Here is a 72,089-nt window from a genome sequence, read left to right as displayed (position 1 = left end):
CCAAATATTATGTAAAACTATGCACAAAATGACTTAAAAGAAGGGGGAATAGAACAAAAAAGAAAAAAAATACCAAAATGAAAAAGAAGTAAAAAGCTGAGAAAAAAAGAAACAAAAGGAAGAAAAAAAGAAGGAAAAAATTAGAAAAAAGCCAGAAAAAAAGAAAAGAAAGAAATGTAGGGAAAAAGTAAATGGAGACCAAAAAGAAAAAAGTAACAGCTAGGAAAAAAATAACCACAATGAGATTTTTTTAAAGGAATTTAAAAAAAAAGTAGAAAAAAACCACGGAAAAAAGAAGAAAAAGTTTGTGTTGTATTCAAATAATTTCCAATTATATCAAGTGAATCTTGTTGCCAACATTGTGCTTCCACTAAAAATGTGATTAGGTACAGTTCTGTATCTTACAACCGACTAAATAAACCCCCCAAAATTTCAATATTATGCGACAAAATATATCAGGAAATAAAAAGAAATGGATATCTTGTGAAAGAATTGTAAGAACAAACGACGTTTGTAGGCCGTACAACCTTTGCAATAGTACATGAGTCAATTCATTCAAAAGAGAAAAATAATTTTGCATTGCCGGAAACTCAGCAAAATGTAACTTGATGTCAAGTTTTGGACATGTTTGATAATTAATTATCTTGCCACACTTGGGATTATGGTTGCTCACTGTTGTTTTAAGCGTTGCTCAACGACTTTGTGTGAACGTTCAGACCCGTGGAAAATTAGAGGGAAATTGCTGACAGACCCCAGTCAGTGCAGCTTGGTCAGAACATCTCCAATCTCATCACCCTCAGCACGGGCTCCCCCAAGGCTGTGTCCTGAGCCCCCTGCTGTTCACCCTGATCACACACGACTGCGTCCCTAGGTCAGCCCACAAACCACATCGTGAAGTTTGCGGACGACACAACAGTGGTGGGCCTCATCAGGGACAACAACGACCTGGCCTACAGAGAGGGCACATCACAGACAAACTCACCTGGTCTTTAAACACTGAATTACTGGTGAAGAAGGCACACCAGTGCCTGTACTTCCTGCAGAGGATGAGGAGAGCCCACCTACCGCCACCCACCCTCATCACATTCTACAGAAGCACCATAGAGAGCATCCTGACTAACTGTATCTCTGTGTGGTGTGGAGGCTGCAGTGCCTCCGACTGGAGTAGTGTGAGGAGGGTGGTGAGGACAGCAGAGAAAATCATCGGGACTTCTCTCCCCTCCATTCAGGACATTGGCCAGAAGTGCTGCCTATCCCGAGCCAAAACATCATTAGGGACCCCCAGCATGGACTGTTCACTCTGCTAGCCTCTGGGAAGAGGTACTGCAGTGTGTGGTGCAGGACCACCAGGTTCTGCAACAGCTTTGTCCCCCTGGCAATTAGACTGTTAAAAGGTCATTCACAAACATAGCAAGCCTACCCAGCTGCTAATCTGTACATCTGTTTGTTTTGTTTTTTTGTCCTTGCACTACTGGCAGTTCTCTTGTACCTAGCCACTCCTTTTGCACGTCTGTTCTCCTCTGCACTACCGTACTCCATTGTTATTGTTATTGTATAGTGACTTGTTTACCTGACTTCCCATTTTGCACATCTGTTCAGCTGCTCCTCTTGCACTCTTTGCACTACTGTACAGTACTCATAGCTATAATTATTTACCGACCATTACCTACCACTTGCGTGTTTCACTCTACAATTTCTTTTATTTTTTTTGCACTGTTGTACATAAAATCCCTTTTAATACTCCAACTCAATACTACATATTTATATCTGCATATTTAAGGAAACTGCAAGTCAGATGTATCGACATTTTGTTCTGTATACAAGAATGACAATAAAGTATATCTGAATCTGAATCTGAACTTGCACCGAACTGATTCAAAGTTGCTTGACGAGGTCCGCTGTCTGACTGTACCACCGCACTGGGGCGCTTAGCTTTCGAGAGATACATCAGGGAATAAGTGCTCCGATGGTAATTAAATTCAGCTTTGCAACGCATACAAATCACTTTCGTCTTATCGAGATTCCCATCTGGCAATGTTTTAAAGCAAAATGGTCCGCCTTAACATGTTTTCTTTCTCTTTCCCATCGCTACCACGTTACGCCACGTTAGCCTCAGGAAACGTAAGTAACTCTTCTTCGTTTGTTGGAAGAGCGCAACTTGAGACCCGGGGGCATGCACAGGGTGGAATTTTAATCGTTACGTATATATAGAGTGCATCCGGAAAGTATTCACAGCGCTTCACTTTTTCCACATTTTGTTATGTTACAGCCTCATTCCAAATTGTATTAATTTAATCTCTTATCTCAAAATTCTACACAAAATACTCCATTATGACAATGTGAAAAAGTTTTTTTTTAACTTTTTTTGTTTTTATTAAAAATAGAAAACTAAGAAATCACATTTACATAAGTATTCACAGCCTTTGCTTAATACTTTGTTGATCCACCTTTGGCAGCAAATACAGCCTCAAGTCTTTTTGAATATGATCCCACAAGTTTAGTACACCTATCTTTAGGCAGTTTTGCCCATTCTTCTTTGCAATAAGTCTCAAGCTCAATCAGGTTGGATGGGAGTTTGTGCACAGCCATTTTCAGATCTCTCCAGAGATGTTCGATCGGATTCAAGTCTGGACTCTGGCTGGGCCACTCCAGGACATTCACGGAGTGGTTCTGAAGCCAATCTTTTGAGATCTTGGCTGTGTGCTTTGGGTCGTTGTCCTGCTGAAAAATGAACCTTCGTCCCAGCCTGAGGTCAAGAGCGCTCTGGAGCAGGTTTTCATCCAGGATATCTCTATATATTGCTGCATTCATTTTTCCTTGCCAAAATGTTGACTAGCCTAATAGAGGAAATGCTAGCAAAGGAGGCTAGGAAGCATAATCTCGTGGTGGTTGGAGCAAAGACACATCGAGAAAATGGTGAAGCTGTTCAGGATACCCAGCTCTTTCAGGAAGTCGCCGAAGCAGTTCCGGGAGTAGAGAAACAAGACATTCTGGAAGTTTTTCGTGATGGAAGGCCGAGGAATGATGATAAACCCAGGATTGTGAAGATCTGGTTCCGGAATACAAGGTCAAGGCTGGCGTTTCTCAGTGGATTCAATCGGGTAAAAAGTACCTTTCCGACGTTGTCTTCCGGATTTGTTCGTCCAGATATGACATCAAAAGAAAGGGAACGCGACAGGGAACTACAGGACGAACTTAAGCGCCGTCGGGACGAAGGTAAAGTAAAACATTATTATACGGGACGGGAACATTATTGTCAAGCCGGGAAATGCCGGAGGTCGCCTTCGCCTTTATTGAACAGCCCCTTGATTCATCTCATTGATGCCCAATGTTTGACTTCAGATTCAGATTCAGATCTACTTTATTGTCATTCTAGTACACGTGTATACAGAACGAAATGTCGATACATCTGACCCGCACAGTTTCCTTGAATGTACAGATATAAATAAAATGTTGTATTGAGTTGGAGTATTGGGTACTAATAATATACTAAATAATTATGTCTATGTATAGTATCTTACAGTAGCGCAAATAGTGCAAGAGGAGCAGCTAACCAGATGTGCAAAATGGGCAGTCAGGTAACAAGTCAGGTAAACAGTAACAATAACACTGTAACGATAACGCTGTAAGTACAATAGTGCAGAGAAACAGATGTGCAAGGAGTGGCTAGCTATAAGAACTGCCAGTAGTGCAAAAAGTCAAACAAAACCAACAGATGTATAGATTAGCAGCATTAGCATCTTCTAAGGCAGATGACTTGGTCTCGTACATCAATTTCTACACCCCTGATATTTTGGCAATTACAGAAACTTGGTACTCCGCTGGTGACACAGGGCCAACTATAGCGAAATATCATACCATTAGAACTGACCGAAAAAATGCCCAAAACGGAGAAGTCATGATTTCTCATGGTATATCTGTGTTTTCTGTCTCTAATTATCAATTTGATAGAATTAAGTTATTGAGTTGTGATATTCTTATTTCTGGGGTGAAACTGAGAATAGTGCTTGTATATCGCTCTGGTCTGAGCTCTTTTCAGGCCAACGTCGCTATGTTCGAACATCTGAATTTTATTTTTGATACTTAATTGCAAATTATACTTATGGGTGATTTTAACTTTCCTGACCTTCACCACAGTTTTCTTCAAAATTCTGATACTAATCTAACTTCAATGTTCAAAAACTTGGTTTCAAATGCAGGTTTCTTTCAGCATGTCGATAAACCAACCAGGGGGTCCAACGTATTAGACCTTGTGTTTTCTACTGACTGATATCTGATTAAAAACATTGACGTTGGGCCGAGTTTCTCTACCAGTGATCACGATTCTGTTACTTTCCAACTTAACCTGGCTCTTAAAAAAGACACCACTGCTCAGAATTACATACATTTTAAAGACTGTGATCTACATGGCATGAGATACGTTCTGTCCAGTGTCAACTGGTATCTCTTATTTGATAATTGTGGGAATATTGAAGAAATGTGGGCAATAATCAAATCTGTTGTTTACACTTTGATATCTGTATACGTACCCTCAGTTGCCGTAACACCTCACATCAACCGGGATATAGCTGAATTGCATAGGCGAAAGCAGTTTATTCACAAGCTTTATAAACGTGATCAGTTGGCATACTTGGAAAGTTATCAAGATGTTTCAAGGGAACTGCAGAGGGCCATCAGGCGGGAAAGGGTGGCTGAGGAAAATAAAGTATTAGAGGCTAATAATACTCGTAAATTCTTTTCATACATCAACCGTAAACTAATTTCTAGGGCATCTATTACCAACCTGAAGGCATCTGACGGCACCGTTGCTACTGATAATGCTGATAATGTCCATATATTAAATGGTCAGTATGCCAGTGTTTTTGGTCGTGACAATAGTGTTTCACCCGACTTTCCCAGCAGAACTTCAGCTGTTCTGAATTCTGTGGAACTTTCAAAGGAGTTAATTCATAAATACTTGATAAAATTCCAAATTTCTTGCTTAAAAAGCTAGCTGACTTTTTATGTGAACCATTATTTTACCTGTTTTCTAGATCTTTTGAGGATTCACAGCTGCCTGAGGACTGGCTCAGTGCTATTGTCATACCCATTTTTAAAGGGGGAGCACAACAAGTGCAGCCAACTATACTGGTAGACCAGTTAGCTTGACTAGCTGCGTCTGCAAAGTGTTTGAGAAAATTATCTCAGATGCCATATGGGAATTTATACAGGAGCACAATCTTTTTACGTTTAAGCAACATGGGTTTAGGTCCGACATTCTACCATGACTAACTTGATAGCTCATTTGAATAATATTATCAGTATGTTTTTTGTTCACAATATGGCTGGTCATGTTGTTTACTTAGACTTTTGCAAAGCTTTTGATAAAGTGTCTCAGGACAAGCTTTTACAAAAACTGAAAGGCTATGGTATTAGTGGAAAACTGCTTGAATGGATAACTGCATATTTGTCAAATCGTAAACAACGCGTAAAAATTGATGATGTTCTTTCAGCGTGGTCGGAAGTTTGTAGTGGGGTACCGCAGGGCTCAGTACTAGGACCATTATTATTCCTGTTTTTTGTGAACGACCTACCTGAGGCCATTCAAAGTAGTGACATCTCAATTTTTGCCGATGATGCTAAACTGTCGGCTTTCTTACCAAAAACCCAGGTTGCGGGAACAATTGATTCCCTCCAAAATGACATTAAATCAGTTTTTCTTTGGTCCGAACAGTGGCAACTGCAACTGTCATCTCATAAATGCTTAGCACAGTCGTTTTTTCATGGTTCTGTTCCGCTGTATAACATTAATGATCATGATTTGCATGTTGTTACTGAACATAAGGATCTGGGTGTCACTTTTACTTCAAACCTAAAGTTTATCATGTATATCGCCAAAATTACCAACAAAGCCAATAACATAGCATCAAACATTTACAGACACTTTTACAACAAGAACCCAGCATTCTTAGTTCGAATGTTTTGCGTTTATGTTCGACCCGGGTTAGAATATAATAGCGTTGTGTGGAACCCTTACTTACTCAAGGACATTAACCTACTGGAAGGAGTTCAACGTCGGTATACGAAGCGGATACCTGGGATGCACAACTTGTCATATCCGGAAAGACTACAAAGACTGAACTTGGACCTTTTGGAGCTCCGCAGAATTCGATTTGATTTAATTTTTGTGTTCAAAGTACTACATGGAATGATTGATGTGCCTTTTAATCAATTTTTCGAGTTCTGTCGTGTTGATGGTTTACGTGGTCACAGATATACAGTAAGTTACAGGTGCCTAGACCTACCAGCAACTTGCATGGAAACTTTATTTCTTTCAGGATACCAAAAATTTGGAATTTTTTGCCTGACCGGGTTATTAGTGCAAATACGGTGCAAACCTTTAAGCAAAGGTTGGCAGAAATAGATTTGTCGAAATTTCTTAGGGGAGGGGGCGTAAGGGGACCATATTTGGCCATGCTCACTCTCAGCATCAGTTTTTTTTGTGTCATGTTTTGATTAATGTATCCAACAATACCTTCAATAAACATTTTATTTCATTTCATGGCGCCTGGCATTCACACCAAAGAGTTCAATCTTTGTCTCATCAGACCAGAGAATTTTGTTTCTCATAATCTGAGAGTCATTCAGGTGCTTTTTGGCAAATTCCAGCCGGGCTTACATGTTCCTTTTACTAAGGAGTGGCTTTCGTCTGGCCACTCTACCATACAGGCCTGATTGGTGGATTGCTGCAGAGATGGTTGTTCATCTGGAAGGCTCTCTTCTCTTCACGGAGGAACGCTGGAGCTCTGACAGAGTGACCATCGGGTTCTTGGTCACCTCCCTGACTAAGGCCCTTCTTCCCCAATCGCTCAGTTTAGAAGGCCGGCCAGCTCTAGGAAGAGTCCTGGTGTTTCCAAATGTCTTCCATTTACGAATAATGGAGGCCACTGTGCTCATTGGGACCTTCAAAGCAGCAGACATTTTTCTGTATCCTTCCCCAGATTTGTGCCTCAAGAAAATCCTGTCTCGCAGGTCTACAGACAGTTCTTTTGACTTCATGCTTGGTGTTTGTGCTCTGACATGCACACTCAACTGTGGGACCTTATTTAGACAGGTGTGTGCCTTTCCAAATCATGTCCAATCAACTAAATTTACTGCAGGTTGACTCCAATTAAGCTGTAGAAAGATCTCAAGGATGATCAGTGGAAAAAAGATGCACCTGAGCTCAATTTTGAGCTTCATTGCAAAGGCTGTGAATACTTATGTAAATGTGATTTCTTAGTTTTCTATTTTTAATAAATTCAAAAAAAGTATTTTGTGTAGAATTTTGAGATAAGAGATTAAATTAAACCAATTTGGAATGAGGCTGTAACATAACAAAATGTGGAAAAAGTGAAGCGCTGTGAATACTTTCCGGATGCACTATATATATATATAAAACGCAAATCTTTAATGCTACATTTTTCCCATTTTTTTATATATATTTATATATATATATATATATATATATATATATATATATATATATATATATATATATATATGTAACCGCGGCGTACCCGTCCCACCAAAGATCCACATTCAGGCAGGACTGGATAATGAGGCTTTTATTTCAGTTACTGCAATGAACGACACAACATGCACACGCCATGTGATTAGCACCTCCGCTGGTTTTCAACATCATTAGCAACACGCTGGAGACTGCTCCAAGCATATCAAATAGTTTCCTTATAAGTTGACATGAAATACATTTCAGAAAATTAACCAGTACAATACATTTTACATACATCTGATTTTTAACCAACATCATCCTTTTTATGTATTTGTGAAAATAGAAATATAATTACAATAACGAGTGTAAAAACTGGAAACATTTACCTGAAATGAGCGACCCAACATACACACACCATGTGATTAGCACCTCCGCTGGTTTTCAACATCTATAAGGGAAATTAGCATTTCAATATAACGTATGGCAACGGAAATGACGACAGAAACAAAACGAAAATACATCCAAACAGCTTGACAAAATCAATTACATTTCCGTGTATGTTGCAAGATTTGTCAGTTGTGATTTTAAAGTTCTCAATTAACTCTTTGCGGAGCACCAAAATATCTTGGCTTACCGTTAGCAGCACACTGGAGACTGCTAACAATATCCGCATTTTGGTTATAAAATCAGAGGCTAACCTAAACCTTACCCCACCCGTTATATACACTCCCCTGAAGTTCTGCCAAACATGGGAGTGATACACTAAATAAAAAAAATCACATGCAAAAGTGCAAAAAAAAAAGACTCAAAAATCATGTACAGTATCATAAGGTACAAACTGAATTAAATTCAGTTCTAAAACTCTCCCAAAATTGAGGGGAAAAGAAAGGAGGCGATCACACTCGTAACAAAGCACAGACTTTGGAATCATTTAAATTTTATTTTAGGAGACAAAATAAAAAGGAGATATGTTTATAAGAATTAATCTTCTACTAAAGAAGCGATTATGTTCATTTTTGCTGGAAAAATTGTATTCTGAATACGCTCTCCATCAGACTTGTTTGTTTTGCTTAACATAATGAACACATCATATTAGAGGGCTTTACATTTCTTGCCAGATTCAGAAACATCAAGGTGATTCTGAAGAAAAATAGGTAATAGGAAAATACTTTTGATTTTATGTAGGTTAACTAAGCATTTACATTTGTAAAATTGTGCAATCAGAACCTAGCAATGAGAAATTTATAATACTAATATGGAAAACAGGAGATTCTGTAAACGTCTACATTGAAATTTTTAATGAAAACATTGGATGCAACAAGATTAGACACAATACTTCAGAGTAAACATGATATTAAGATTTAAAAAGGAATAAAAGATGAAGAGTATCAAGATAAGCAAGCGAGGAAGAAAATGTTTATCAAAAGTGATGCTTAAAGATTGGCCTAAAATGATAATGCATCATTTATGATTTAAAAAAAAACGAAGAGTGAATCATTACAATAGTAAATCAAAAGTGTTTTTTTTTTTGGCTAGGTAATGATTCAACTAGTGGGTTAATCCTAATGATGAGGATAGTTAAGGAATTCAGTGACTGAAATCAGCCAAATTTGAGATTTAGAGGACAAAATAAATTGACAAATCTGAAGAGGAAATTGTTTGGACTGTATTTATTTGATTTAGAACGTTGTGATACGCTGGTTGTCGAGTCCACCGAGGAGGCCTAGCGAGGTGGACATTTGTGCAAGTCCCCATTAGACTTATCAAGGAAAGATTTATTAACCTTGTTGTAGAAATATTTGTTTTTCAGATCAACCCACCTCCAGGACAGACTGCAGGTGACTTACAGCAAAAAAAACTCCACAGCTGTGCAGTTGGCCACCAAGGGCTAGGGGTTGTGCTATTGGACTCTCATCCATCCTGCACAGCCCTCAAAATCCAATCCACAGTGACATTTTCATATATTTTCATATTTCGATATTACCATCTTCACTCCTTTTAATGGACTGAGTAATCCCCAGTCCAAAAGAGGGAAAATGTTTAGAACAGTACTTTTTTCTGATCAGTGTGTGTATTTTAATTTTAATTTTCTTCATTTTAATTTTGTCAACTTACAGGTCTGAAAATTAGGTTACTCCATGCACCACCCATGGCCTTAACAATTGATGAACAGACAGCTTGGGACATCAGATGTAACAACACTAGAAAACTGAACTTGAAACACAATTGGTATCGTCAACACAACATTTCAGATACACACAGAGACAACATAATTACAGCAGCCAACCACACTTGCCATAATGATGCCTAGCACATAACCCCACTATAGACCGGAGAGAAATACACAAACCAAAGACCCAATCTGTACTAATAGCACCACAAAAAGGTTTTAGGGGGGTCCAGTGTATGACCCTAACCAAAACAGCATCAGTGCTGATCTCATTGGCGTCACTTAGCACGGGGCATTGCGACTGGTATTTATGATTACAATGTACATGAGGGCCACAAATTCACTGGGTATGAATGGTACATATATTTAGGCAGGGCATGGTCCACATTAATAGGGGAAACTGGAGATAATTGGACTGATTGGTCAAAGGGCAGGCCATGCAAATTAGACAGCATTTCACCTGACCAAAGCCCATGGTGGTTTGCTCGTCACCTTGTTAAAATCATATGGGAAGAACAAATGCACTAGTCTATCTTTGTCCTGATATGACAAAGAATATGGAAAATCCAATGTTTCCTGTGACCATATGTTTCAGAAATATTACAGCCTCAACAGTGCCACTGATAGGACAAGTTTATTGCGCCAAGGCCACTAGTTCGAGTGGTAACTACTCCCGTGAACTCTTCTTGCATTTTAGATGTAATGAACAACATCAGACCCAAACCTAATTGCCAAATTCATGATTAGCTTTATATTAATCTCAGTGGCAGTATTTACAGCTATTTTGGTGCTTTGCGGATTTGTTGTATACCTTGTATCAGATCTCTTACAGTTAAAACCCTCGAGCGCACCTTGGGCCCGCTGCCAGTACATGATGATCCCCGTCTCGGACCCACACCTATTTGCTTCTTTGCAAGCTTTGGGAATGTTAAGGTGGTAATCAGTTTGACTGAATCATCTGACTGTTTTGTCGACGTTCCCATTGTAGCGCCTTATCTATGGAAGATATAGGATCAAAAACTATTTTTTGGGGGTGCGCCCTATAACCCGGTGCGCCCAATAGTGCGGAAAATACGGTATATATATATATATATATATATATATATATATATATATATATATATATATATATTTATATATATTCAGTGGGACCTCGCTACTTCGCAGTTCGACGTTCGCGGGTTCAGAGCTTCGCGGGCCTAAAAAAAAATAATAATGAAATAAAATAATTTATTAATATATATATATATATATATATATATATATATATATATATATATATATATACTGGACTGTCTCAGAAAAATAGAACATTGTGATAAAGTTCTTTATTTTCTGTAATGCAATTAAAAAAACAAAAATGTCATACATTCTGGATTCATTACACATCAACTGAACTATTTCAAGCCTTTTATTATTTGAATATTGCTGATTTTGGCTTACAGCTGAAAAAAACTCAAAAATCCTATCTCAAAATATTAGTATACTTCCTCAGACCAAGTAAAAAAATAATTTTATAACAGCAAAACTAAATCAAACATTTGAAAATGTCCATTGATGCACTCAGTACTTGGTTGGGAATCCTTTTGCACGGATTACTGCATCAATCCGGCGTGGCATGGAGGCAATCAGCCTGTGGCATTGCTGAGGTGTTATTGATGCCCAGGATGCTTCGATAGCGGCCTTCAGCTCATTTGCATTTGTAGGTCTGGTGTCTTTCATCTTCTTCTTAACCATACCCCACAAATTCTCGATGGGGTTCAGGTCAGGGGAATTAGCAGGCCAATCAAGGACAGTGATGCCATGGTCAGTGCACCAGTTACTGGTGGTTTTGGCACTGTGGGCAGGTGCCAGATCATGCTGGAAAATGAAATCCTCATCTCCATAGAGCTTTTCAGCAGATGGAAGCATGTAGTGCTCTAAAAATTTCTTGGTACACAGTTGCATTTACTCTGGACTTGATGAAACACAGTGGGCCAACACCAGCAGCTGACATGGCTCCCCAAACCATTGCTGACTGTGGGAACTTCACACTGGATTTCAAGCAACTTGGATTTTGCTCTTCTCCAGCCTTTCTCCAGACTCTGGCGCCTTGACTTCCAAATGAAATGCAAAACTTGCTTTCGTCTGAAAAGAGGACTTTGGACCACTCTGCAACTGTCCAGTGCTTCTTCTCCATAGCCCAAGTCAGACGCTTCTTCCGTTGTCGTGAGTTCAGAAGTGGCTTGACCATGGGAATACGGCTATTGTCGCCCATTTCCCGGACACGTCTGTGAACTGTGGCTTTTGATACCTGGACTCCAGCTTCAACCCACTGTCTTTGAAGCTCCCTCAAATTCTGGAAGCGGCTCTTCTTCACAATTTTGTTAAGGCTGCGGTCATCTCTCTTGGTTGTGCAGCGTTTCCGGCCACATTTTTCCCTTCCAACAGACTTTTTGTGGATATGCTTTGAAACTGCACTCTGTGAACAGCCTGCTCTTTGAGAAATTTCTTTTTGTGTCTTACCCTCCTGATGGAGGGTATCAATGATGGTCCTCTGGACAGCAGTCAGATCAGCAGTGATTTAGTTTACTGAACCAAGCTGAGTGTTTTTAAGGCTCAGGAAACCCTCGCAAGGTGTTTCGAGTTAATTAGATGATTCAGGTGATTAGTTGAATAGCCTACTTGTATACTTTTTCATGATATTCTAATATTTTGAGATAGGATTTTTGAGTTTTCTTAAGCTGTAAGCCAAATTCAGCAATATTAAAATATAAAAAGGCTTGAAATAGTTCAGTTGATGTGTAATGAATCCAGAATGTATGACATTTTTTTTTTTTTTTTGCATTACAGAAAATAAAGAACTTTATCACAATATTCTAATTTTCTGATACAGTCCAGTATATATATATATATATATATATATATACTGGACTGTCTCATATATATATATATACTGGACTGTCTCAGAAAATTAGAATATTGTGATAAAGTTCTTCATTTTCTGTAATGCAATTAAAAAAACAAAAATGTCATACATTCTGGATTCATTACACATCAGCTGAACTATTTCAAGCCTTTTATTATTTGAATATTGCTGATTTTGGCTTACAGCTGAAAAAAACTCAAAAATCCTATCTCAAAATATTAGAATACTTCCTCAGACCAAGTAAAAAAATAATTTTATAACAGCAAAACTAAATCAAACATTTGAAAATGTCCATTGATGCACTCAGTACTTGGTTGGGAATCCTTTTGCACGGATTACTGCATCAATCCGGCGTGGCATGGAGGCAATCAGCCTGTGGCATTGCTGAGGTGTTATTGATGCCCAGGATGCTTCGATAGCGGCCTTCAGCTCATTTGCATTTGTAGGTCTGGTGTCTTTCATCTTCTTCTTAACTATACCCCACAAATTCTCGATGGGGTTCAGGTCAGGGGAATTAGCAGGCCAATCAAGGACAGTGATGCCATGGTCAGTGCACCAGTTTCTGGTGGTTTTGGCACTGTGGGCAGGTGCCAGATCATGCTGGAAAATGAAATACTCATCTCCATAGAGCTTTTCAGCAGATGGAAGCATGTAGTGCTCTAAAGTCTCTTGGTACACAGTTGCATTTACTCTGGACTTGATGAAACACAGTGGACCAACACCAGCAGCTGACATGGCTCCCCAAACCATTGCTGACTGTGGGAAATTCACACTGGATTTCAAGCAACTTGGATTTTGCTCTTCTCCAGCCTTTCTCCAGACTCTGGCGCCTTGACTTCCAAATGAAATGCAAAACTTGCTTTCGTCTGAAAAGAGGACTTTGGACCACTCTGCAACTGTCCAGTGCTTCTTCTCCATAGCCCAAGTCAGACGCTTCTTCCGTTGTCTTGAGTTCAGAAGTGGCTTGACCATGGGAATACGGCTATTGTAGCCCATTTCCCGGACACGTCTGTGAACTGTGGATTTTGATACCTGGACTCCAGCTTCAGCCCACTGTCTTTGACGCTCCCTCAAATTCTGGAAGCGGCTCTTCTTCACAATTTTGTTTAGGCTGCGGTCATCTCTCTTGGTTGTGCAGCGTTTCCGGCCACATTTTTACCTTCCAACAGACTTTTTGTGGATATGCTTTGAAACTGCACTCTGTGAACAGCCTGCTCTTTGAGAAATGTCTTTTTGTGTCTTACCCTCCTGATGGAGGGTATCAATGATGGTCCTCTGGACAGCAGACAGATCAGCAGTGATTTAGTTTACCGAACCAAGCTGAGTGTTTTTAAGGCTCAGGAAACCCTCGCAAGGTGTTTCGAGTTAATTAGATGATTCAGGTGATTAGTTGAATAGCCTACTTGTATACTTTTTCATGATATTCTAATATTTTGAGATAGGATTTTTGAGTTTTCTTAAGCTGTAAGCCAAATTCAGCAATATTAAAATAATAAAAGGCTTGAAATAGTTCAGTTGATGTGTAATGAATCCAGAATGTATGACATTTTTGTTTTTTTAATTGCATTACAGAAAATAAAGAACTTTATCACAATATTCTAATTTTCTGAGACAGTCCAGTATATATATATATATATTATTTTTTTTTTTCAAGCATTTTTGAAGGGGCGTCGCAACTTTGTGGTTCCACATTCGCGGGTTCAGAGCTTCGCAGGTCTAAAAAATAATAATAATAGAATAAAAAATAAAAATAAAAAAAACGAGGTCCCACCAATATATATATATATATATATATATATATATATATATATATATATATATATATGTATATATACGCATTTACATACATACTTAGGGGGCATGAGGGGCAGCTCAGAGTTAGTGATTTACAGTATGACAAACTGCAGATACCTACAGTATGTATGATAAAAAAGGTTGCCAGGGCTCGTGGAAGGCCTGTAGGGAACTTTTAAGAGCAAATATTACTTTCTCAAGCTTCAGGTTTTGGAGTATTTGACATTTGTTGTGTGTTGGAGGCAAAAAATGACAGTCTGTGCTGGTCTGGATTGACGCATTAGTGATAGGGTTCCAAAAAGGGCGATGGGTGGGTCCGGGTCCATTGGGTAGCCGAGGACTTTACTTAATTTATGAAAAAATTAAAGACCAAAAGTCAATAAGATTAGGACAAGACCAAAACCGTGTATGTGATCGGCTGGTGATTGTTTACATCTGTTGCAAGAGTCTGGCCTGTACGGGAAAATTCTTGCTTGTTTTGCATTGGTGAAATGGCTTCTGTGCAGGATCTCACATTGGAGGAGCCCATGTCTTGCACAAATAGATGAAGAATGTACACTGTTACGTATTTGGTCCCATTTTCTATCAGAAAATGTGATTTGGAGATCCTGGTCAGACCTGAAAGGATTCAATGATGTTGGATTGAGATTAAAAATAGAAATATAAAGTTTGGAGATTAGGGGTTTTTGTGTTGTGTCTAGTGACAGTGAGCAGTTAATCCGGGTCTCTGGCGGTGGGTTTGGAAAGTTAGGAAATTGTTTTTTGATAAAATGCCGAATCTGAACGATACAAAATAGAGGAGTAGCAGGGAGTCCGAATTTTTATGAGTAAATAAGGGAAATACACCATCAACATGCAGGTTATTCAGGATCTTTAGGCCACTGTTTGACCACAATTCAAAAGCATGGTCTGAGTAGGATGGTAAAAATGAGTTGTTTCTGTAGACAAGGGCAAGCCTAGATGTGTAGTGAAGTCCAAATTGTTTTCTGAATTGGTTGCAGTGTTCTGTGCAACTGAGTTTGGCGGTACTTGCTTGAGTAGGAGAGGTAGTTGAGAACAAACAATTGACCACAAAGCAAATGAGATGGAAGCAAGTTCCATGTTGGCCAAAGGGAGGCATTTATCAGGAGGGTAATTGGCATTCTAGAAAAGAAGCTTGTTAACATTGCTAGCCCAGTAATAGCTGAGAAAGTCTGGCAAAGTTAAACCACCAAGGGACATTGGAAGCTGAAGAGTGGTCATCCTGATTCAAGCATGTTCATTACACCATAAAAGTGAGTTGGTTAGCTAATTTGATAAAAAAAAATGACTTTTGAATGATAAAAGGGACATGTTGAGATTAGCTCTACCAATTAAGGACAGAGGAAGTGTGTTTCATTTAGTAACATATTTGTATTGTTGCATTTAGCACTCATTTTTAGTGGTACGACAACATACAGTGACAACAGTTGGGGAAAAAATGCACACTTTTAATTTCATATTAAGCCTCACGCTATCATTTTGGGGGCTGCAATTGCCCCTGGGCCGCGACTTTGAAACCCTGCTATAGAGAATTTGAGGAAAGATTGGAAAAATGCTGTGCACAAACGCTCACCATCAAACCTTAACCCTTGGATGCATGACATACCAGTACTTGTCCATTAGTGGGGTCGAAACTAGTGGGGGGAAAAATAAAAATTCCAACGGCATCATGTCATAAACATGTTATATGAAGAATACCTGGAATGTGGCAATATTACAACCTATTTCATTTTTCAAGGTTTGGAAGAGTAACAACCCCTGGAGTCATTTTTGATCCCACTAATGCATCCAAAAGGGTTTTGTAATGTGATACATTTTGTGCCGCCAAACCAAACCCAGAAAGAATGAAAGTACCTCGGGCAACAGTTGATAATGTATCAATATTTTTGCTGTCACAAGCCAATATACCAAAGGATTTATTTACTTCAGAAATAGAAGGGGATGCTGAAATTCTTTGGAATGTGAGAGGTACTTGACTGAAAATCCATCTGATGAAACGAGAAGGGAATTTATTTGCTCCTGAAGCCTGTGAGACAATGGAGAAAATTAGAAATGGATCACTAGCTGGCAGCAACACAGGTATCCAGGGGCAAGCTGTTCTTATAAATTACAAAAAACAAAAGTAATAAAAAAGTTTAAAGAAAACCTTCAAAAGGTAAATAGGGTTCATAATTCAAAAACTATTCCATGAACCAGGGGCGTTACCGGGGAATTGTTAATGGTGGTTAGTGCTCACCCACGGACAAGCTCTTTCCACCCAAAGAAAATTAGAGGTAAAGGTAGCTGAAAAGGTAGAGCTGTCTTCCAGTAGGTTAAACGATAGCTTTGGAAGTTGAGGGGTAGCTGAGGAGGTGGAGCAGTAGCTCAGAGCAGCACTCAGGAGGTAGAGCGGTCGCTGATGAGAGCGCGGTAGCTCAGGAGGTAGATGTCCTCTCAGGAGGTTGAGCGGTAGCTCAGGATGTACACAGTTAGCTCAGAAGGTAGAACAGTAGCTCAGGAGGTAGAGTGGTAGCTCAGAAATTAGAGGGGTAGGAGGTGTAGCTCAGCAGATAAAGCAATCAATCAGGAGGTAGAGCAGTAGTCCTGCAACGGCATCAGCTATAGTAGAAGTATTACCTGCGGCACCTGCGGCCTACCCTTTGTATATTGGGCCTGTTAACTCACTCACAAACGACTTTAATCTTTGTATTGTTCCGGTAGCCTTCAAGTCTGCTGTCATTAAACCCATGCCTAAGCGACCTAACTTTGATCCAGAAAGCCTATGTTATTATAGGCCAGTATCTACCATTTTTTGCAAAATTACTTGAAAAGGTCATTGCACAGCAGCCGAATGACTTGATGTCTGAAAATAATGTCTTTGAATATGTCCAGTCAGCATTCAGAGCATATCACTCTACTGAGACAGCCCTGGCTAAAGTAATCAATGATCTCCTCTTAGCAATAGATTCCGGTGCCTTGTCAATGCTACTGCTGCTGAATCATAGTGCTGCTTTCCATACTATGGACCACAACGTATTACTTCATCTGGAAAAATGGATCGGTATCTCAGTAATCGTACTCTTGTTGCTTAGGTCCTACCTGTCAGACAGGACGCAGTGTGTTGTGCATTTTGATGTCCCCTGTGGCAATCCACAGGGCTATGTACTTGGCCCCCTACTTTTTAGTATCTATATGCTTGCGCTTGGTGATATTATCCACACGTGTAATATTAGTTTCCGTTGCTATGCAAGTTTTTTTGCCACCGGAGACTGCTCACTTAATTTGTACAAAGTTGGAGGCCTGCCTTACTGTGATACAAAGATGGATGAAAAAAATTAATGTTGAATGCTGAACCGGCTCATCGTCGTAATTTGTCCTGAACGAATGAATGAATTTTCATGTCCTGCATGGTCGCCATGACAACCAGCTGGTCCCGCCCCTTGACATCGTCTGACACAGGTTGTCCTAATTACATTTGGGATTCTTAAGAGCTGGTTTGGGGACTGCCGGTTGCTGGTTCATTGCATTGCATTGCTCTGTATTGTTCTGTTTTGCTCTGTTCTGTTTTGTTTGACTCGAGGAAGACCTGTCATGCACGTTTGTTTGAGTTAGTGCCTTTAAGTCTGTTTTGTGAGTATTTCCTAGTCTAAGTTTCTGATTGCCTGTAAGCCTGTTTTTGTTTTGTTTTTGTCCCTGCGTGTTGGACGACTTTTATTTTCTAAATAAAAGTAACTGATCGTTATGCAATTGAGTTCACCCTTCCTGCCTCCCTGGTCCGGCTCCGTGACAGAATGAACCAGCCTTCTCAGGTGAACTCAGCGAACGATCCCAACCCAATTTGGGGAATACTGAAGAACCGCGCCGCCCTTCAGCTGCTGACCGGGCGAGGTCCACGCGTAAGATGCCAGCTGGAGCAAATCGCTCAGCCGGCTGAGCGTCTGTCGCGTTATCTGTCTGAGCTGTCCGACGCGCCTGTCGGTCTCAACGCCGCGCATGTCGGCCGACCTTCCATTCCCAGCTACTGGTTTGACTCTCCTGATTGCATGTCTGACTCTCCCGCTTGCCTGTCTGACTCTCCTGCTTTCCTGTCTGACTCCCCTGATGATCGCCTGCCTGACTCCCCTGACGATTGCCTGCCTGACTCCCCTGACGATCGCCTGCCCGACTCCCCTGACGATCGCCTGCCCGACTCCCCTGACGATCGCCTGCCCGACTCCCCTGACGATCGCCTGCCCGACTCCCCTGACGATCGCCTGCCCGACTCCCCTGACGATCGCCTGCCCGACTCCCCCGACGATCGCCTGCCCGACTCCCCCGCCGATCGCCTGCCCGACTCTCCCGCCGATCGCCTGTCCGACTCTCCCGCCGATCGCCTGTCCGACTCTCCCTGCCGATCGCCTGTCCGACTCTCCCTGCCGATCGCCTGTCCGACTCTCCCTGCCGATCGCCTGTCCGACTCCCCTGCCGATCGCTTGTCCGACTCCCCCGCCGATCGCCTGTCCGACTCCCCCGCCGATCGCCTGTCCGACTCCCCTGCCGGGCGCCTGTCTGACGCCGACCGCCAGCCTGACTCGTCCGATGACGACGGCCCCTGCCTCTCCCCGTTCCTGCGTTTTCGGAGGAGGGAGCGGGGTTGCTCTTATCGGGAGCGTCGACCCATTCCGGGGTGCGAGGTATTTATTTTCTTTTGGGACCTCAGGAGCTGTCCCTTAAAGGGGGGGCTCTGTCATGTCCTGCATGGTCGCCATGACAACCAGCTGGTCCCACCCCTTGACACCGGCTGACACAGGTTTTCCTAATTACGTTTGGGATTCTTAAGGGCTGGTTTGGGGACTGCCGGTTGCTGGTTCATTGCATTGCATTGCTCTGTATTGTTCTGTTTTGCTCTGTTCTGTTTTGTTTGACTCGAGGAAGAACTGTCATGCCCGTTTGTTTGAGTTAGTGCCTTTAAGTCTGTTTTGTGAGTATTTCCTAGTCTAAGTTTCTGATTGCCTGTAAACCTGTTTTTGTTTTGTTATTGTCCCTGCGTGTTGGACGACTTTTATTTTCTAAATAAAAGTAACTGATCGTTACGCAATTGAGTTCACCCTTCCTGCCTCCCTGGTCCGCCTCCGTGACATGAATGTAATATCACCCATAGTGACTGGGTAAAAATACTAGGTGCTAAATTTGATCCTAATCTGTCGTTTCAGTTACATGTGAAAAATATTACTAGAATGGTTATTTTCCGCCTCCTTAATATCGCAAAAATTCGCCCAATGCTGTTTCAATCAAAATCTGAGATTAATATTCATGAGTTTATTACAACTTCGCTTGATTACTTTAATGTAATGCTTTCTGGTCTCCCGAAGTCTTGCATCAAAAGTTTGCAGCTTTTTCAAAATGCGGCAGAAAGACTTTTGACTAAGACAAGAAAGTTCTCCTATAATAATTAAATTCCACTGGCCCCTGGTCCGCTTAAGACATGACTTAAAGGTTTTTTTTACTAACATACAAATGTTTGCATGGACTTGCGCCCTCTTATCTTTCCGATTTGATTTCCCCCTATGTCCCTGCACAGAGTGCTCAGAAAATGCAGCTCTACTTGTCACTCCAAGAAGAGGTCTGCAGGCTTGAGAGCGATCTCCATCTGCCTCGGAGATAAGATCTACACCTCAGGGTAAGTTTTTAGATCTATTTTTAAGACCCATTTCTATTCAATAGCTTATGATAGATGCCCACCTCATAGTTTTCTTTTCCTGTCTTTTCCGACTGCCTGGCTGGTGGTGATACAAGGGAGAAGGACGATTCAAGATGAGTCAGCGGACCAGCTTCTGGACCTAAACCATGTCAACGCCTGGATCGACCAGGTCATGGACTTTTTGGACAATTTTACAGGATTGCGGTGTCATTTCTGTCATGCACTTTCTGGAAAAATGTCAACATATTACCTATTGTTTTATTTTATTGATGTTTACTATGTTTTGTGTACTGTAACCAAATGCGAAATATATTGCACCCTGGTCATCCTGGAAGGGGAATTACCACTTGTGAGGCCCCTTCTCAAGGTTTCTTATTTTCCTCGTGCTGAGGTTTTGAGTTTTTTCTTGCCTGCATGTTGGTTTGAGATCAGGGGAAGGTGTAATTGTAACCTGTGCAGTCCTTTGAAATCGGTTTGTGATGACCCAGCATGGTAATGCAAATTCCTTCCCTTTCTGAGAAGCAGCTCTTTCGGCTCAGCTGACTGAAAACAGCCAGCTTTTTCGGCTGCTAAGCGGCTTTACAGATTGTTTTTGTTGCTTTGAACCATATATTAACAACTATTATGTTACATTATGCATAAAATGACTTAAAAACGGGAGAATACATAAAAGAAAGACAACAACCAAAAAGGAAACAAACAAAGAAATCAAATTAAAAAAGGGGACCAAGAGAGAAAAAAACTACAAAAACATAATAAAGCAAGAAGAGAATGTAAACACCTGTAAAAAAAAGAAACAAAGAAGCAGGAAACAAATTAATAAATAATAAATAAAAATGAAAAAGGACGAAAAAAAATTAAGTAGAAAGGTAGTAAAAATAAACACAAGAAGAAAAAAAAGGGAAAATAGTGAACAAAATAAGAAAAAACAAGAAAAAGAAAGTGAAAAGCTAGGAAATAAGAAACAAGAGAAAAAAAGCAAACAATCAATTAAGAAAAAAACAAGAGAATTTAAAAAACAAGCAAAAGTCAAGGGGAAAGGGGAAATAAAAACAGAAAAATGACACGTTCTGGGGGTCACTTTGATTCGTATGATAACAATAATAATGGAATGTAATGCATAAAGTGGAATAACATTTGTTTAAATTAAGAATTCTACTAAATTAAAATTATTAACATTATAAACATGTGCATGACATAGCAATAACGAATAAACTACAAAAAACAAGCAAAATACAAAACACATCCCTGACACACACTGGAAATGTAATGTAAAATGTGTACAGATAAAAATAGGATGAAATACCCAAAGATGTAATCTTTGAAATACTCAAGGGATTTAAATTCAAAAACACAGAATCAATAAAAATATGCATATTGTTCAATCATAGGGGGAAAAAAAGTTCTGGAACAGAGCTGTATGGCTACTCTTTCAAATAAAGAATTTAGATGGTTCTTAAACACGGGGTTTGAACTGGGCACTGGTGAGTCCAATAATCACACACCTGTGCCCAAAGGACATTTTGAACATTACACGTGGTCATGTCATTTTTTGTTTCTTCTGCCATTGTCATCCTGGTTTCCAAGGTATTTTAATATCCACCTTCATGTTAGGTTAGTATGTTTCTGTTTTTTTCCCTTCCCTTCGTTATGTCATTTCTAGTTTCTGTGGTTCTAGTTTGGATTTGGTCAGGGCTTTTTTTTCTAATTCTTTGTTTGGACATTTTTTAGGTGCTTTGTGTCCACTTTTTTGTTGCTACTTTGATTTGGTTTTTTATTATGAAATACAACCTTCTTTTTGAGCCCCTCTGTCTTCCTGACTGCCCCACAAAGCCTGTTGTAAGCTGTTGCTGGATGTGGAACTTTTGGGGGGTAATAAGACTTGAACTATTCCCCCAACCACTCTAGCCAAATGCATTTGATATGCCCCCCACCCCAGATTGATGGAGAGATATAGGGTAGGTAGAGAGAGAGAGAGAGAGAGAGAGAGAGAGAGAGAGGACACAGATAGAGAGAGACAGAGAGACGAAAAGAGAGTGTAGGTAGAGAGAGAGACACACACACACACAGAGTGAGAGAGCATAGGTAGAAAGGGACCTTGATAAAAAGAAAGAGAGAGAGAGAGAAAGAGGGTAAGTAGTGAGAGACACACACAGAGAGAGTAGGTAGAGAGAGGCACAGACAGAGGGAGGAGAGAAAGAGAAAGGATAAGTAGTCAGAGTAAGAGAGAAAGCAAGAGACAGAGACAGAGTGAGGGGGTTAGGTAGAGAAAGAGAGAGGTTGGTAGTTAGGTAGCTAGCTCGCTAGGTAGTTAGTATGTGTAGATGGATGATAGAAAGAGAGTGAGCGACTGAAAGAGAAATATGTAGGTAGGGAGGTAGGTTCTGTAGGTAGGTAGGTAGGTAGGTAATGAAGTTATACACTATTTTTTTTAACTTTTTATTTCTCACACACACTTTGACAGAGGGTTGGGTCACCCATCATACAGCAACACGAACAAAAAATATATACAATTGACATACCCATTTATAACAAAAGAAACAACAACAAAAATGTTAATAAAAGAAATAAAATAAAAGGTGAGGTGTTTAGACATCAAGTAAAAATTGTGTGATAAGCTTCCATCTTTTCTCAAATTGATCTAGTTTTAGTTGAAGTCTTGCAGTAATTTTTTTCATAATGTACATTTGCTTTAATTTGTCTCACCATTGTACTAGAATGACAATAAAGTAGATCTGAATCTGAATTTTATGTCAGGAGGTTGTGGTTTCAGCCAGGAAGCTGTGGTCATTTTCTTTGCTACCAGAAGCATAACCCTTAGTACATATTTATGTTCACCAGTCAATAATTCTTCTGGCAAAATTCATAATACATAGGTCACTGGGTCCAACCGCAACTCCCAACCAATACTTAATTTTATCTCTGTCTGAATACTTCTCCAGAAATTTAACATCACAGGGCAATTCCAGAAAATATGCGTGAAATCTCCCACCCTCCCACAGTTACGCCACATACAGGACTGTCTCAGAAAATTAGAATATTGTGATAAAGTTCTTTATTTTCTGTAATGCAATTAAAAAAACAAAAATGTCATACATTCTGGATTCATTACACATCAACTGAACTATTTCAAGCCTTTTATTATTTGAATATTGCTGATTTTGGCTTACAGCTGAAAAAAACTCAAAAATCCTATCTCAAAATATTAGAATACTTCCTCAGACCAAGTAAAAAAATAATTTTATAACAGCAAAACTAAATCAAACATTTGAAAATGTCCATTGATGCACTCAGTACTTGGTTGGGAATCCTTTTGCACGGATTACTGCATCAATCCGGCGTGGCATGGAGGCAATCAGCCTGTGGCATTGCTGAGGTGTTATTGATGCCCAGGATGCTTCGATAGCGGCCTTCAGCTCATTTGCATTTGTAGGTCTGGTGTCTTTCATCTTCTTCTTAACTATACCCCACAAAATCTCGATGGGGTTCAGGTCAGGGGAATTAGCAGGCCAATCAAGGACAGTGATGCCATGGTCAGTGCACCAGTTACTGGTGGTTTTGGCACTGTGGGCAGGTGCCAGATCATGCTGGAAAATGAAATCCTCTTCTCCATAGAGCTTTTCAGCAGATGGAAGCATGTAGTGCTCTAAAATCTCTTGGTACACAGTTGCATTTACTCTGGACTTGATGAAACACAGTGGACCAACACCAGCAGCTGACATGGCTCCCCAAACCATTGCTGACTGTGGGAACTTCACACTGGATTTCAAGCAACTTGGATTTTGCTCCTCTCCAGCCTTTCTCCAGGCTCTGGCGCCTTGACTTCCAAATGAAATGCAAAACTTGCTTTCGTCTGAAAAGAGGACTTTGGACCACTCTGCAACTGTCCAGTGCTTCTTCTCCATAGCCCAAGTCAGACGCTTCTTCCGTTGTCGTGAGTTCAGAAGTGGCTTGACCATGGGAATACGGCTATTGTAGCCCATTTCCCGGACACGTCTGTGAACTGTGGCTTTTGATACCTGGACTCCAGCTTCAGCCCACTGTCTTTGAAGCTCCCCCAAATTCTGGAAGCGGCTCTTCTTCACAATTTTGTTAAGGCTGCGGTCATCTCTCTTGGTTGTGCAGCGTTTCCGGCCACATTTTTCCTTTCCAACAGACTTTTTGTGGATATGCTTTGAAACTGCACTCTGTGAACAGCCTGCTCTTTGAGAAATTTCTTTTTGTGTCTTACCCTCCTGATGGAGGGTATCAATGATGGTCCTCTGGACAGCAGTCAGATCAGCAGTCTTCCCCATACTTGTGATTTAGTTTACTGAAGCAAGCTGAGTGTTTTTAAGGCTCAGGAAACCCTCGCAAGGTGTTTCGAGTTAATTAGATGATTCAGGTGATTAGTTGAATAGCCTACTTGTATACTTTTTCATGATATTCTAATGTTTTGAGATAGGATTTTTGAGTTTTCTTAAGCTGTAAGCCAAATTCAGCAATATTAAAATAATAAAAGGCTTGAAATAGTTCAGTTTATGTGTAATGAATCCAGAATGTATGACATTTTTGTTTTTTTAATTGCATTACAGAAAATAAAGAACTTTATCACAATATTCTAATTTTCTGAGACAGTCCTGTATACGCCAACATAGATTGCATGTATTTTTATATTTTGAAGTGATAGAGGGTGTATTGAAGAATCACATTTTCTCTTTCCATTCAAATTCCCTCTATGTCGGACTGCTGGTTATTTTGTGTCCGTCTTTCAGAGTTTTTTCTTTTTCTTTTATCACTATAATAGCTTCTTGTTCCTATTTTTCCTTATCCACCATCTCATCATTACTGAGATCAATTTGAAGAGCTTTATACAGTTTTGAGATAACCCCCCTTTTTTAATTGTCCTTTTCAGTATGATACCAATAATTCCTCAATTTAAGTTGGCTCCTTACATATTTTCCCCTATTCATCATGTTTCTGGAGGTAATGCTCGAGTTGTAAAAATAATTTCAGGGTAGGGTCAAATTCTTGTTGAAGTTGTTCAAAAGATTTCATTACCTGTCCTTCTAATACATGGGTAATCAACATCAATCCTCTTTGGGCCCATTTTTCAAATCCTACATCCATAACTCCAGGTTTAGAATCTGGGTTTTTAGCTATTTTTGTAGCCCTATTCACAGACCTTGATATTTTTATTTATTTTTTTGTATTGTTGACCATGTTTTAATTTTTCCCTTAATGCATTCATTCTGGAGTTTTAACTTCTTCCACATAACAACTGATATGAATGATAACGATTCCACAGGCACATTTGGACAAGACCGCTGCTCCATGTCGACCCATATTGTATCTTTGTCTCAAGTAATCTACAGAATAAGAGCTTTAATTTGAGCTGCCCGATAATAATAATAATAATAATAATAATAATGCATTTTATTTAAAAGCGCCTTTCAGGCCACCCAAGGACACTGTACAAACAATGAAAGAAAAAAATACAATTTAAAAAGTTGTAAACGAAATAATAAATAAAAACAAGACATAAAATCATAAAAACATAAGAAATGGAGAAGCTATGTGTTGTAGGCAGTCCTGAACAGGTGTGTTTTTAGACGGGACTTAAAAGTGGAGAGAGGTGTGCAGTTTTGGAGGTCCGGAGGTAGATTGTTCCAAAGCTTGGGAGCAGCGCGACTGAAGGCTCTGGCTCCCATGGTGCTCAGATGGGCAGGGGGCACTGACAGTCGGAGGGAGGACGAGGATCTGAGGGAGCGAGTGGGGACGTGCACCTGGAGAAGGTCGGACAGGTAAGGAGGAGCCAGGTTGTGAATGGCCATATATGTATATAAGATGAGTTTGTAGCTGATGCGATGCTGAACAGGAAGCCAGTGTAGCTGTTGGAGAACGGGGGTGATGTGCTGCTGGGAAGATGTTTTTGTGATGATGCGAGCAGAGGCGTTTTGAACCAGCTGAATTTTATGGAGGGACTTTTGGGGAATGCCGAAGAGGAGAGCATTGCAGTAGTCAAGGCGGGATGTGACAAGACTGTGGACGAGAATAGCAGTAGTGCGGGGGGTGAGGGAAGGGCGGAGTCTGGTAATATTGCGGAGGTGGAAATAAGCAGTGCGGGTGATGGTGTTGATATGTGAGTGGAAGGTAAGCATGCTATCCAGGATGACACCCAGACTCTTGACCTGGGGGGAGGGGGACACTAAGGAGCTGTCGATGTTGAGAGAGAAGTTGTTTACTTTGGATAAAGTGGATTTGGTGCCAAGAAGGAGGAATTCTGTTTTATTGGCATTTAATTTAAGAAAGTTTGTTGTGAACCATGTTTTGAGTTCGGAAAGGCAAGAGGTGAGGGAGGGAGGTGGGAGTATGGAGTTTGGTTTGCAGGAGAGGTAGAGTTGGGTGTCATCAGCAAAGCAGTGAAAGTGGATATTAAATTTGCGGAGGATATGACCAAGAGGCAAGAGGTAGACGATGAAGAGAAGAGGACCTAAGACAGATCCCTGGGGTACACCTGTGGTGACTAGGGAGGGCTTTGAGGTGAAGGATTTCAGCTGGACAAACTGAGAGCGGCCAGTGAGATAGGAATGGAACCAACTGAGGGGAGTATGGGTGAGACCAATGGAGGAGAGTCTATTGAGGAGGATAGGGTGAGAGATTGTGTCGAAGGCGGCGCTCAAGTCTAGGAGGATGAGGATGGAGACTAAACCGGAGTCGGATGCTATGAGGAGATCATTTACAATACGGATTAGGGCAGTCTCTGTGCTGTGGCGGAAACCAGACTGAAAGGGCTCATAGAGAGAGTGGAGGGACAGGTGCGAGTGGAGTTGAGCAGCAACAGTTTTTTCAAGGATTTTTGAAATAAATGGAAGGTTGGAGATGGGGCGGAGGTTGTCGAAGTTGTTGGGGTCAGCACCATGTTTTTTAAGTGTAGGAGTAACAGCAGCGGTTTTGAAAAGTGATGGGACAATACCAGAAGAGAGTGAGGAGTGAATAATGGCAGATATGAGAGGAAGCAGGGAAGGGAGGCAGGATTTAACAAGGGATGAAGGGAGGGGATCGAGCTGGCAAGTGGTGGGCTTGGATTTGAGTATGAGGTTGGATAATTCAGCAGTCGTGGGTGGAGCAAAACTGGAGAAGAAGTGACAAGGAGAAGGAAATTCAGATGGGGAGGGAGCAGACAGGTTTTGATGGAGTTGGTGATGAATCTTAAGGATTTTGTGATTGAAGTACTCCATTATGGAGTTGCAGGTTGCTGTGGAGTACAGGTGGAGGGGGAGAAAATTTGGTGGCTGGAGGATTTTGTTCATGACAGAGAAGAGAGTTCTTGAATTTCCTTCGTTGGAAAGGATGAGGCCGGAGTAGTAGCTGGATTTGGTTTGTGCAATTTGGTCCTTGTATTTAGCAGTATGGGTAGTGTACATGTCCTTATGGATGGTGAGGCCGGTTTTCTTATAGAGTCGCTCAAGTTGGCGGTTCTTTGATTTCATTGACTGAAGAGCGGGTGTACCCAATAATATCTAATATTGGGTAGGTCCAGGCCCCCTTTTTCTTTGGAAGCTAAAAGGGTTTTGTATTTAATTCTAGGATTCTTATATTGTCAAAGGGATTATTATATCAATTTATTTAACACTTTAAATGTGGATTCTTGGATCGGAATAGGAAGAGACTGAAACAGAGATGATAGACTTGGTAATATGTTCATTCTAATTGTTTCTACCTTTCCGATAAGGCTTAAGGGCAAAATTTCCCATCTTTCCAAATCCTTCTTTGTTTCTTCCATCAACTTTCCATAATTTGCATCAAACTGCTGTGTGGAATGTGGTGTAATAGTCACCCCAAATATTTAAACCCATTTTTGTCCATTTGAAATCAAATCTTTTTATCACCTTTGTTGGACATTTTCCTGATATCTTCATATCTACTGATTTGCTCTCATTATCTAAATACCCAGCTACATCTCCATATATTTTAAGGTTCTCCAACAGTGGTGGTATTGATAAAGGGGCTCTTTAGCATTACCAACAAGTCATCTGCAAACAGGGATATTTTATGCTCTACTCCTCCCTCATTCAATATTCCCCTTTTTTTGCTCATTTTGTCTTCCCAATTCCGCGAGTGGTTCTATGCTTACTGCAAACAACAGTGGACTTAATCAGTCCCCTTGCTGGACTCTTCTTTTACGATCAAAGACATCTGAACAGTGACCATTGACTCTTAGCCTAGATTTAGGATTTTTATAGATTATTTTCACCCACTCTGCAAATTTTTGGGAGAAGCCAAAAGCTATAAGTGTTTGATGTAAAAAGCTCCATTTCATCCTATCAAAAGCTTTTTGGGCATCCAAGCTCAGTAACATCGAGGGTTGGGCTTTATATTTTGTGCTCGAAATGATGTTTAATATCCTCCTAATATTGTTTGCACCCTGTCTTCCTCGAATAAACCCTGTTTGATCTGTTTTAATTAATCCCGCTCTGATTTTTTGCATTCTTTTTGCCATTATGCTTGTAAGAATTTTTAATTCGTTACACATTAAACTAACTGGTCTTCAGCTTTCACACAGCATTGGATCGTTTCCTTCTTTATGCAGGACTGTTATGATGGCTTTTAACCACATTTGGGGGGGCTCTCCTTTTGTTAGTGCATAGTTAAATACTTTATGTAACACTGGTGTTAATTCTTCCTTAAAGCTTTTGTAGAACACCCCTGGGAATCCATCTGTTCCTGGTGATTTATTTATTTTGAAGGTTTGTATTGTATCCTGTATTTCCTGTTGTGTAATGGGGCAAATAATATCTCATCTATTCCCTCCTGATAGAGTTGGTGAATGTAGCTTTTCCAAAAAGGTTCGTGCCGTGCAATTATCCAAATCATTTTCTGAATCATTGTATAAATCTTTATAATAATCTGCAAAATCTTTTGCAATACCTTTGGTTTTGCTAAACATTGTTGAGAAATAAGAGGTTTTATTCGTGAAATCTGTTTGGGCTTTTCTAAGTTGTAAGGCTAGTAGCCGACGGGCTCTATTGCCCATTTCATAATATCTCTGATTCATAAAACGCAAACCCCCTCTGCCTTATTTGTAAAAAGTTCATCTAATTTGTCTCTGGTTGTTTTAATACCTGCAATCTGGATTCATTTGGCGTTTTTTTATGTTCTGCTTCTAGTTCCTTAATCTTGTCCCCCAATTCTTTTTGATTATTTAATCACGCTCGTTTCATTCGAGAAGATGTTTAAATTATTTTCCCCCTTATTACAGCTTTCCCTCCCTCCCATTATACTGTATTCATGGAGAAACCTCCCCGATGTCATTAATTTGAAAATATTCCTTTATACACTGCTTGATTTCCTGTTCTACATTTTTATCTGAGAGGAGGGACACATTCATCCTCCAATACCTAAAACGTGGTTCATTGTCCAAAATTAATTTTAAAGTAATTTGAGCATGGTCATTTATAGTAATATTTTCGATACCACGCTCCACTACAGTATGCATATGTTGTCTTGAAATGTAAAATAAATCAATCGTGAATAGGTGCCATGAGGGGATAAATAGTGAAGGATTTTATACACTTGACTATAAAATATTTTATACGATTGAATACAAATTACATTTAATGCAAAAGATATTCACTGACTTGGCTGTGGTGCGAGGTCAGGGCACCCTGGTGGAAGATCCATACGCTGTTGACGCAGAAAGGCCCTGATGACGTAGAAGCGCTCAGTGTTGTTTTGAGTACCCCAGACATCGGGACACTCTTCTACGAGATGGTGAAGCCCAGGGGGATTCCTTGGCGCCTCCATGGAAGAGTCATCACGCCATTATGCAGGAAGAAGATGGCCAATAGGAAAAAGATAAAGGACTTGAGAAAAAGGCTTCCCAGAGACTCCAACGTCAATAATTCTGCCGTTTTCGATGGAGTACTCTTAATTAAATTGTTAGGGGAATTCAAACTGCCCCCATGTGGAAATGTCGGCTTCCTGTTCAACTTTTCCCTTTAAGAAACGAGCGCGCATAAATTGTTGGGTGAATGTAAGTTGTGATGGTTAATGGAGTCAGATAACTAATTTGAACAATTTGGTAAACGGTACATTTTGATATTTAATTCCAACAATTCAAAGTATAATCTTTAGTTTGGGGGTTCTCACCTCTCCAAGAATCTATCAGTCCTGATTCATTAGTTATGTTATTTAAAACTCTAGTCAAGTCAAGTCAAGTCACATTTATTTATATAGCCCTTAATCACAAAAATGTCTCAAAGGACTGCACAGGATTACAATTACACCATAACTCTAGACCTCTTTGCACTTGGTACATGTACTGATGGGTACCTGTCCACTTTGCCATTTTGTACAGTATTAAAATCACCCCCTATAAGTAACATTCCCTTCGCACAACTGTTTATTACTTTAGCTAATAATTGAAAAAATGTCCCCTTTTCTTCAGTTGGTGCATAAACATTCATTATTGATATTTCCTTGTCCCTATAATCATCATATAGCCAGATTGTTCTTCACTTCTTTTTCGACTTTAAATGCTACACCTTTTCCAAATAAAATTGCTACTCCCTTTCTCTTACCATAAGAGGCGTAACTCACCTGGTTAACCCATTCTTTTTAACTCCTTATGTTCAATCTCTGTCAAATGTGTGTCTTGTAATAAAGCTACCGAGCTTTTCAATTTTCTTGAGTTGATTCAATATCTTCTTACTCTTAATGAGGTGGTTCAGCCCATGTAAATTATACGAAACAAGATTTAGATTGCTCATGTTTTATATTGAGACCCGCTGATTTTCGAAGCACACAAAAAAATACATTGAGAACTAACACCTCAGTTGAAAAAACAAACAAACTACAGTGGAACCTCGGTTTTCGAACGCCTCTCAGTTTGAACAAATCGGTTCTCGACCAAAAATTTCGAGAAATTCTTGCTTCGCTTTTCGTTCAAAAAATCGGAGTTCGAACGCCGATACGCTAGGGGCGATGCTGAGCGGCGTACGGGTGTAGATTGCCCCACCCCTCGTGAAGAACTGTTGTCACGTGAGCGCGCACTTCTTATTGCTTTCGTTTTTAATATCGGTGAACGGAGTGTTTTAACCCCTAATTATGCCTCGGAAAAAGGTCGGTGCAAGCAGCAAAGTTGCTACAGGTGAAAAAAGAAGAGTAGTGCGTACACCTATTGCATTTAAGAAAGAAATAATAGCAAAATATGAAGAAAATGTGCGAGTTTCCGTTCTTTCGAGGGAATAGAGCATGGCTTCTGAAGACCACCACAAAGGTAAGAAGTCCTATTCATAAATCTTTTCTTTATCCTTTAACCGCTCACCACTTGTTGTGGAGACCCGGGTGCTAAATGACGTGTAAACGACCTGATTTTTTTATTTTTACACATTCATGTTAGCGTAATCTTTCGTACGGAAGATTACGCTAACGCGAACATACGATTAGCCTGGGTTAGCTTCATGTTTATGTTCGTGGTAAACATTCAGGTTGTTGGAACGGATTCAAACGATTTTACAGTACTTTTAATGGGAAAAACGATTTTCGGTGATCGACCAAATCGGTCTTCGAACAGGGTTCTGGCACGGATTATGGTCGAGAACCGAAGTTCCACTGTAACTAACAAACACACATAAGACCCCACCGAAAAGAAAAAAAACATACCCAAGAAACAGAATCAAATGTCTTCAAAGAGTCCCACGGAGAGTTGTGGCTACCCTCCTGGAAATATATTCTCAGTGCTTGAAGAATTTTGTACAGTTTTATTGTAGCTCTACTTAAAAAACAAAATTTTGTTTTGATTTAAAATATCAATTTTTCTTACTTCTTAACTTATTGAATACTTAACAGAAAGGGTAGAAATGGCCCTTACTCCTTCACCCCAAATCAGAACTTAGCTTTGTTTTACTCTATGAGAGCCTGCAGGTCTCCTTCTGTGATGGGGGTGTTCCTTCGCCTTACTCTCGTTCCAGTCACTGTGGTCCAAATGTTCTTCGCCATCATCCTCTGTAGTGTCTCCGTATTGTCTTCTTCCATGTCGATCCCCATTTTTTTTAACAATGGTGCTGCATCCATTAGTGTGAAAAAGGACTTTATTCCTGAATCCAAAAACATCTTCAGCTGGGCGGGGTATAGGGATTGTGCCTTCACGTTTTTCTCCTATAGCTTTTTGGTGACGTCCCTCACTTGTTTCCTCTTTTTTGAATTTCCGTGGTGTAGTCTTGATTGAAGTAAACGGTCTTTGATACTTTTCTCAAGTCTTGCCATGATAATCTTGTTCTCACTCACTGCTTTGGCATGCTCTTGCCCTAAATCACGTATCTCTTTGAGTATGCTTGAGCCGTGTCCGCTGTCGGCCGGCGACGTCCCTTCTGCTCCATCGGTCTGTTTCTCCTTTGTGCCAGTTTCCTCGACAAGTCTCCCTTTCTTGACCATATTTAATTGAATTGTTTTTCTTTGATACAAATTACAACTTATCCCCTTTCTGTCGTTTCCCTAGGAGGTATTATGTTAGTTTGAAATGGTTTTTGCCAGAGCTACTTTTCTTGCTGTCTTCTACCACATGGCGCCACCGGAAGTGTTTATATTTATGTAATTAGGTACAGGTCATGTCAAAGACACTCAAAATATTGAGTTAGCTCGTGCTAACTAGCTCCTTTATCGTCTTACCGTTACCATTTCATAATATGTAAATGAGCTGCTTTTATTGTTATAAGCCAGTGATTCATGGGGCATCAGTCGGCACTACACAGCGCTGATAAGCATCCAGACTCTTATAAACTCTTAGATCAGCACTGGTGAATGGGGATACTCCATTTGAAATATAGTGGTACAAATCATCTAGATTGAAGTCAGGCAAATTGGAGGAAGACTGTATCACTGGCTAACTAGCGTTGCTAATGCTATCCTCCGTTTCCCTATATAGTGCTTTTTGTGCTTTCCAATAAGGTGAGCCACCTCATCTTACTAACAATATTCATATTATATTCGTTTGACTAGTCATTGCCAATGGTGCTGAAACGTGTAGCTGTTTTTGTCGTTGTTGTCTACCGTTTACTGCCTTCGTCCACTGTTTACAACGGGCTACTACAGTCCGCCAATGGTGTTGCAACTAGGTTAGGCCACGTACGTGTGAACAAAGGGCCAATGAAGAAGTCGAATTGCAGTTCTTAAACTGTTAAATGTCGCAACAGAAAAATGCACCACAATTAACAACACATAAAATGGAGACAGAAAAAGAGAAAGTCGTGACTCTTCATGGGTAATGTAGTCTTTTTCAGAGAGAGCTCAAATAATTGTGAATCTTAAAAACTACATTTCCCAAACAACTCTGTCAAACGCACGTTCCGGTTTTGCTTGAACGTGAAATAAACGAGCGGTGAGTACAATTGTAGATTACCTTCCAACTTGTAAGAATTGTCATACACTTAAAGGTTTCACTTGCTTGAGTCACCTCCTTTAATAGTCCTGATCACCAATTGGTCACAAACATACAAGCAAGTGTAGGGATTTTTGTACCTTCATTTTTCTAAAATAAACGCAACCTTCATTTACTTGGTTATCATGTTTTCTCTTCAGAGCAAATAAATACAATTAAAAAATAACATTATTGTATCGGTGACTGATGAAAAAGCAGAATGAAAAAAAGAGAAATGCATATTTAGAGATAGTTGAGCCATAGCATATCTGTATTTTCTTGATGCCGTGACGCACACCAATAGCGGACTAACGTTTATACGATGTCGACCAATAGCGAGCAGGTGTCTTAGAGACATAACTCGTCATACGCACTGATTCTTTAAAGTTTGAATTTTATAATATTTTGATCAAAACACACTTCTACTCTATGGCATATGAATAACCTATATTTTTTGTTGACAATATCTGTGTATTATTTGTTATTGCAACATCCATTGCAGCCCGGTCATCCTGAAAGGGGGATTCTCATTCATTTGCAGACAGACGCCCTGACTTCTTTTTCGGCAGTAGCTCAGGAGGTAGAGCGCTCGTCTTGGGATCATGGGATCCCAGTTCGAATCCCGGCTCGTCCGTGTAACATGTCGAAGTGTCCTTGGGTAAGACACTGAGCCCCTAACACCCCCAATAAGCAGGTTAGCGCCTTACATGGCTGCAAGGCGGCTATTGGGAAATGTGGAGCACATTGTAAAGCGCTTTGGGAAGTCATTGACTTGAAAAGCGCTATATAAATGCAGATCATTTCATTTAATTTCATTACCACATGTGCGGTCCCTTCTTAAGGTTTCATTTTCCTCATCTTGAGGTTTTTGAGTTTTTCCTTGCCCTCTTGTTGGTTTCAGATCAGGGAGTGGTGTAATAATAGTCTGTAATAATAGTCTGTGCAATAAACCTGTGCAGCCCTTTGAGACTCTTTGTGATTAATAAGGGCTATACAAATTAAATTGACTTGACTTGACTTGCTCTGCGCTTCACCTGAGCCTGACACACCTAGAGGAGAAGAACACCCATGTGCGGATGCTGTTCCTGGACTTCAGTTCAGCATTCAACACCATCATCCCACAACATCTGGTAGACAAAATGAGACTCCTGGGTTTCAACACCCCCCTGCGGAACTGGCTGCTGGACTTCCTCAGTGACAGACCCCAATCAGTGCGGATAGGTCAGAACATCTCAGATGTCATCTACCTCAGCACGGGCTCCCCCCAAGGCTGTGTCCTGAGCCCCTTGCTGTTCACCTTGATGACGCACGACTGCGTCCCTAGGTCCGCCACAAACCACATCGTGAAGTATGCTGACGACACAACAGTGGTGGGCCTCATCAGGGACGACAACGACCTGGCCTACAGAGAGGAGGTGGAGCATTTGGTGGCCTGGTGCAGGGACAACAGCCTGGTCCTGAATGTTGACAAAACTAAAGAGATCATTGTCGACTTTAGGAAAAACCAGCCCAACCATGCCCCACTTTGCATCAACAACAAGGCTGTGGAGGTTGTCAGCAGTATCAAGGGGTGCACATTACAAACAAATTCACCTGGTCCGTGAACACTGCATCACTGGTTAAGAGGGCACAGCAGCGCCTCTACTTCCTGCGGAGGATGAGGAGAGCCCACCTGCCCCCACCCTCCCTCATCACATTCTACAGGGGCGCCATAGAGAGTATCCTGACCAGCTGTATCTCTGTGTGGTGTGGAGGCTGCAGCGCTACCGACTGGGGTAGTGTGAGGAGGGTAACGAGGACAGCAGAGAAAATAATCGGGACTACACTTCCCTCCATTCAGGACATTGGCCAGAAGCGCTGCCTATCCCATGCTAAGAACATTATCGGGGACCCCTCTCACCCCCATCATGGACTGTTCACTCTGCTAGCCTCTGGGAAGAGGTACTGCAGTGTGCGGTGCAGGACCACCAGGTTCCGCAGTAGTCTAGTCCCCCTGGCCATTAGACTGTTAAATGGTCAATCTAACATATAGTTAACCTAAATCTAAAAGGCTGCTAATCTGACTTTTTGCACTACTGGCAGTTCTTTATAGCTTGCCACTCCTTGCACATTTGCTCTCTGCACTATTGTACTTACAGCGTTATTGTTACAGTGTTAATGTTACTGTTTACCTGACTTGTTAACCTGACTGCCCATTTTGCACACCTGGTTAGCTACTCCTCTTGCACTATCGGCACTATGGTAAAATACTATACGTAGCCATAATACAATACAACTTTTACTTATATCTGTACATTCAAGGAAACTGTGCGGGTCAGATGTATCGACATTTCGTTCTGTATACACGTGTACTAGAATGACAATAAAGTAGATCTGAATCTGACTCTGATTGAGGACACAAAATAATTTGTTCTTGACGTCTTATAGTGGTGGGTTAAAATCCTGTAAAGTGTTGCTGAAAAACACAATCTTATTCCACAATGCAAAGCTAAAATGTTGTATGAGGGTGCCGGGGTTCTACTTAACATGCTTGCTGGGCGTTGTACCCTGTGTACAGTTTTTGTTTTAAATATTCTTGACTTTTTTTTATGGTTCCAATTCATTTTTTTCCAGCTCTAAAACCATTGCACAGTAAAAGTATTTCATTTGCAGTATAAGTAATAAGTATTATTGCAGTAGAAATAATCTTGCCTGGAGATAGATGGGCGCCATCAGGCTGTACTTGCCCAAGACACACCACAGGAAGTGGTGCCCGTACAACCCTAGTAGTTAAGGGATTCAACCCACCCACCAGAAGTTTTTTTACTTTACTTTATTTTATTTTAATACTGTTAAACATTTGTATATCACACTGTTTGCCTTATTTACGCTTGACTTAATTTCCATAATATTGTGAAAATGGACATAGTCCAGTTGTCATGTTGACTTGTAGGTTTTTTTTTGTTAGTTTTGTTTTTAAACTTTATTTTTCACACACAATTTGACAGAGGGTTGGGTCAACCATCATACAGATACACAAACCACAAAATATATACAATTGACATTCCCATAAATAACAGAAAAAACAACAACAAATGTTAATAAAATAAATGGTGAGGTGTTTAGACATAAAGAAAAAATTGTGTGATAAGCTTCCATCTTTTCTCGAATTGATCTAGTTTCAGTTGAAGTCTTGCAGTGATTTTTTTCCATAATGTACATTTGCTTTATTTTTTCTCTCCATTGTTTTATGTCAGGAGGTTGCGGTTTCAGCCAGGAAACTGTGACCATTTTTTTGCTACCAGAAGCATAACCCTTAGTACCGTATTTTCCGCACTATAAGGCGCACCGGGTTATAGGGCGCACCCCGAAAAAATAGTTTTTGGTCCTATTTTTGACATATATAAGACGCACCGGATTATAAGGCGCTACAATGGGAACGTGGACAAAACAGTCAGATAGTTCAGTCCAACTTATTACCCCCTTAACATTCCAAAAGCTTGCAAAGACGCAAATACGTGTCGAGAACACGTGCGAATGCGGTGTCCGTAAGATGTCACTCAAATGCATCGTTCCATCATTCGGAAGGTTAAAGTCTTGGGATTCAAGAAATGATAACCATTCCTTCGTATCTATTTTCTTTTTCGCTCGCAACTTTACTGTGCATATGACAATAAACACTTGGAATTGAGTTTAATTTAAAAATAGACACTCCATTCCATCCATTATCTGCACCGCTTATCACAGAAACATCGAGTTCAGTCTGAAACAAGACAATATAAAACCGGGAATAGCTCACCGAAGTCATTGTGTTCATAATAATGTGCAGGCAATGTCCTCTTATATCCGTGAGGGTAGTAAATCCAGGAGAATACAATATTTACAAATACAGAATAGAAAAAAATGCTTTCCCTATGCCATCGGCCACATGCTATACGCATTCATCTTTTTCGGCCAATTGCAGGCTTTGTTTCGCTGTTTAAGCCAATGGCATCCTGTACATTATAAAAAGGATCCGCCTCTTGACCTCCGAATAACTCTAGCCAATAGTGATCGATTCAACTGATGATTGACACATCTTTTTCGGCCAATTGCAGGCTTTGTTTGCCGTTTGAGCCAATGGCAGTCTGTAAATGATAAAAAAGGATCCGCCTCTTGACCTCCGAATAACTTTAGCCAATAGTGATCGATTCAACTAATGATTGACACATTGGTTAGCCAATGAAATGCCGGTAAATAAATCCCACCATCCACCGCGTACTACTTGGCGTTCGGGGGAAAATCGAGTCAGCGGCTGCAAGTTAGTTGGAAAAACTTAATGTTGATCCATAAATAAGGCGCATTGTATTATAAGGCGCATGGTCAGCTTTTGAAAAAAATAAAGGCTTTTAGGTGCGCCTTATAGTGCGGAAAATACGGTACATATTTATGTTCACCAGTCAATAATTCTTCTGGCAAAGTTCTAATACATAGGTCACTGGGTCCAACTGCAACTCCCAACCAATGATTAATTAATAATTAATTATGATTAATTTTATCTCTGTCTGAATACTTCTCCAGAAATTCTTCCAGAAAATATGCGTGAAATTTCCCACCCTCCCACAGTTACACCAACATGGATTGGATATATTTTTATATTTAGAGGTGATAGAGGGTGTATAGAAGTATCACATTTTTACTTTTTACTTTTTACCAGTTCAGGGTGTCCCCTGCCCACTGCCCGGAGATGGCTGGGATGGGCTCCAGCCCCCCCGCGACCCTAATGAGGATAAGCGGTACGGCTGATGAGATGAGATATATATATATATATATATATATATATATATATATATATATATATATATATATATATATAATACATGGTTTCTGTTTTGTTGGATTTAATTCATTCTAGTGCACTTTTCACATAGCAAATAAGATAAATGCTGTTGGCTCCGCCCTGGACCTGGCCGGGGCCTGTGGCCCCTGGACCCTGGCTATTTCAGCTGACAATGAAAATCTCCATTATGATCCCTGTTTATCACTACATTACCTTCTAGTTCCCATTTTTCCTTAACCTCCATTCCATCATTACTGCGATCCATTTGCAGAGCTTTATACAATTTTCAGATGACCCCCTTTTTTGATTGTCCTTTTGAGTATGATATCACTAATTCCTCAACTTTAGTTGGCTCTTTACATCTTTTCCCCCATTCATCATGTTTCTGGAGGTAATGCCTGAGTTGCAAGTATTTGTAAAAATAATTTCTGGGTAGGTCAAATTCTTGTTGAAGTTGTTCAAAATATTTCAATACATGTCCTTCTAAGACTTAATCAACATCAATCCTTTTTGGGCCCATTTTTAAAATCCTACATCCATAACTCCAGGTTTAAAATCTGGGTTTTTCGCTATTTTTGTAGCCCGATTCACAGACCTTGATATTTTTTTTTTGTTTTGTATTGTTGACCATGTTTTAATATTTCCCTTAATCCATTCATTCTGGAGTTTTAACATCTTCCACATGAATACTGATATGAATGGATTCCACAGGCACAGGCACATTTGGACAAGACCGCTGCTCCATGTCCACCCATATTGTATCTTTGTCTCTAGTAATCCAATGAATAAGAGCTTTAATTTGAGCTGCGCAATAATAATATCTAATATTCGGTAGGTCCAGGCCCCCTTTTTCTTTGGAAGCTAAAAGGGTTTTGCATTTAATTCTAGGTTTCTTATTTTGCCAAAGGAATTTTGATATAAATTTATTTAACACTTGAAATGTGGATAACGGGATCAGAATACGAAGAGAATGAAACAGAAATAATAGTCTTCGTAATATGTTCATTTTAAGTGTTTCTACCCTCCGATAAGGCTTAAGGGCAAAATTTCCCATCTTTCTTTATTTCTTTCATTAACTTTCCATAATTTGCATCAAACAGCTGTGTGGGAGGTGGTGTGTTAGTCACCCCCAAATATTTAAACCCTTTATTTTTTGAAATGGGTTTTGTCACCATTTGAAATGAAATCTGTCTATCTATCACCTCTGTTGGACATTTTCCTGATATCATCATTGCTCTCATTATTTAAATATCCAGCTACTTTTCCATATATTTTAAGATTCTCCAACAGTGGTGGTATTGATAAAGAGGGCTCTTTAAGCATTACCAACAAGTCATCTGCAAACGGAAATTTTATGCTCCTTTCCTTCCTCATCCAATATTCCCCTTTTTTGCTCATTTTGTCTCATTGATTCCGCGAGTGGTTCTATACTTACTGCAAACAAGGGTGTGCCATCGACACTGTGTATAGTGGCGATGGGGCGCGGCTTACCTCGACCCGGGACGTTGTGAATCGGTGGGCGGAGTACTTCGAAGACTTCCTCAACCCCACCTACACGTCTTCCTCTGGTGAAGCAGAGCCGGAGGACTCTGAGCTCGGCTCTCGTATCTCTGGGGTTGAAGTCACCGAGGTGGTCAAAAAGTTCCTCGGTGGCAGGGCCCTGGGGGTCGATGAGATCCCCCCGAAGTTCATTAAGGCTCTGGATGTTGTGGGCGTGTCATGGTTTACACGCCTCTGCAACATCATGTGGACATTGGGGAAAGTGCCTCTGGACTGGCAGACTGGGGTGGTGGTTCCCCTCTTTAAGAAGGGGGACCGGAGAGTGTGTTCCAACTACAGGGGAATCACACTTCTCAGCCTCCCTGGTAAGGTCTATTCAGGGGTACTGGAGAGGAGGGTCTGCCAGGAGGTCGAGTCTCGGATTCGTCCTGGCCGTGGAACATTGGACCAGCTCTACACACTCTGCAGGGTCCTTGAGGGTGCATGGGAGTTTGCCTGTCCGGTCTACATGTGTTTTGTGGACTTGGAGAAGGCATTCGACCGTGTCCCTCGGGAGGCCCTGTGGGGGGTGCTTCGGGAGTATGGGGTACCGCACAGTCTTATCCGGGCTGTGCGGTCCCTATATGCCCAGTGCCAGAGTCTGGTCCGCATTGCCAGCAGTAAGTCGGATTCGTTCCCTGTGAGGGTTGGACTCCGCCAGGGGTGCCCTTTGTCATCGATTCTGTTCATAACTTTTATGGACAGAATTTCTAGGCGCAGCCCTGGTGGGGATGGAGTCCGGTTTGGGGGCCTCAGCATTGCGTCACTGCTTTTTGCAGATGACGTGGTGCTGTTGGCTTCCTCAGGCCGTGATCTCAGCTGGAGCGATTCGCAGCCGAGTGTGAAGCGGCCGGGATGAGGGTCAGCACCTCCAAGTCCGAGACCATGGTACTCAGTCGGAAAAGGGTGGCGTGCTCACTCCGGGTTGGGGATGAGATCTTGCCCCAAGTGGAGGAGTTCAAATATCATGGGGTCTTGCTCACGATTGAGGGTAGGATGGAACGGAGATCAACAGACTGGTAGCTGCAGCGTCTGAGCCAAAAGGCAACGTTATCAATCTACTGGTTGATCTACGTTCCTACCCTCACCTATGGTCATGAACTTTGGGTTATGACCGAAAGAACACGATCCCCGATACAAGTGGCCGAAATGAGTTTCCTCCGCAGGGTGTCTAGGTTTTCCCTTAGACATAAGGTGAGAAGCTCAGTCATCCGGGAGGGACTCTGTGTAGAACCACTGCCCCTCCGCATTGAGAGGAGCCAGTTGAGGTGGCTCGGGTATCTGATAAGGATGCCTCCTGGACGCCTCCTTCGGGAGGTGTTCCGGGCATGTCCCACCGGCAGGAGGCCCCGGGGGTGACCCAGGACACGCTGGAGAGACTATGTCTCTCGGCTGGCTTGGAAATGCCTCGAGATCCCGTCGGATGAGCTGGAGGAAGTGGCTGGGGATAGGGACGTCTGGGCTTCCCTTTTCAGGTTGCTGCCCCCGCGACCCGACCCCGGATAAGCGGAAGATAATGGATGGACCGATGGATTGTATAAATCTTTATAATAATCTGCAAACGCTTTTGCAATACCTTTGGGTTTTGCTAAACGTTGTTTAGAAATAGAATGTTTTATCCGTGAAATAATTCTATCTGTTTGGGCTTTTTAAGTTAGAAGGCTAGTAACCGACTGGCTCTATTGCCCATTTCATAATATCTCTGATTCATAAAACGCAAAGGCCCTTCTGCCTCATTTTTTTTAAAAGTTCAGCTAATTTGCCTCTTGTTGTTTTTAATAATCTATTATTAATTTGGGGTTCTTTTATGTTCTGCTTCTAGTTCCTTAATCTTATCCTCCAATTCTTTTTGATTATTTAATCGTTTCAGTCGAGAAGATATTTCAATTATTTTCCCCCCTATTACAGCTTTCCCTCCCTCCCATAATATTGATGGAGAAACCTCCCCGTTGTTATCCATTTGAAAATATTCCTTCATACATTGCTTTATTTCCTCTTCTTCATTTTTATCTGAGAGGAGAGACACGTTCATCCTCCAATACCTAAAATGTGGTTCATTGTCAAAAAATAATTTTAAAGTAATTGGAGCATGGCCACTGATAGTATTATTTACGTTACCACACTACACTACTGTATGCATATGTTGTCTTAAAATGTAGAAGAAATCATTCCTTGAATAGCTGCCGTGAGGGTTTGAATAGAAAGTATAGTCTTAAGTTTGGGGGTTCTTATCTCTCCAAGGATCTATCAGTCTCAATTCGTTAGTTAACACTCTCGACCTCTTTGTACTTGGTCCATGTACCGATGGGTACCTGTCCACTTTGCCAATTTGTACAGTATTAAAATTACATTCTATAAGTAACATTCCCTTCGCACAATTGGTTATTACTTTAGCTAATAATTGAAAATATTTCCCCTTTTCTTCAGTTGGTGCATAAACATTCATTATTGATATTTCCATACCGGCCCTTGTCCCTATAATCATCATATACCCAGATTGTTCTTCACTTCTTTTTCGACTTTAAATGCTACACTTTTTCCAAATAAAATTGCTACTCCCTTTCTCTGACCATAAGAGGCGTAATTCATCTGGTTAACCCATTCTCTTTTTAACTCCTTATGTTCAATCTCTGTCAAATGTGTGTCTTGTAATAAAGCTACCGAACTTTTCAATTTTCTTGAGTTGATTCAATATCTTCTTTCTCTTAATGAGGTGGTTCAGCCCATGTAAATTATACGAAACAAGCTCCGATCGCGACGTTTGATCTTCCGTTTTAGCATCTACCTTCTCCATGCGCTCCACTTCTTGCTCCAGCAACACAGTCCTTTCCAGAAGCTCTTAGATACTTTTCTCAAATCTTGCCATGATAATCTTGTTCTCACCAGCTCGGTAGCCTAGATGGTAGGTCGCGCGTTTTGATACTGGGAGGTCGCTGGTTCAAGCCTCGGCCGAGTCATATCTAAGACTTCCAACATTGGTTCTCATTGCCTCCTTGCTTGGCGCTCAGCATTCAGGGTTGGAATTGTGGGGTTTTGTCACCTAATGACTAAAATGGCTGCGCCCTGTTTGGCTGCGGCTGCATCGGCTCGCTACAGTTTAACTGTACGGGTCAGGTATCGACATTTCGTTCTGTGTGCATTGTTACAAAGAATGACAATAAAAGTATATTCTATTCTATTCTTCTATCTTCGAGTATGGCCGCGTCATGTCCGCCGCCGGCCGGCGCCGTCCCCCTCTGTTCCCTCGGTCTGTTTGTCCTCGACAAGTCTCCCCTTCTTGAGCATATTTTATTGTCGTGTTTTTCTTTGATAACATTTACAAATTATCCCCTTTCTGTCGTTTTCTTGGTAGGTATTACGTTAGTTTGTAATGGTTTTTGCCAGGGCTACTTTTCTTGCTGCCTTCTACCACATGGCGCCCGACTTGTTAGTTTTAAGTGCAATATCCAGGTTGTGTATTTTTATTTCAGATGTGAATACTTTACCTTAGAGGTGAACACTTTATTTGTTTCTATTTATTAGTGTAAATATTGTATTTTTTGCCAACTGGAGTTCAACCGTAATTTTGTTGTAGCAATACAATAATAAATATGATTCTGATAGTAATTCTGTGATTAACTGGGACATGTCAAAGCCAAATTAAACCAGGAAAGTCCCCATGATGCTAATTGCCTTCATAACAACCATTTTGTCTCATTACTTTGTTTTTGGATCCTCCGACAAAAGAGACCTCAGCATGGAGTTTTCGGATGAGATGAATCAGCTCGAGCTCCTCAATACACACAGCCACCTGATCCCGCGAGGATTCAGCAGCGTCTGGACTGGGAGTACGGATGAAGAAGGCGAAATGGAGGATGAAGAGGTCCATAGTGAGGAGTGGTACTTAGAAAAAGAAGAAAGTCTTAAGGGTAAACCGGAGGAGCTCGTTCTTTGGGCTGCAGAAAACAATAGAGTAAGTGTGTACCTTGCTTTGGCTCTTCTTCATTGTTGTCCTGTTTACATCAATATAATCACAATCTTATTTGAATCATATTTCAAGTCAAATAACAAAAAAAAGTCAGTTTGTATGTGGGTCCCCCTTTTCCATTGGCTCACCACCTGTGGGAGGAGCCATGGGTTCAGGTGCGTAGAGAGCCAGGTGGCAGCCAAAGAAAGGGTCCTTGGCGCGCCGTTCCTCGGCTGCAGAAGATGGCTTTTGGACATTATGACATTTTAGCAACAAACTATTAACATGTTAAGCATGAGAGGGCACTTGATATGTAGTGTTCGTCGGTCTAGTCAAGCTAGCAGTTTTCACGCTCTCCCAGCCAATCAGTGCAATCTTTTTCATAGAGATGACAGCCCCATACCTGTCAACCTGTACGTTTTTGCCGTACAAAGTACGTTTATTATGCATTTTAAGACGTGTACAAGAAAATCTGTACGGAAAAACGCAAAGTTGTCAGTTATGGGTACCATCCGGTATACACAGACTATCACGAAATGGCAAATCAATCAAGTCAAACGAGTTCGCTGCTATCTCGGTATCGGTTTTTTTTCCGTTGCAGACTAAGCGAGCGGTTTGATGCTACTGTGCGCATGCGTCTGCAGCCTCGGATTTGGTGTGGTAGTTATGTAGTGAAAGGAAGTCCGTCTCTTTTTAGAGAACCGACTTTTTCGGCTCAACTCATTAAAGAGAGCCGGCTCTCAAACGGCTCACTTGCTTTGATGCATTTTATTACGAATTATTATGTTGTTTAAAGAAGTTAAGAAAAAAGGATGTATAAAAGGAGAAAATGAAAAAAAGACAGGTTTGTGGTTATCCCTTTAATCATAACATTACCATTTTAATGCAGAAAAAGAATTAATAATTTGATTAAGAAAATGTAGTACAGTATTCTACTTAATTATATTTGCATGTATTTTTTCCTTCTACGGTGAACGTCCAAGCTACTTAATTCTTGAACCTTTTTTATAATAAACCTCATTCATGTCGAGCAACTCAGTATCTCACAACAAAATGCTAATTAACAATACATATGATATAACGAAACACATGTGCAATATAACCTGTTAAACTACATAAATAAACACGTTTGAAAATATATGGTGTAAGATTGTTTTGTATCTTGTAAGGGAAAATACTACATTTTGTAAGGGCATGGAGCCGTGGAGGTTGACAGGTATGCAGCCCATAAAAGATAGATAGATAGATACTTTATTCATCCCCGCAGGGAAATTCACATTTCCAGCAGCATCCCTTCGCTGAGAACAATACAATAATAAGGCAAAAGGAATACAATATACAAATACCCAATGTGACGTGCTAATACCCACTGTAGCGTGTTGAATAGAGTATTTAAATAGTGCTACATAAAATACACAGTGCAATAAAAGTACGGTAATATGCAATGTAAGGGGTGTGGTTTAATGTGGGCCTTTACTCCGCCGGGTGGAGTTAAAGAGCCTCATGGCATGAGGAATAAAAGATCTCTTCAGTCTGTCCGTGGTACAAGACAGTGACAGCAGTCTGTCGCTGAAGCTGCTCTTCTGTCTGGATATAATGCTGTGTAGTGGATGTGATGATTTGTCCATGATTGACCGCAGCTTTTTCAGTGCCCATCTCTCAGCTACTGTTGTCAGGCTGTCGAGCTCTGTGCCCACAACAGAGCTCGCTTTCCTCGCCAGTTTATTGAGACAAGAGGCATCCTTCTTCTTGACGGAGCCTCCCCAACACGCTGCCGCAAAGAATAGGCGAATACAATGTCACCCAGGCAACAGCCAATCAGCGCTGTCTCCCGAAGCACAACTCTCTCTCTCTCTCTCTCTCTCTCTCTCTCTCTCTCTCTCTCTCTCTCTCTCTCTCTCTCTCTCTCTCTCTCTCTCTCTCTCTCTCTCTCTCTCTCTCTCTCTCTCTCTCTCTCTCTCTCTCTCGTACCCTTGTACTCTCTCTGCAACAAACGTGGGAACATGGAAGATGTTTGACTAAAAATGAAAGATAATTTGGCAATACAATGGTAGCGCATGGCGATAGATCAGCGACGGACAAAAAGCTTTTTAAAAACGTTTTTGTATTTAGTTTAAAAAGTACCATTTTCCCTGGGTCCGCAGAGAGGTGTGCCTCGGTCCAGTCGTAGACCACGGTCTGCTATTAAGGACCCTGGGTCTAAACAACATCAAAGAGGATTTGCGCTGAGCGAGTATGTTGGTGTCTGAGCTGCCGTCAAAGTTCTGCTCTTCTGTTCTACTACGAGAGGGCACTCGAAGACCACTCAATATGTTTTTCAAAGGCAGAACAGTGACTGCATGCAGTTGCATTTACCGTATTTTCCGCACTATAAGGCGCACCTAAAAGTCTTAATTTTTTTCAAAAGCTGACCATGCGCCTTATAATACAGTGCGCCTTATTTATGGAACAAAATTAATTCGCAAAGTCTTGCAACTAACTTGCCGCCGCCGACTAGATTTTCCCCCGAAGGCAAAGTAGTCCGCGGTGTATGCTGGGATTTATTTACCGGCGTTTCATTGGCTAACCAATGTGTCAATCATCATTTGAATTGATCACTATTGGCTGAAGTTATTCGGAGCCTCGGATTGGCTAGAGCGCCAAAACAAACCCTGCAATTGGCCGAAAACGATGTATCAATCATCCGTTGAATCGATCGCTATTGGCTGAAGTTATTCAGAGCCTCGGATTGGCTAGAGGGCCAAAACAAACCCTGCAATTGGCCGAAAAAGATGTGTCAATCATCCGTTAAATCGATCGCTATTGGCTGAAGTTATTCGGAGCCTCGGATTGGCTAGATGGCCAAAACAAACCCTGCAATTGGCCGAGTTTAGCAATGGCGAAGACCATGATTGCGTATCATTATTGAACGTGAGAACTTAGGTGAGCTATGCGGCTTTATATTTTCCCGGTATCTTGTTTTAGAACGATCTTGATGTTGCTGTGATGAGTGAATTCTACTCAATTCCAAGTGTTTATTGTCATATGCACGGTAAAGTTGCGAGCAAAAAAGAAAATAGAAACTAAGAAATGTTTGGCATTTCTTGTATCCCAAGACTTTACCTTCCGAATTATATTTGAAACGATGCATTTGAGTGACATCGTACGGACACCGCATCCGCACGTGTTCTCGACACGTATTTGCGTCTTTGCAAGCTTTGGGAATGTTAAGGGGGTAAGAAGTTGGACTGAATCATCTGACTGTTTTGTCGACGTTCCCATTGTAGCGCCTTATAATCCGGTGCGCCTTATCTATGGAAGATATAGGACCAAAAACTATTTTTGGGGGGTGCGCCCTATAACCCGGTGCGCCCTATAGTGCGAAAAATACGGTAATTGTAATTTGCATTTCCAATTGTATCTACCGTGTTGACCAGTATATAGGGCGCCATCGGATTACAAGGTGCACTTTCCAATTTCCGGCCTGTTGATGTTTTTTTTTTTTTTTTTGGTGCGCCTTTTGGTCCAAAAAATGGCGTCTATAAAATCCCTCTATCGGTTGTATTGTGTGATGCTTGTTGCCTCCTAGTCGTGAACTGGTTCTCTAGTGTGGCCATGCTAAAAGTTTTAAATGCTGAATCTGCTTTCTGTCTGTCTGTATTGTAAGTTTTTAACTGTTGCATCCAGGGCAACAAAAAACTGTAGGTAGCTTTAGATAGTGTTTGTTCACCCTCAGCTTTATTTTTGAAATATCGTGCTGAGAAACATATGGCTTGGAACATAGAATATACCAATCCCGTGGAGTCATTCATTACACTGGTGCCAAGCAATTTTCAGCGTGTCAGATTAAATCCTCTATTGATGACCGGTGTGATTTTACCCAGCAGGTCTCCACACTCCAGCGATTGTTAGCAGCGGATGCTTCCTTGGTGCACGTTAGTGACGAGGACGCTTACACTCCTCTTCACCGGGCCGCCTATAGCAACAACATGGATGCAGCGGCCGTTTTGCTAGCCGGTGGGTCAAAGGTAAACCCTCGCACTGTGGATGGCTGGACTCCTCTCCACAGTGCGTGCCGATGGGGGCACGTCACTGTGGCGACTTTGCTCCTGCATCACGGTGCCAATATCAATGCGCAGACCAATGGGGGACTCACGCCGCTGCACTTAGCGGCCTCCCACAGCACGTCATCTAAATTGGATTGGCGGCACACTCTAGAACTTCTTCTTTCCCAGCGCCACCTGAAGGCGGGACTTTGCAGTAACAGCGGGGAAAGCGCTAGCGAACTAGCGAGACGGAGCGGGCCCTACCACTTCCTTTTTGAGATGGCAGAAGAGTGTGCCGATGTGCATTCTAGACGCTGAATGATTCTTTGAAGACCTCTTAGGTAACTGGCACCAACTTAAACTCTTGAAAAATTGCTGTAGTGTGGGGGTTGGCAACACGGGGCTCGCAAGCCGCTGCCGAGCAGAATTGCACGTTTCCCATTATGGGCGGAACTAGCTTGTTTTGGGGGGCCCAATACCCAGAAACCCCCCCAGCCCCCCCCCCCCCCCCCCAACCCCCCCCCCCGCCCCCCCAAAAAAATCAACCCAAGCACCCCCAAAAATGTGTTGTTTTTTTTTAACTTTCTGTAAAAAAAAAAAAAAAAACCTTAGCAAAGGACAGGACAGGATTAATTTGGATTAAAAAGACAAGATAAAAAGGTCAAACAAAACAAAAATGTAAACAACTCAACTGCCTTCAAATGGTTCAGTCCATTTAATGCCGAGCACTACTCTTGCCCTCCTCCCTGGTGTGAATAAGGACTTTTTCTAAGGGATTCATGCATGCAGTCCTACTTTTGACAATTTTTTGACCGTGCCTTGTTGTCACCACTGGCAGTGCATTATGGCATTTAATTTGAGTCAGCAGAAGAGGGAGTCTGGTGCCATTGAAGACACACTATCAGTGGGTTAGGGCTAGATGGGTAGAAAGGAATTTCAGAAGACCTTTTTTCTTATTATTATTAAAATTAAATTACAAAATTTTGTGCAGGCTTGGGGAGTAACGAAATACATGGAACGGCAAAAATGATGTTGGCAAGCGGTTTGGATTTATTTTAATTTTGGTTCTGTCGCATTTTATGTTAGTTTTGCCAGAGATCAAAGCCAGAAGAGAAAGCTTACCACGTGTTGTGAGTCATAATTTTATTCATATTTTGTTTATTTTGTCTTTTATTGGCATATTTGGTATTAGAGTAATCCAATGAAAGTAATCAAGTTAAAGTAACCCTCCCCAACCCTATATATATATATATATATATATATATATATATATATATATATATATATATATGTATATATATATATATATATATATATATATATATTATATATACATATATGTATATATATATATGTGTATATATGTATATATATGTATATATACTATAGGGTTGGGTAGGGTTTTATATATATATATATATATATATACATTTTTTATATATTTATATACCACAGCCATGTCCCCCTAGTGGGAGGTGGCTAGAGTCATTTCTGACTCTTTTTGGGAGATTGATTCATTGGGAGTCATTAGGTGACCAAACCCCCCAATTCCAACCCCTAATGCTGAACGCCAAGCAGGGAGGCAACGGGTACCAATGTTTAAGTCTTAGGTATGACTCGGCCGAGGCTTGAACCACAACCTCCCAGTCTCGGGCGGGCGCCATACTCCCAAGGCCACCGAGCTGTTTATACTTGGTCCAAATCTTCGATACAACTGACTGGCAACCATACGTGTAAAGTTACTTGGTTCAAGAAGTCTGATGATCCTATCTTTGGTCTCAAAGGACATCTCTCATGTTGGAGCCATGATTCTTGCCAATCCACTTAGTCCAGGAGCCCTCCAAAGTGTGATAACTGAACTGTTTTTAACTTTTGACTTAATCCAAGCTAGGTGCCCAATTAAAGAAAAGAAATTGAATGGGTGCGTCCTTATTTTCTACTCAAAATGCAATGATTCCAATATTTTTCCCTCAGAATTTAGGGGTTCCATATTTATTTCCCTGCATTTGCTCTATAAAAGTAACATTGACTGACCAGTGCAATCTTTTTCTTAATTTCTTTTTGTGTTTCTGAATGCCAATATGTTGCACTTTGGAATGACCTTAGGATTGTTTCATGTTTGTGACCTGAGTGACTAGAATAAAATGTCTGAGTTTCAGCTGATTGATACAGCTCCCCTTGAACATTTTAAGGATGAATGAATGAATGAAAACTTTTATTTCGAACATAAAAATAAAAACAATGAGTCAACAACAGAATAATGTCACATAACATGTTCGAAAAGGGGTAGTCAGAAGCAGATGCTTATTTTTCCTATCCCTTTATCTTCCCCACTAAATACATTCCGCAAATCCTCTTTTCCTCTTATGTCTAATATAACAAAATCTCATGGATATACTTATTACACAGGTCAGATAGCAATAGTTTTAATAGTTACAATAATCACATATTTTATACACTAATCTTCGCAATACCCATCCCTCAACGTCATAATGTGCATAATGTCACTGTGGCACCAGTGATAATAACAATAAAAATAAACACAATACTTACAAGAACAGTTCTGATATAATAGCAACAATAACAACAAGTTAACCATAGTTTAAAATGCAGTATTTCCAATCTCCCTCATATCCCATTTTCTTCATCCCTGTATTTCGCCAGTAATGCTTTTTTGTATTTAAATTTGAACACATGGATAGTTGGACATTGTTTGATCTCATTTTGCAAATTATTCCAAAGTCTGACTCCACACACAGACACACACATACTTTTCCTGGTGGTTCTCACCTTTGGGATTTTGAATTCACCACATCCCCTCAAGTTATAATTTCCCTCTTTCCGAGTGAATAATTTTTGTATGTTTTCTGGCACTATGTTTTTGTTGACCTTAAATAACAGTTGTGAAGTGAAAAATTTTATTAAATCATCCAATTTCAATAAATTGGACTGCATGAATAAAATATTGGTATGATCCCGATATCCTACCCTGTGTATGGTTCTTATTGCACGTTTTTGAAGGATAAAAAGGGGCTTTTGTAATTATTGCCCCAGACTTCTGCACAATATGTTAAATATGGCAGAATGAGACCAATATAATAAATACAATGCATTATAATTTAAAAGAAATTTGGCTTTATTAATTAGATAGATAGATAGATAGATAGATAGATATATACTTTATTCATCCCCGTAGGGAAATTCACACTTCCAGCAGTCTACCCCGTTGTTTATTAACAGATTAACATGATGCCCGAGGGTGCTTGTAGCGGAGTGGATGACGTCACGCCAGTCCAAAAGTTCGACATTCCTGCGGCAGATGGAAATCTTTTCTTTGTGAAAATCCAGGGATACACCACCTCGTGTTAGCAAGTCCGCCTCCTCTCCGATTCCCCCCGGCTTTCATGTCTCTGTTTAGCGACGTTGAAGCCGGATTTCTCCAGGTGGCTCCGGGTGGCTACACGTTAGCGTCCGGAATGCTAAACGTGAGCCACGTTTCCGCAAAACACAGCAACTGCGCTCCCTGTGCGCTTCGATGTTTTCAAAAAGCACTCGATGATCCTATTTGGTCGTGAGTTCGCATTTACCATGATTACGGATGGCACCGAAGACTTATAACGCCGCTAGCCGCTTCGCTAGCTTCGGCTTTTCTTCCACCATGGGCCCCTTCATCACGCCGGCACGAGAATTCCTCAGGGCAAGGAGTTCTTGTGCGTTAAAACCCATGTCCATAGGATAGAAGTAATCCATAGTGTAGTTGTCAAAACGGGAAGAAAAAACACCGAAGATAGGAGCAGACAATAAAACAGTTGGGCAGCTGCTGGAAAAGGCAGCCGCTCGTGGCAGCGCCGCTTTAAAGAAAATTATTGAAATGCTTTTAGATACCTTAGTTTGTATGTGTCTGATGTGTGTTTTCCAACTTAATTTATTGTCTATTATGACCCCTAAAAACTTAATTTCTGATACAGTGTCTATTGCGACACCATCCATTTTTATTTCTAAATCTTGATTTGCCTTACGATTACCAAAAAATATTACTTTGGTTTTCTTTAAATTTAAAGCTAATTTATTTATATCCATCCATGCTTTTAGGTTAATTTGTTCACAATTAATACAGGTTACCAAATCAATATAGTTATCATTTGAATAGAAAATGTTAGTGTCGTCTGCAAATATTACTATTTTCAATAGTTTTGAAACATTAAAAATATCGTTAATATATAAATTAAATAACTTTGGTCCCAGGATAGAACCCTGTGGTACTCCACAACAGATATCCAAATATTCAGATGAAAACTCTCCCATTTTTACATATTGCTTCCTCCCCGTCAAATAACTTTGAATCCATTGCAAAGCCACTCCCCTGATGCCATATCATTCCAGTTTTTTTAATGGTATATTATGATTAATGGTATCAAATGCTTTTTTTAAGTCAATAAATACCCCGACTGCGTATCTCTTCTTTTCTATATTATGGGTGATTTCTTCTACTGCAATAATGGCCATTGTTGCTGATCTGTTTGCTCTAAAACCATATTGACTTTCATTAATCAATTTATGTTTATCTACAAATTGGTCTAGTCTATTATTGTAAAGTCTCTCTAATATTTTAGAAAACTGAGGAAGCAGAGGTACCGGTCTAAGTTTGTAAAAATGTGCTTGTTTCCATTTTTGTATATTGGTATAACTTGCTATTTTCATTTGATTTGGAAATTTGCCTGTTAGAAATGATAGATTAGAGATAGATTTGTTTTTCTTACAAGCTTAATGTAAACCCTTAGTTATCCATGGATGGTTTACAGATTTATTCTTAATATTAGTTTGTCTCATTGGGAAATTTTTGTTAGACTTGTTGGTGAATATTTCCAAAAATATGTCAAACGCGCGATCCACATCATCTGTACCATATATAGCATTCCAGTTTTGTTTAACTAAGTCATCATAGAGTGATATAATAGTCTCTTCAGTTCTAACTCGTTTGTAAACATAATCTTTAATTGATTCTTGTCTAGTAAAATTTTCATCATACACTGTAAATACTGGTAGGTGATCAGAAATATCACAAACCGGTAATCCGCTGACGTTTGTAAATTCCATATTATTTGTAAATTTATTGTCAATGAGTGTTGCACTGTGTGAAGTGAATCTACTAGGCCTTAATATAGTTGGGTACAAACTCATACTGTACATCATATTAATATAGTCATCAATGTTTATATGTTTGTTTGGATTCATTAGATCAATGTTGAAATCTCCACAAATGAATAGTGTTTTGGCGCTTATTGTTGAACATGTTTTTTCAGCCCAGTTTGTGAAGGTTTCCATATACTGGACTGTCTCAGAAAATTAGAATATTGTGATAAAGTTCTTTATTTTCTGTAATGCAATTAAAAAAACAAAAATGTCATACATTCTGGATTCATTACACATCAACTGAACTATTTCAAGCCTTTTATTATTTTAATATTGCTGAATTTGGCTTACCACGCCGGATTGATGCAGTAATCCGTGCAAAAGGATTCCCAACCAAGTACTGAGTGCATCAATGGACATTTTCAAATGTTTGATTTAGTTTTGCTGTTATAAAATTATTTTTTTTACTTGGTCTGAGGAAGTATTCTAATATTTTGAGATAGAATTTTTGAGTTTTCTTAAGCTGTAAGCCAAATTCAGCAATATTAAAATAATAAAAGGCTTGAAATAGTTCAGTTGATGTGTAATGAATCCAGAATGTATGACATTTTTGTTTTTTTAATTGCATTACAGAAAATAAAGAACTTTATCACAATATTCTAATTTTCTGAGACAGTCCAGTATACACAACTGACTATAATATTTTGTAATATTTTCGATTTTAATCTTTTGTGCACATATATAGCTACTCCACCTCCTATTTTGTTTGTTCTATTTACATAGTTCAAATTATAGTTCTTTAATTCAAAATTTACACCCCTTTCCTCACTGAACCACGTTTCAGAAACTGCAATAACACTAAACGGGTTCTCAAATTGCTGTAAGTATTCAGTGATGTCATCAAAATTTGTGTACATGCTTCTGTTAAAGTGTATTATTGAGAATTTGCCTTCAGATTTAACAAAAGTATTATATTCATTTCCAGTATAATATTTGCAATTGTCTGAGCTAGCTGATAGGAATTTGTGGTTAGGATCAAAGTCATCTAATTTTGAATTATTGGAGTCAGTGTGATCAACAATGCTCAGTTCCGGTAGATCATATCGTAATATATTATGATGGATTTTTTTATTGTGATCTGTAATAAAGGTGTCCATATTGTCAGTCCAAGATCATGCTCCTTCATATTCAAAATCGGGTGTCGTGAAGTCAGATGTCGGAGTCAGAGACAATTGCAGCAGGCATCACGCTCAGGTACTATATAGCCCAAAATCCGGAAACGACATTGCATCCTGACCATCTTAACCGACAGCTTCCTCCTCGGTGGTGTGACATACCAACAAGAGAATCACAATTAGAAAACAATGAAGTTGTAACAATTATTCCTAGCGTTATAGTGTATTACGTGTCTAATGAAAGTACTATTGGATATTGTAACATGTGCAATCAGTCCGATCATCATTTTTGTTGACTTTCCATTGTAAATTCCAATACAGTGGAACCTCGGTTCTCGACCATAATCCGTTCCAGAACCCTGTTCGAAAACCGATTTGGTCGATCACCGAAAACCGTTTTTCCCATTAAAAGTAATGTAAAATCGTTTTAATCCGTTCCAACAACCTGAATGTTTACCACGAACGTAAACATGAAGCTAACCCAGGATAATCGTACTTTCGCGTTAGCGTAATCTTAAACGAAAGATTACGCTAACATGAACGTGTAAAAATAAAAAAGGATTATGAATAGGATTTCTTACCTTTGTGGTGGACGGTGGGGAGAGAAAAATCATCAAAAGTTTTTCAACCTCTCACAAAACTTGCGGCAGTTGCTTGCTTATAGCGCTAACTTCCTTAGCCGTATCACTCGATTTCACAGTCTCCTTATTCTTTACTATTGTACTGATAGTAGATTTAGCCATGCTGTATTCACTAGCAAGATCGGAAATTCGTACACCTCTTTCATATTTAGCTATTATGTCTTTCTTAAAGGCAATAGTTGGACGAAGAACTTGTTTTTTTTTTCACCTGTCCTGCTTGCACCGACCTTCTTTGGAGGCATAATTAGGGGCTAAGACACCCGTACGCCGCTCAGCATCGCACCCTAGCGTACCGGCATTCGAACTCCGATTTTTTTGACTGAACAGCGAAGCAAGAATTTCTCGAAATTTTTGGTCGAACACCGATTTGTCCGAACTGCGAGGCGTTCGAAAACCGAGGTTCCACTGTACTGACTTTATTTATTTTCATACTTTTGTTCCCATTTACTCTGTTTACTTTATCATTTTATTTTATTTTCCTCTCTTTTTTTGCAGATGCTCCACTATCTTGTATAGGTTTTTCTGATTTTTGACGTTTTCAGATAACCTGTGACAAAGGGTCCATGAAATTTATGGTGATGCATTCAATTGAGCCATCTGTTCTTCCTCGCTAAACAAGCTTTGATATTCAATCACTAATTGTGCTAATTGAGCTTCCGCCACCTTATTTCCAGCCAATACTGTAATTTGTTCTCCAAAAGTCTTGAGCATTCCTCTGTTTAGAATTGGTATGATACAAAAACACAACAAGTGCATAACTATTATGACTTTCAATACAATTATTCCTCCTCTTGCCAATTGACCTCACCAATATCCAGGTTTTGATGTGAACCAATCAAATGAGGTACTATTCTCAGTATTTATTGTTAGTTCATTGCTTAACTTACGAATCTTTGAAATTGCTTTTGTGAAACTTCCTGAGTTGGCTGTATTTAGGGGTATATAAGTACAGCATTCCTCTTTTATCATATGGCACACGCCTCCTTCACTGGCTAAGAGAAAATCAAGTGCCTTACGATTTTGCCGGGCCATTTTAGGTGTTTCATGTAATTGTTCTCCCAGTGCTCTCAAGGCCTCGTTAGTGTAATTAATAAAACGTTGTTGGTTGTAATAAATGTAGTTAATCCATTCTGCATTTTTATTCGGAGTTATCCAGATAAATATTGATTCCAAACCAGACTTGCATTTCATTCCTAGCTTTGAATTTGTCCGGAATTCCTCTAGGTTGCCCAATGGCATCTAGATACACTCGTTCATCTGGAACATATGCGCTCTTAACTCTGCCGCTTTCAGAAGTATTTAATACTTCGTTAACCTCTTCATACATTATATGGACAGGTACTTTCATTCTCACAAGCGTACACAACCCAATCCAGTTCCGTGGAAGAGTGTTGCGTAACACCTCATTCCCACACATCCAGTAACTGTCCGCTATTGCAACTGATTGTTCCCTCAAATAATGCACGGAATCGTCATTGTTATGTTATCGCATGACTGATCATGCACACCTGGATTTTCAAACCATATTAGTGTCGCTGGAAATACAGGTGACCTTCCTGCGTGCGAAAACCAGGATATCACCCAAGTTGTCTTACAATTTACAGTCGTATTTCCTACCTCGTTTCCAATTAGTCCCTTTGTCTTTGTATACCATAACCATTTATATCTTCCACTCACATAACATTCATAGTCTACGGTCGTTCCACTCTGTACCTTGTGGGAAGGCTTGTTTGGTCTGTCGCCTGATGAAATTCAGCACACAATTTATAACTTACTTTTTCAGGTGTATTCTGTACCCTCGAAAAGTAATGTCCTCCTTTTTGACCAAAAATTAATCTACATTCAATAGTACACATTGGTAATGAAGATTGTTTATTATTGGAGTTTTTTTTAAACAACTTTTCCTTCTTTGCATAACCTCCGCTGTTCCTCTGCACATGTTTTAAAACTATGCTTTTCTGGGATTACAATCGGAACTCCTGGCGGTGCCATTGAGCACGCTATACATTCTTCACTTGTCATTTCTTTTGCGGTATACCATAACCATTTATACCACATATTGTATTTTGCATTCTCCCATAGAGGTTCTTCCATTGGGTTATAATTTCTTGGTTCAATTCCACCAACGCCTCGATAGCTGTCATTATTGTCAAATCCACCATCCGCGAAACAGTCTATGTATTCCAAATCTTTTTGAGTTTGTGCCTCAATCGTCTCTCTTGGTTCAACTTTTGGAGTTTTTATTTCAATTGGGTGTCTCGTTGGGATTAAAAAAGCAAAAACAACCTGAAGAGCCGTTTGGGACCCAAAAGAGACGCTTCTTTTTAGTGAGCCGAGCCGAAGTAGCCGGTTCTCGAAAAACTACTGACTTTACTCAACGTCGTTCTACTTCGACATTGACTTCAAAATACCACATTTAGGAAGAGGTCTGGGCATTGCGCAACTCAGCTTAGAGGAAACATTGGCCACTAGTACATTATAACACACACCACGCACACACAAAAAGCCACAAACACGCCAGCACACACATACAACGCACATACGTTCACAGACGACGGAAATTCGCACATTTATACAGACAGGAAACAGTTAACCACATTACACATTCATTTCCCACCAAGCTTGGATATGTTAGTAATTCTCACATACACTCACACACTCCCACCAAACAAGCAGCAAAAAAAAACACAAAGACAGAGGGAAAATATGTTAGTAATTCTCACACATTCTTTGTATTGCTTTTTCTATGCGATTGTATTATAATAATAAGAATAATAATATCATATAAATAACTGCCCGTTTTTTTAGTACCGAACGAACTTATAGGTTGCACAGATGGCAAGGAGTCATACACTGCGCTTTTTCTTAAGCACAAACTGTAAGCCCTATCACCACCCCACAACCAATCTATGGAGACACAAAAAGAAGTATCTCCTGTTCGAAATAATCCTAGATTGCCTACTCAACTGTCAGATTCAGCCGTAACGACGTTTATCACCGCTTTGTCGCATGTCTCAAGGCAATTATACTCGTTATCGTAACTGTTCGGCTTCGCTGTGGTTTTTATTCGTACCTGGCAGCCGTCGCAGTTTCTGAGCGAGAAACACCATGCTGGACAACGTTTAAAAATCTCTTTCGCTTATCCTGTTGTGGGATCTGACTGAGGATTAAGCATCAACTCAATTTACCGTAAATTCCGGACTAGAGAGCACACCTGATTATAAGCCGCACCCACCACATTTTAAGAGGAAAACCGATTTTGTACTTAGACAAGCCGCACCTGTGTATAAGCCGCATGCGCCCACATTAAAAAAATGTAACTCAAACACAAAATTAACCCAAACCCGACTTTAAGTCCAGCGATTGAAACTGAATGTCCTTCATTAAAGTACACAGTCCAAAAGTCACAGGCGGCAAAATGACGGAAAATGATACCGTATTTAAGGTTTGATGCATACCTGCAGAGTCCGGGTCCCGTTGAAAGTAATCCTATGAAAAAAGTGTATATTTCCAAAGGTAAGGTTGGGAAAAATATATATCTACTATTGTCTGCCGCGTTCTCAAACAGGTCTCACCTTTACCCCACTTCCCGTCATTCCGCGTTTGTTCCGCCCCTTCTTTTTTATTCGCCCGTGCAAAACATATCAGAATAAGTGTCTCGAATAAATACATTACAAAAATATACAGTTGCAAATACATATTATACATGGTTACACATATTTACAAAGAAAGACGGTACACCGAGAGTTTTCAAAGATTTAATAATAGTAATAATATAACTTTCATCCCAAACGGTGCCTGTGACAGGGCCGTTAATGGTAGCAACACGCTCGCAACACAGTAAACGGGTCTGTTAAAAAAAACATACCGTACTTGTAAAAATCACGTCCTCATCTTCCTCCTTAGAACTGAAGCCATCAAAGTCGTCTTCCTCAGTGTCAGGAAGAAACTTTGTCATATAGACGTCGTCCCACGCTCCCGCAGCCTCACTCGCGCTGTCACTGTCGCTGGAACTCTCATCCACTCCTGATTCTGTGCCCTCCTCTCCGTCACGCAGCAGACCGGCTTTTCGGAACCCGTTGGTGATGGTGGATTTTTTGATGTGCCTTTCTTTTTGCATTTTGCATGATGAGGGTATCTTTACGCTAATTTAATTTATGCACAAGCCAAGAAGTTGCAGTCTTCCTCGGCGCATATATTCCACCGGTCTAAATCTTACCTTTTGTACTCGAGCGCCGCTGGCGGCCGTTAGAAAAATTACATAATTTGGCTGCATCACTGAATAAGCCGCAGGGTTGAAAGTTTGGGGAAAAAGTAGCGGCTTGTAGTCCGGAATTTACGGTATCTCTATTTCTTCCGTCGTTGTCCCTGCTGGGTCAGACTAAGGACAAGACATTATCGTGCACTTAATTTGGCTCCCTTTCAAATGTCTGCACTCCCTACCTGTTCCCTACCGTAGAAACCTGTAAGCATGGTTTGTACGAATGCTTGGAATGTTTGAAAATGCTTATATTTTAATGTAGTGTTTTCAAGGTTAAAAAAAAGTCCTTGAAGTTTGGGTGAAATGCTTGTAAATGCTTCAAATTTTTGCTATGTTTTTCGGCAATCAGACTCGACAACCACGCATTAAATGAAGAAGAATGTACAGTGGGTTCCGAAACTATTTGGCCCCCTTGAACTTTGTGACCTTTTGCCACATTTCCGACTTCAAACATAGATATAAAACTGTAACTTCTTGTGAAGCATCAACAATAAGTGGGAAACAAACAAGAAGTGGATTACACTTTATTGCATATTTTTATATATATATATATATTTTTTACAAATAATGGTGATAGGAATGAGTGGAGGGGTGTTGTAAAAGGATAGTGGGATGTTTGAACGCGTTCTAAGGGATGGGCAGGGCACCTGTATGATGTGCCAGGGGTAAACCAGTGAAAGCTGTCGGGCCCTGCTGTTGAACAAAAGAGTGTGTTGTGTCACCCTGACCCGAGTGACATGGCCGCTATCTTGTGTCCCATTTCATCTAGAGGGACAAAAGCATGACCAACTTGGGTGCCGAGGTGCTTAACTTGTTTGGGCATTTGGGTTGGCCATGGTCCAAAGATTTTGTGTGTGTTTTTTGCTAGTTTTTTTGTATGTGTTTGTCTAGCTCGAAGGGATATGACCAGGGTAGATAGATAGATGGATGACAAATAAACAAAAAAGTGGGTGTGCAAAATTATTCAGCCCCATCGAGTTAATACTTTTTAGCGCCACCTTTTGCTGCGATTACAGCTGCAAGTCGCTTGGGGTATGTCTCTATCATTTATGCACAGAAACTGATATTTTTGCCCATCCCTCCGTGCAAAACAGCTCGAGCTCAGTGAGGTTGGATGGAAAGTGTTTGTGAACAGCAGTTTTCAGTTCTTTCCACAAATTCTCAGTTTTGATTGAGGTCTGGACTTTGACTTGGCCATTCCAACACCTTGATATGTTTCTTGGTGAACCATTCCATTGTAGCTTTTGCTTTATAATTAGGATCATTGTCTTGTTGGAAGACAAACCTCCGTCCCAGTCTCAGTTCTTTTGCGGACTCCATCAGGTTTTCTTCCAGAATTGTCCTGTATTTGGCTCCATCCATCTTCCCATCAATTTTAAACCATCTTCCCTGTCCCTGCTGAAGAAAAGCAGGCCCAAACCATGATGCTGCCACCACCATGTTTGACTGTGGGGATGGTGTGTTAAGGGTAATGAGCTGTGCTGTTTTTACGCCAAACATTACGTCTTGCATTGTTGCCAAAAAGTTTGAGTTTGGTCTCATCTGACCAGAGCACCTTCTTCCACATGTTTGGTGTGTCTCCCAGATGGCTTGTGGCAAACTTTAAATGACACTTTTTATGGATATCTTTAAGAAATGGCTTCCTTCTTGCCACTCTTCCATAAACGCCACATTTGTGCAGTATACGACTGATTGTTGTCCTATGTACAGATTCTCCCACCTCAGCTGTAAACCTCTGCAGTTCATCCAGAGTGATCATTGGCCTCGTGGCTGTATCTCTGACCAGTTTTCTCCTTGTTTGAGCTGAAATTTTAGGGGGACGGCCTGATCTTGGTAGATTTGCAGTGGTCTTATACTCCTTCCATTTCAATATTATTGATTGCACAGTGCTCCTTGGAATGTTTAAAGCTTGGGAAATCTTTTTGTATTCAAATCCAGCTTTAAACTTCTCCACAACAGTATCTCGGACCTGCCGGGTGTGTTCCTCGTTCTTCATGATGCTCTATGCGCTTTAAATAAACCTCTGAGCCTATACAGAGACTTGATTACACACAGGTGGATTCCATTTACCATCGTTAGTCATTTAGATCAACATTTAATCATTCAGAGACCCTCACTGAACTTCTGGAAACAGTTTGCTGCACTCAAAGTAAAGGGGCTGAATAATTTTGCACACCCACTTTTTCGTTTTCTATTTGTTAAAAAAGTTTAAAATATCCAATAAAGTGTGTTTGTCCACTTCATGATTGTGTCCCACCTATTGTTAATCATTCACAAGAAATTACAGTTTTATATCTTGATGTTTGAAGTCTGAAATGTGGCAAAAGGTCACAAAGTTCAAGGGGGCCAAATAGTTTCGCAAGCCACTTTTTCAAGTCTGCTTAACTCATTTGATTCCCAAGACAGTTATAGATGTCAAAGATCCATTTTAAACGGGTTGCGATACACGGCTATAGACGTCAAGCATCTATTCAAGCTAGGGTTGCATTGATGGCTACATACGTCAGATTCATTTTGAGTGGTTTTCCATACATGACTATGGACATTTAGCATTCATTCAAGATAAGTTGCCAATGGCAGCTATAGACGTCAAAGGTCCATTTTGACTGGGTTGCCATACACTGCTATAGATGTCAAGCGTTCATTCTCGTTGGTTGCCATTGAAAGCTGTAGACAACAAATATCCATGTTAGCTAGACTGCCATTGACAGCTATGGATTTTAGAGCTTCATTTTAGGTAGGTGTCCAATGACAGCTAGAGACGTCAAAAATACCTTTTGACTGTGTTGCCATAAACTGCTGGCATTGAATGAATTAAAGAAAATGTAGACACTGACTTCGCTTTGCCATTGCATTTCTGCCTCGTGATTAACAGGAGCTGGCATTAGTTTGTATGTTGCCGTGTGAAGCGTCATCGCCTCCTACACTTTGCGCCCAAGAGAACAAATGAAGAGACCCAAGTTGTTGGGTAGTAAATAATTTCAAAAACTGGCTCTGAAATTGCTTTAAGTGTGATTGAATATGGCCTTGAAAAGGGTGTACAAGCCATTTTTAAGGCAATATGACCTAAGTTGATGGTGATATCAAGAGACATGCTTTCATCTGAATACTTTCCGGATTAATGTGATAATCGTATATAACTTAAAAGTTAACAATTAGATCGCCCCAATGAATTGAATACATTTATTTGTTCTGGGTATTTTTCAACACTTAGCTACGGTAAGTCAACTTCTAATAGTCAATTATTACATCATTGGGTGATCATTGTGATTATTTTAAGTGTTTTTTTTCTACATTTTTACACAGTATAGGCTGTATGAAAGATTGCTGATCTAGAATTATTTATTTTCCTAAAAAGAGAAATACCATTCTTAAAATAAGCATAATATATGCCTTTTTACGTATGATACAATTCACTTCATTTAAAGGAGTTTATCATTTAAAGCAGTGGTTCCCAAAGCGGGCGGTACCGTTCCCCTGGGGGCAGTGGAAAGATCTGTGGTGTTGTGGTGAGAAAGAGGGAGGCAATAGGGGGGGGCGCAGTCAGAAGTTTGAATGTACTTTTGACGATTTATACACAATATGTTAAGGCTGCACGATTAACCAAAATCGAATTGACATCGCGATGTGACGTAGTGCGGTTGTGAAACCGCAAAGCACTGCGGTTTTGTAGTGAGTGGTGGAGTTTTGGCCAACCACAATTGTTACTGTTCGAGTTTTAAAAGTGCCGACCAATCAGAGGCAAGTTTTAATAATGGCACAAGCCAATAAACGCGATTCAAAGTTTGCAAGCGCCAAACTATGCCACACCCACTGTGGGAGCTAATCGAGTGTCATGGCAGACTCCGTAAACATATTCCCAGAGTCAACAAACGAAAAGGAAACAAAGCTTTCACCGAAGAAGGGCAGTACATCACTTGTTAGGACCTATTTTGGTTTTGACGAAGCGGACGTGGAATAGAAGAAAGTGTCCGTTGTAGAATTTGTTTAAATAAATACACAACATGTCAAAAAGGATTACAAGTAAAAGACGAAGAAGTTGCATCTACAAGTGGACTGAATTGGAATTCACGGGGGGAGCCATGGGGCACCAGCCTTCAAAAGTTTGGGAACGTCTGATTTACAGGAGGGACTGGCTTCCTCATGTTAATATTTTCACAATCTAATAAGCTTGGTTGGCTAATTACTAAATGTCAAATTGCTCACAGTTTACCTGATTGATAAGAGAGGCGCATGTATACACAATTCATAGTTGTGTTAATGACGTTCTCACATTAAAGCCCAATGAAACAGTTAAAAAAATATCTAATGTATGCCTGACAATTGACAGTCGAGCTTTTGATTTGTCATTGCACTCCATCCATCCATTATCTTCCGCTTTTCCTAGGTCGGGTCGCGGGGGCAGCAGCCTTAAAAGGGAAGCCCAGAAAATAGAGGGCATTTTTTCAGCACTAAAAACATCAACAAAGAAAAATGTCTGACAGTCTCCCGAAAAGGTAGCAGCATCTGAAAAATCTTTTCACATTTTCAAAAGGACCCATTATGTAAGGTCATTGTTAGACGTATTATACCAGCCACCTCCTCCAGCTCATCCGACGGGATCCCGAGGCGTTCCCAAGCCAGCCGAGAGACATAGTCTCTCCAGTGTGTCCTGGGTCGTCCCCGGGGCCTCCTGCCGGTGGGACATGCCCGGGACACCTCCCGTGGGAGGCGTCCAGGAGGCATCCTTATCAGATACCCGAGCCACCTCAACTGGCTCCTCTCAATGCGGTGGGGCAGTGGCTCTAAACAGAGTCCCTCCCGGATGACCGAGCTTCTCACCTTATCTCTAAGGGAGAACCTAGACACCCTGCGGAGGAAACTCATTTCGGTCATAACCCAAAGTTCATGACCATAGGTGAGGTTAGGAACGTAGATCGACCGGTATATCGAGAGCTTTGCCTTTCCGCTCAGCTCCCTCTTCACCACGACGGACCGGTACAGGGTCCTCATGACGGCAGACGCTGCACCGACCTGTCTGTTGATCTCCCCTTCCATCCTACCCTCACTCGTGAACAAGACCCCAAGATACTTGAACTCCTCCACTTGGGGCAAGATCTCTTCCCCAACCCGGAGGGAGCATGCCACCCTTTTCCGACTGAGTACCATGGTCTCGAACTTGGAGGTGCTGATCCTCATCCCGGCCGCTTTACACTCGGCTGCGAATCGCTCCAGCGGGAGTTGAAGATCACGGCCTGAGGAAGCCAACAGCACCACGTCATCTGCAAAAAGCAGTGACGCAATGCTGAGGCCCCCAAACCGGACTCCATCCCCACCAAGACTGCGCCTAGAAATTCTGTCCATAAAAATTATGAACAGAATCGGTGACAAAGGGCAGCCCTGGCGGAGTCCAACCTTCACCGGGTACGAATCCGGCTTACTGCGGACCAGACTCTGGCACCGGGCATTAAGGGACTGCACTGCCCGGATAAGACTGTGCGGTACCCCATACTCCCGAAGCACCCCCCACAGGGCCTCCCGAGGAACACTGTTGAATGCCTTCTCCAAGTCCACAAAACACATGTAGACATAGGCAAACTCCCATGCACCCTCAAAGACCCTGCAGAGTCTGTAGAGCTGGTCCAGTGTTCCACGGCCAGGACGAAAACCACACTGTTCCTCCTAAATCCGAGATTCGACCTCCTGGCGGACCCTCCTCTCCAGTACCCCTGAATAGACCTTACCAGGGAGGCTGAGAAGTGTGATTTCCCTGTAGTTGGAACAGACTCGCCGGTCCCCCTTCTTAAAGAGGGGAACCACCACCCCAGTCTGCCAGTCCAGAGTCACTGTCCCCGATGTCCACGCGATGTTGCAGAGGCGTGTCAACCATGACACGCCCACAACATCCAGAGCCTTAATGAACGCCAGGCGGATCTCATCGACCCCTGGGGCCCTGCCACCGAGGAGCTTTTTGACCACCTCGGTGACTTCAACCCCAGAGATGTGAGAGCCCAACTAAGAGTCCTCCGGCTCTGCTTCCCCAGAGGAAGACGTGTTGGTGGGATTGAGGAGGTCTTCGAAGTACTCCGCCCACCGATTCACAACGTCCCGGGTCGAGGTCAACAGCGCCCCATCGGCACTATACACAGTGTCGATGGCACATCGCTTCCCCCCCAAAGACGCCGGATGGTGGACCAGAATTTCCTCGAAGCCGTTCGGAAGTCGTCTTCCATGGCTTCGCCAAACTCCTCCCATGCCCAAGTTTTTGCCTCGGCAACCGCCGAAGTCGCATTCTGCTTGGCCAGCCGATACCTGCCAGCTGCTTCGAGAGTCTCACAGGCTAGGAAGACCCGATAAGACTCTTTCTTCAGCTTGACGGCATCCCTCACCGCCGGTGACCACCAACGGGTCTGAGGGTGGCCGCCGCGGCAGACAAGAATATTACATTTATACCTTAAATCACTTATACAGTATTTATTATTTTGCTCTAAATAAAAATAGTTAGTTATATTATACAACTTAGAACTTAACTTAAACAACATTAAAATAACATTCAAATTCCTTTGCTCCATATCAATGTATATATGAAAAAAAAACTTAAATATCCCAAAAGATTTGGCGAAAAGGGTATAGTATATATATAGTATATAGCAGGGGTCGGGAACCTTTTTGACTCAAAGAGCCATAAAAGCAAAATATATTAATTGTATTTTGGGAAAGAGCTACACCATATGAGAAAAATTTACAAAATTGTTAAACCCGCGCCCCAGACAAAAGCTTAGTCTTCAGCACATTTATTTTTGATGATTTGATCAAAATGATGAAAAGAGAATAATGCCAGAGCCCGTGTCCCAAAATCAACAAACATACCTCTTTAAACTTGTCTCTTTCTTGCAGTTACTCAAGATCGGTTAAACTCATTTTGACCCTTTTTTTCATACATATTGGTTTCAAAACCAGATGCAAGCGTTTATTTTGTAAAAACGTCACAACATTCTGAGAATAGGGAGCCTGATGTGCTTACTTTTGGCGCAGACGGCGTAGGGCGAGAGATGGGAGGGAGTGCTTGCACTTTTTGCATAGCTCCACCCATCCCTCCCACTCACCCAATCAAATAACTTTAAGTTCTCTTCCGGTATTTTGGCGTATTTACAATTTGTTCCGTGGATTCATCAAAAAGTATCTGAACACACAGATTATATAGTGAGCTTTTATATAAAAGATTCTTTAGCGTTGTACAGCCAAAACGAGTTTTATTTTGTGTGGCACCTTGACTGTACAGTGGAACCTCGGTTTTCGAACGCCTCTCAGTTCGGACAAATCGGTGTTCGACCAAAAATTTTGAGAAATTCTTGCTTCGCTGTTCGGTCAAAAAAATCGGAGTTCGAATGCCGGTACGCTAGGGTGCGATGCTGAGCGGCGTACGGGTGTTTTAGCCCCTAATTATGCCTCCAAACAAGGTCGGTGCAAGCAGGACAGGTGAAAAAAGACAAGTTGTTCGACTATTGCCTTTAAGAAAGACATAATAGCTAAATATGAAAGAGGTGTACGAATTTCCGATCTTGCTAGTGGATACAGCATGGCTAAATCTACTATCAGTACGATAGAAAAGAATAAGGAGGCTGTGAAATCGAGTGATGCAGCTAAGGAAGTTAGCGCTATGAGCAAGCAACTGCCGCAAGTTTTGGAAGAGGTTGAAAAACTTTTGATGATTTTTCTCTCCCCACCGTCCACCACAAAGGTAAGAAATCCTATTCATAATCCTTTTTTTTATTTTTACACGTTCATGTTAGCATAATCTTTCGTACGGCAGTGACGCAATGCTGAGGCCCCCAAACTTTCGTACGGAAGATTACGCTAACGCGAACGTACGATAAGCCTAGGTTAGCTTCATGTTTACGTTCATGGCAAAAATTCAGGGTGTGGGAACGGATTACTTTTAGTGGGAAAAACGATTTCAGTGATTGAACAATTTGGTTTTCGAACAGGGTTCTGGAACGGATTATGGTCGAGAACAAAGGTTCCACTGTAAATCGTAGTGAAAACGTGCCCTATATATAATCCGAAAAGTACTGCCTTAACATTCAGACTTGGTTCGGCTTTGAGTGTATCTGAACAGAATTAATGGTTCAAGTTTTGAAAGAGATGGAGAACGGGCCGTTAATAACAATAATGTAGAATGGTCTTGCGGGCCGGATATGATCACACGGCGGGCCGGATGTGGCCCGCGGGACGAGAGTTTGACACAGGTGTCATAGCGTAACCAGGAATATAATTGATTCCATTTTGGCAGAAAAGTCCTTTTCTTGCTAGGAGTATTCTTTTGTTTATCTTTTGTCGAATCGTTCGCTTAACACACGTGTTTTTCTTGCCTTCGCGGTCTTCTGGAGAATTTCTCCGCGTTTTTTTCGTGCCGGAATTATTGCCGTTGTTACCACTTTATGTATTATGTTTCGACTTATTACCGACACTGAAGAAATTACCAATTTTTTGTTGATTTGCACCTAATACCAACCGTTTTTTACGGAGGCATACTTCTCTTTCACTCGACAACCACCAAAACAATGACGTCATCTCGAAACAGCGAGATCTCGTTTGCCGAGATCGGCGCGAGACCAAAACAACAATGGCAGATTTGCCTGACGAAAAGTTTGGAGTGCGGTAGATCTTTGTCAAGAAAAAAAATGTAACCGGGTAATATTGACAATTTGGTGTCAAAAAAGTTGTGTCCCGGGGACGCACGTTGATTTGAGACTATGCGTCCCCAGCAAAAATTATGCGCCTAGGACGCAGGGACGTGGGCAAACGAGAACACTGCATAAGCAATAAAATAATATTTCTTTTCACTTTATGCTATTTTATCAGAATTGTTGAAAACCTTGCCTGGCAAGTGGATGACCTTGTTTTTTATCGAGTGCTTCTTAATGATAGGCAAAATATTGGTCGCTTATATACATGAGGAAGGAAAATGCATCAGATATGATTGCTGCTTTTTATCAGTATAATCTTTTAATTTGATTCTGCAATGAACATATGCCTTTATTTGAGAGACAGTTCTATCATATAAAATCATTAAATTTATTTTACTTTAGCTGGAAAACCTTGGAAAGAACATTATTGCTGTTGAGTTTATTGATGAAAATATTACCATGAGGGTTCATACGGGTGCTTGAAATCGTTAAAAATGCTTGCATTTTAATAGTGTGTTTTCAAGTTCAGGAAAATACTTGAAATTGTTGCCATTGCCATGTTTCTTGGCAATCTGGCTCCATAGACCACGCATTAATTAAAAAAAAAGTTTTTAAAAAGTACGAAAATGACGCCGACTTGCTGTTCAGGTGGCTTGTCATCATGGCGTTCTCATGTGAAGCCCCTACTGGTCACACCCAAGAGCTCTATTTAGAAAACCAGCTGTTTTGGCTCTGGTCACAGTGCTATTTTTTAGATAAATAGATAAATACTTTATTCATCCCCCTAGGGAAATTCTCACTTTCAGCAGTCTCCCTTGTTGTTTATTTACAGATTAACATGATGCCCTCAGGGTGCTTGTTGCAGTTTAGCGGAGTGGATGACATCACTCGCTAGTCCAAAAGTTCGACGTCCCTGCGGCATATGGAAATATTTGTGCCCAGGGATACACCACCTCGTGTTAGCGAGTCCACCTCCTCTCCACTACCCGCAGGCTTTCGTGTCTCTGTCTAACAGCGCTGAAGCCGGTTAGCTCCGGATAGTTCCGGTCCGGGTAGCTCCGGGTAGCTACATGTTAGCGTCCAGGATGCTAGACGTGAGACACGTTTCCGTAAAACACAGCAACTGCACTCCCTGTTCGCTTTGATGTTTTTCACCAGCACAGCCAGTTCGTCGGTCTTATTTGGTAGAGAGTTCACATTTACCATGATTACGGACTGTACCAAAGACTTATAACGCCGCTAGCCACTTAGCTAGCTCGGGCTCTCCATCCACGATAGGCTTCCTCATCACGCCAGCACGAGAATTCTTCAGGGCAAGGAGTTGATTCCTCGGATAAACGCAATTTTGTGCGTTAAAACCCATGTCCATAGGATAGAAAGTAATCTAAAGTGTAGTTGTCTAACGGGACGAAAAACACCATAGATAGAAGCAGACAATAAAAACAATAAATCACAAAAAGTGCGAGATAACAGAGAGCTGCTGGAAAGGCTGCCGCTCAAGGCGGCACCGCTTGTTTTAATTGATATATTATAAATGATGATAAAACAGTATGCACCAAAATATTTACTAATGCATAATTTCATATGTTTTGCAGGGGAGCCCAGAAAGACACAAAAAATAGAAAAAAAAATCACAGATCTAAAAATAAAATTGTAAAATGCAAAACAATTGTAGCTTATTTCACACTGAACAGATTTAAAGTCGAACAACATCACAAAATCCCTGAAAATGAACAATGAAATAAAAATTACAATTAATAACCTTTTCAGTGCTATTGATAAATGATAAAATGAAAAAAAACACTATTTACAATTCTTTTTTAACCAATTTAGACACAGATCCACTAGAAAACGTCCAAAAACTATAAATTAAATTGATTAAAATAAAAGACAAAAGATCAGCAGTCTCTAAGGTTGAATTCACTCTGCTGCTGAGCAATCAATGTCATTAAAATTTGTCTGAATATGGCTCATTTTTTGCTTTTTATACATACAGTACTTGCTTTCTTTTTTTTGTCTTCTGTATTGAAGTCAATTATTGCCCAACACCTAAAGAGCCCTTTCCCCATTTGTTAAAAATCGTGATGTATTGAAGCAGCGCATGCATTGTTGAAGCAGAACAGCAAAATTCATATCAGTTTAAAGCAGCCCAGATTATAGAAAAGAACAGCAGAAAATAGCACAAGGTATGTTTTAGCAGGAAGGTAGCAACTTAAAGGTACCGTAAAAATGGAAGAGTTGGCCTTGAAAGTGCTTAAAAAGCTCTTGAATTTGGCCATGAAAAAGTTGTACGAACCCTCTACCATGTGAAGTGTTCATTTTGTTAAAATCCACCATCCTTTAACTATTTACAGCTGCAGCTTCTGGCGCATCTTACTCAATGTTTGATCTCGACTCCTGTAGGGGCCCACCAAGAGTAACTTGGAGCATTTGATTGTAGGGCTGCAACTAACGATTATTTGAATCAATAAATCGGTCAATTATCCTTGCGATTAATTGATGAATCAGGTTTTTTAAAAACACATTTTTATTTTCCTCCTATATTTAGATACTGGAGTTTTGGGTATATGAAAACAAAACAATACAATATTCTACAAGACAAGACAATAAAAAAGTGTTTGTGAAATAAGTTGTCAATAAACCAAAATACATACAAATGTATGCTGTCAAGATGGCGGCGCGTTGTGCAGACGCTGCGGCTCGGGCTCCAGTTCGTCTTTTGTTTTTCAGTGTCCCCTGATCCCTCATATTTTCCCTTCGACTCCCTTCGCATATACAATAATATCCACTACATCCCGAGGGATATACAGAGACCACCGGATCTCCCTGGAAGATCTGCCTGCCTGCCGACAACGACAACGACAACGACGGAGCAAAGGCTGAGCTAAGAAGGCGACCACACAGACCAGCGCTCCCAAGCATGTTCAACCAACGCCAGATCCATCGTCCACAATGAGTGAATTTGAGCTGCGGATCGCCACCAACAACGTCAGGAATTGGAGTATTTTTTTTGTCATCACGGAGTCTTGGCTTTCCCGACGCCGCATTACATCACCGGCTTGAAAGAGACGAAGACTCCGGTAAAAACAGGGGTTGGAGACTACGCGCTACAATAACAGCCGAACCATTGACACACACTGCTCACTCGATATGGAGTCTCTAGCAGTATCATGCAGACCCTTCTATGTACCGGGAGAGTTAACTGTGGTCTTTGTGTTTGCTGTTTACTTTCCACCGCTAACCGTTTCACCGGATGCTAACGTTAGCATAGCGCTAAATCTCCTGCCCGCTGCTATGAATAAACAGCAGCTTGCACACCCCAACGGAGCTTTATCGTCGACGGCGACTTTAATCGGGCATGTTTATGGACTGTACTCCCAAATGCATTCAATTGTGGACTGAGCAATTCGGAAAAACACTGGACTATGTGTAATGTAAGATCAAACATCAAACATTCTGGTTGTATCCAGCAACTCTGTTTGACCCTCACCCACCAACCTTTATCTCTTTGTTTCCTTATCCTCACTGTAAATGTGGAACTGGAGTCATCCAATTTCGTTGTCACAGCATATCCCATGTTGTAACAATGACAATAAAGGCATATTCTATTCTATTCTATACACCTGTTAATGTTTAAGATACTCTTTTCTTACCCCCTTATCCAAAGATTATATTACGTCTCGATATATATATATATATATATATATATATATATATATATGTATATATATGTATGTGTATATATATGTATGTTGTATGTATGTATGTATGGACGGACAAGATAGGTTTCGGAAAATCCTTCATAAGTTGAATTTGTTCGTAAGTTGCCTCAGTGCCATATTTTTTATGTTTAAGGTTTATGCAAGTATGTTTAAGGCTTGCATAGGTAACCTGTGTATTTGCACCACGTCTAAAAAAATCGCAATTAGTTTGTTCCTCAAAATTATGCAGCCCTCGATGACACCATCGTTTCTGTATGTTGCCACGTGAGACAGAAATGCTCTTGGGCATGAATGACTCAGCAGAGATCATACCCATGTATAATTTAAATTTCATGTGTAGCAAAAATATCGAAAATTAAACCCACTTTTCAAAATGATGTCAACATATTTGGTTTCTTGTAAATCTTTGAATATAATAAACATTCCAAAACTGCAAATTAGATATAATGTGCTCAAGAATCTGCCTTTTGATTTGAGATAAACGTGTCATCATTATTATTTTTCTTTTTACTTTATATATTAATTTATTTTCATATTTTTTCCTAAGTATTTCTGCAGCACTTTCTGTTCCCTTGAAATGTGTTTACTTTGTACAGTTTGACTGAATCATGCCAATTTAGTTTGTAATGATGCAATGTTTAACGAAAAATGATTTTAAAAAATGTAAGATATTTTCTTAGAAACGGTCTCCAGACATTCTCTAAAGTTGTACTACAACCCTACAACTTCACACCGAGAGCCAATGAACCTACTGTATT

The 72,089-nt window shown here is 40.7% G+C and overlaps 1 protein-coding gene across 3 annotated transcripts; it reads left to right on the top strand.

Moving 5' to 3' along the window:
• Window positions 1-33,245: 33,245 nt before the first annotated feature.
• ankrd49 (ankyrin repeat domain 49) lies at window positions 33,246-48,241 on the top strand. Of its 3 annotated transcripts, none has more exons than XM_088342837.1 (4): window positions 33,345-33,383; window positions 33,964-34,080; window positions 43,486-43,711; window positions 47,572-48,241. In XM_088342837.1, the coding sequence occupies exons 2-4, from the start codon at window positions 34,025-34,027 to the stop codon at window positions 48,046-48,048; spliced, it is 759 nt and encodes a 252-aa protein (XP_088198963.1). In that variant the 5' UTR covers window positions 33,345-33,383; window positions 33,964-34,024; the 3' UTR covers window positions 48,049-48,241. The 3 variants fall into 3 exon arrangements, with proteins under 3 accessions (XP_088198964.1, XP_088198963.1, XP_088198962.1); XM_088342836.1 differs by having other exon boundaries at window positions 47,569-48,241; XM_088342838.1 differs by lacking the exon at window positions 33,964-34,080 and having other exon boundaries at window positions 33,246-33,383; window positions 47,569-48,241.
• The last annotated feature ends 23,848 nt before the right edge of the window (window positions 48,242-72,089 follow it).

Source organism: Urocampus carinirostris, chromosome 8, assembly GCF_059441175.1.
Source record: "Urocampus carinirostris isolate Australia breed hairy pipefish chromosome 8, RoL_Ucar_1.0, whole genome shotgun sequence".
Taxonomy (NCBI): domain Eukaryota; kingdom Metazoa; phylum Chordata; class Actinopteri; order Syngnathiformes; family Syngnathidae; genus Urocampus; species Urocampus carinirostris.
This window is presented reverse-complemented; position numbering and strand designations above follow the sequence as displayed.

Bases quoted from the DNA above. Each gene is read 5' to 3' on its own strand.
- ankrd49 (XM_088342836.1), top strand. From the start codon at position 34,025: ATGGGATCCCAGTTCGAATCCCGGCTCGTCCGTGTAACATGTCGAAGT. The intron at 34,081-43,485 runs GTAAGACACTGA...CTCCGACAAAAG, and splicing joins ACATGTCGAAGTGTCCTTGG to AGACCTCAGCATGGAGTTTT. The intron at 43,712-47,568 runs GTAAGTGTGTAC...GATTTTACCCAG, and splicing joins GGGCTGCAGAAAACAATAGA to CAGGTCTCCACACTCCAGCG.